At 46.4% G+C, this 72,089-nt stretch overlaps 1 long non-coding RNA gene across 1 annotated transcript; it reads left to right on the forward strand.

Moving 5' to 3' along the window:
• Window positions 1–10,389: 10,389 nt before the first annotated feature.
• LOC141553082 (uncharacterized) lies at window positions 10,390–47,020 on the forward strand. The gene is made up of 3 exons (XR_012485273.1): window positions 10,390–10,498; window positions 31,111–31,238; window positions 46,408–47,020. It is a non-coding gene; the product is annotated as an uncharacterized LOC141553082 (long non-coding RNA).
• Window positions 47,021–72,089: the final 25,069 nt, after the last annotated feature.

A 72,089-nucleotide genomic window follows, 5' to 3' on the forward strand; every position in this document is an offset into this window, starting at 1 on the left:
CACAGGCACATGAGCACACACACAGAGGCACACGTACACACACAAGCACACACACAGAGGCACACGTACACACACAAGCACACAATGCACACAGAGGCACATGCACTGCACATGAACACAGGCACACACACAGAGGCATGCATGAGTACAAGTACACACGCAGCCCCTCCCCCACTGCACTGCCTTCTCGGCCCCCCTCCCCTGCATCTCCCCGCCAGCTCGCGCTGCCCAGGTGGGCGCAGGTATGTAGGTTTGTAGTTCAGCACCTCCGCTGAGCTGGGCTTTGCCAGCGGCCCCACGCTGCTCGTGCTCACTCGCTCGGCCCGCTCACGGCCCCGCCTGGGCCCCCGTCCTTTGTTTTAGAGTCTCTGAGGTCATTTGTTCTGGGCAGTAAAAGTTGGAGGCGGCTTCACACCCCCTGGATACCGGTCCTAGGAGGCCCTTTACTGGGCAGCTTGGCGCGGCTGCCAGCTGCCATCCGTCTTGTGCGGGCCCCACCCTGCGGCAGGCCCGGGCTGGGCTGCCCACCTCATTCCCGGCCATCTCAGTGTTTAGGACCTGATGATCCCGAGCTGAAAAGCATCTGCTTTCTGAACCCCTAGAAAGAGCCTGTTCCTTCCCAGAAGTCCCTCTGGGGCATGGGGAACCAATGGGCGCCCGGCCTCCACCTGCAGGCCTGGGGGAGATGGGTAAGGTTCAGGCGAGCCGTATGGGGCAGGTGACAGGCAGTCCGGGAAGCCAAGGGGTACCTGGGCTCAGGCCTGTGAAGAGTCAGAGCCTCAGAGGAGCAGGGGTGGCAGCTTCCATGAGCCAGAGGGCAGCAAGGGCAGTTAGAGTGGAGATGACGGCGCTCCCCAGAAGGCCAACCTCATTCATCCCCCTGGCAGCAATGTGCTCAGGCCCCAGAAAAGGCCCCTCCCTGACCAAAGGACCGGGGTCAGTCACTCCTGCCAGCCCTCTGTGACTCAGGAAGGTGCCGGCAGGGAGAGCAGTGACGCAGATTCTACCTTCGAGGGGCTGGCCCCCCCATGGGCCAGTGGGAAATCGAGGTCTGCTCTAGCTGGGCCTGAATGGCCAGGAACCGGCGTGAGGCCCGGGGCCTGCGGCCTGGACCAGGGGCTTTTGTTTGGAATTTGGGAGACAATTGTGTTCCACTGAGAAGAGGCAAATGGAGCCAGAGGGTGGGAAATGTGGAGCGGAGGGCAGTGGGGGAGAGATGCTCATGAATGAGCAATGACGTGGGGATCTTCCTGTTTCCCTCTGTCTCTTGTGCTCATCACTCCGACGGTGGAGCTCCTCTATCTGCCCCCCCCCTCGGTCCCAGTTGCGTGGGTAGGGATTGCCCCAGCTGCCAGAAACTGGATGTAGGGATAATCTTTGTCCAGCAGTGACACGATGACTCCCCGGCCTCGCTGGAGTGAGCTCACTTCTCTTTTCAAAGCTGCCTCTCATTAATCATCACAACCTGAGGGGCTGCCACCCTCAGGAACCCTCCTCTTCCCAAAGGGCACATGAGCCAAGAGCTCACCACCACGATTGTCTTTCATTTAAGAGAAAGATGGCCGACCGGCCCGTCCTTTTATCAATAAACCTTGGTTGTTGTTCATTTGCAGTTTGTTTTCTTACTCTTTTACTTTCCTTTTTGATCTGATTTTTTCTTGTGCAGCAAGAGAATTATATAAATACACATATTGGATTTAACATATACTTTAACATGTAAAACCTATATTGGATTGCTTGCCATGTGGGGGGGGAGGGGAAAATCTGAGCCACAAGGCTGTGCGAGGGTCCGTGTTGTCAAATTACCCCTGCGTGTGTTTTGAAAATAATAAAAAATAAACCTGCTGGCATTATTATTAAAATGATGAACTTGCCTAGAAATTGTGTCTCTTGGAGCTTTTTATGTCCTACGTATCTGGCCCAGAGCATCTCCGGGTACTCCATGGATTGGATTAAAGCCCATCCAGTGAGGGCTTATTAAGCACCCACACTTGTGCCCAGAACTGTGCTGTGTCCCAACACGTGACGACTCAAATGAAATAACATCGCTCCTTCCCAATAGGGAGGGAACTTATTATTGTTCCTGCTTTGTCCAGAGAAGTTGCCTATTTATCCAGATCCTTACAGGGATCATAGAGCAGAATCAGGGCTTGAGGCTGGGACTTCTTCTTCTTCTTCTTTTTTTTTATTTATTAATTTTATAATTATAAAATTTTTTGGACAGTATATATGCATGAGTAATTTTTTTAAAACATTATCCCTTGTATTCATTTTTCCAAATTATCCCCTCCCTCCCCCCACTCCCTCCCCTAGATGACAGGCAATCCCATACATTTTACATGTGTTACAGTATAACCTAGATACAATACATGTGTGTAAATCCCATTTTCTTGTTGCACGTTAAGTATTAGATTCCGAAGGTATAAGTAACCTGGGTAGATAGACAGCAGTGCTAACAGTTTACATTCAATTCCCTGTGTTCCAAGGCTGGGACTTCTTGAGGCATTGAGGTTCTGGAATCATGAAGACCTGATTGAAATTCAGCTTCAGACACTTCCTGGACAGCTCTGCCTCAGTTTCCACAACTGTAAACTGGGGCTAATAATAGTGCCTCAGTCGCAAGGTTGTGGGATTCCGATTGGTTGATTCAATATTTGCAATGGGCTGACACAGTAGCTGGCTCACAACGGGCCCCATGGGAATGTTTCTTCCATTTTCTTTCTGACTCCAAGCTTGGGGCTTTTGCAGTGTCCTGTTTGCAGCCATCAGGCCCTGCCCTCAAAGGGTTCTGGCCTCATTTAATATGGCTGATACTGCAAATGATGATGTTGTTTTTAGAGAATTTGCAATGATCAGAACACAACTGCTCAGCAAAAACTACTATTTATAAGGCACTTAACGTTTGGCAAAGAGCTTTGTGGAGCTCTCCATGGCCACTGTCCTATCCAAAATGTGATCCTCGAGATGTGGCTGGATCGGGATGGACTCCTGTGGAGCCTCCTTATTCTTGGCTGCCTCACTGCAAATGCTCCCCTGGATTCATGAAATCTCCATTATGCCCATTCCCTCCAAAAGTGCAGAGGGCACTGTCCAGCCCAGCCCTTCCCGGCCCTCTCTTATCTACCGGCTTCCAGAATTGAGTCACAGCAGATCCCACGATGCCCTGAGGTCTCGTTCAAGTTCTCTCAGACCCGAGGGTGACGCTGGAGCCTTGGAACTTCCCGTTGGTGACACCTCGCTCTTGCTTCCTAACCTGTTCAGCACCTTTTTTATTTCTTTTTATGATCGATGACATTTGAAATCCCATTCTTCCCACTTTCTTTCTGTCACGCACGGAGCCCTGCACCCCCTCCATTCTCGGCTGGGGAGCCCCGAGCCGTTCACCGAGCTAACTTTGTTGTGTTTTGGTTGCGATCAATGACTTATTTCAGAATCCACCAGGTCCCTTCCCAAAGAGAGACTCTTGGGTCCTTGCCCACCATGAACAATTGCCTATGTTCTAGTGAATAAACAGCGCCGAGACCCACAGGAGAGTGAGCACGTGCTCCCGGCAGACCCCGGGAGACCAGGACGTGCCGGGACACCTGGGAGGCCGTTTCCGGACTTTGGCTGGAGACTGGGATCCGGCCCAAGCTCAGGGTGCCCAATAACGGGGGCGCGCTGCTCGGCCTAAATGAAACCGGATGTTGGCCACTCACTGGAGCCTCAGTGGCTCCTAATTAAGCGCATTCCACACTTTTCCCTTGTTAGCCCATAAACCCAAGGAGGAAGGACTCGGCCCAATGGGAATAGCCCAGATTTCATGGAGGGATGACATCAGAGCTTGCGAGAACCTTACCAGGTGCCCCACGGTCTGCGCGCCGAGGGGGGAGAAAGCTCGTCCTTTCTGGCCACCGGCATCAGGAGAGAGATTGCCCAGGGCAGAAGAGAAGGGGAGGAGGGTCACCGTCAGTGCAGAACTAGTATAGTCCTGGCCGTGGGCCTCCTCAAGCCTCTGCTGGCTTATTGGCCAATCAACGTTCCTAAAATTAGGTCTGATATTTTCTCCCCTCCCCCCTTCTCCCCTTTCCACAATAAAGTCAAGTGACTTCCCAGTGACCTCCGGGATCCTACATACACTCCTTGTCTGGAGTGCTAAGCCCTGTGGAAAACGGGCCTTTTCCGTGCTCTCTCGCCATCCCCACCTCCACCGCAGCCCAGCCCCAGTCCCTCGGCTGCTCCTTGCCCTACACTCCGGGTCTGAGGCGGGTGCTTCCGCGTTCACCTCCTGTGTCTGCACTCTCCCTCTTCATTGACATCCCCTGGAGGCTCTGGCTCCCTCTAGGTACCAGTCACTGCCTCCAGGAAGCCTCCCTGCCTCTCCCCCTAGTCCCACAGCGTCCCCTCTTAATCATCTCTAATACATCCTATCCAGACTTTGGATGTTGCCTCCCCTGGACTCCCCAGAGATCCCATGCTCATTTTTTGCCTTTTCTTATCCCCCCTCCCCCCAGCACTCGGCTCAGTGCCCAGGACACAGGAGCCACTTAATAAAGGCTGCCTGACCTGAGGAGGATGATGGGAAGGCCAGAGAAGGCATTTCTATCCCAGGGCTGCTTGCCTTAAACCATTCTGCTCCTTCGATGTTTTCCTCAAAATGGCCCCACTGAGCAAAAAGTATTAACCCGCGTGTGTAGATGAAGAAACTGAGGATGGGGGAGGTCGAGGGACTTGCCACAGTCATCCCGGCAGTCAGTGCTCTTTCCCCAAACCTCAACCATCCAAGAAAACCTCCCTTTGTTCCTAAAAGGAACACACACCGTGACTGAGCAGTGCCCTTCCCGGCCTCATCCTTGGGCAGGTGGAGTCAGTGAGCTCTAAGCAACATCTGCTTTTGGATTCGGATTCTTTGCTCATTTCAGCACAGACGGAACCAGGCACCAGGGTGGGCCGGGTCACCTGGACTGACAGAAGCAAATCGGAAATGGTGATTTCCGTGTCCTCCCGTCCGGTGGTCTGAGCTACGGGGAAAGGCTCGGCCACTTGTGAACGCGTGACGCTGGCCAGGCCCGTGGGCCCCTTGGGGAGCCTTCCCCTTTGCCCTCTGCGGCTGAGATGGGGGGGGCTGAGGCTGCTCTAGAAGGGCCCCTCGGGAGCCTGCGGCCTTCGGCTTTCTCCTCTCGGCTCCACGTTCAGTGGGGAGACCTGGGAGCCGGGCTGGGGAAGCCTAGTTTTCTTTCAGGATCTGGGTAAGCGGGCGTCCCTGCCGGGGACCGCTCGGCCCCCCCACCCCACAGAAGCATCAGCGCTCGCAGCAGGGGCTTGGTAAGGGCTATAAACTTTTATATGCCATGTGGCCAAATTCCAAATCCAGCCAATTATCCCCCGACTCAACTGATGGGAGAACTCTGCCTATATTTGGCTCAGACTTAATTATTTGGTATTTGAACCTCTCGAGGGCGAGCCATAAACTCCCATCCTGCCCTGATTTCCTGGTCAGGTTACCGAATCCCGGCTCCCCGATCGCCCGGGAAGCTCCGCCGGGCGCCGGGGAGCTCCCACGCCGGGCACGGAGCATGCGCCGGGTTCGACATCAATTACAACATTACACACAACATAAAGTTTAAGTGCTCGGAGCCGGCTTTCATTGCCTTTTAAAGAGACCGTGCGGCTTTTTAAGCTCAAGAAATTCATCAGTTGCGAGGAGGCAGGCCGGCGTCAAGGTGCCCAACGTGGCCCGAGGTGTGGAGCCGCTTCCTCTTTCTCCTTTGTTCGGAGGGGAAAACGGGAGGAAACCCCAAAGCCAGGGGTCACTCGGGGGCCTCCTCCTCCTCCCCACCTCCAGCTGCATGGATCCTTCTGGAAAGAAAAAGAGCCAGGCTCAAATTGCTCCCCAGGGCAGTCTGGAGTAGAGCAGAGCGGTTCCCCAAACAATGGCTTTTTGTCCCATCTGAAATAAGCCCCCTCCCCTTCCTGGGTGGCTTCTCGGGGTCTCGTGATCCCCAGCAAAAAGGGGGCGCCCCATTGTGCTCCTGGCCCCGCCCCAGCGATGCCTCGTAAAAAGCCGCATGTAGTCGCACAGTCTGGGCAACCGAGCCGAGGGGCCGGAGGAACCCTCCGAGGACGAAGGGGAGACCCGCAGGTCAGAGCTCAGGTCGCAGGGAGCAGAGGGGGCTGAAGTGGCTGGGCAGCTCCAAGGGCCTGGCTGGGGGCTGGAAAGAAAGACCTGGGAGGGCTTCAGGACATGAGGAACAGAGAGCTGGGAGGTCTTAGAACAGAGAACTGGGAATGTCAGAGGAACATATTAGAACATGACACATTCAGCATCAGAGCTGGGAGAACCTTAGAACAGAGAACATGGAATGTCAGAGAAACACGTTAGAACATGGAACACACAATGACAGAGCTGGGAGAACCTTAGAACAGAGAATGTCAGCGGGCACAGGTCCTCTGTGAGCCCCTGCTGACGTGATTCATGTCTTCAGTGCAACGCAATGCAATTCCTTCTGGCCTTATTGGGTTCCAGGAGTTCTTCTCCAGGAGTGGCCCTCCTCTCAGGAGTTAACAACCCAACAGGGATGGGGTGGGGTGAGGGGATGAGCCAGGCGCCATCTTAGTAGTGGGGCCTTCGGGCAGTGATTATAGCAGGAGAGAGTCCTAGGCCAAAGCCTCCTGTGGACGGTCCTTTCAGCTGGGGAGGGCACGTGAGGGAAGGCCATGGGGAGGGGCCACCTGAGCCGGCCCTCGAAAGAATAAACATGATTGTAGCAAATGGAAATGAGGAGGACGATGTGCCTTCAAGGCAGCAGGAAGAATGATGTAAATATCTGGGGATGGGAGAGGATCAGAGGCTGTGGGAATGGGGGAGCAAAGAGCCCATAAATCAACCAGCTGGCTAACAAGCATTTATTAAGCACCTACTGTGTGCTGGACCTAAAATAGGGTCTGGAAGACAGAACTGAAGCCAGAGCATCGCTAACTCTCAGAGAGTTTATTCTATTAGGAGAACAAAACCTGCTCATGTGACTTTCTTCCCCCCTTTTTTCCACCCCCCAGATGGCTACCACTAGACACAAATACAATATATATATTTGTAAATGCGTTCTCTACATTCTTCCATTTATCAGTTCTTCCTCAGGATGCAGAGAGCATCTTCCTGCAGATGTCCTTTGTAGTCAATTTGAGCATTTGGAAAAGTCAAAATGACTTAGAGATCCATTATTTTTAAAGGAATACAATTGCCGCAGCATTCCCTTGGTTGTGCTCATTTAACTCTTCATTATTTCACTGGAGTCTTCCCATGGTTTCCCCCTAAGATCACCACACTCATCATTTTTTACAGCACAGCAGGATTCCATCACCATCACCTCCCACACCTTGTTCAGCCACTCCCCATCTGCAGAGCTGTGAAGGACCATGCCCCAGCATGGGGGAGGGGGGGGCTGGGGTGCCGTGATGGGGACCAGGTTTTCTTGGAAAGGGCAGCCAAAGCCCAGCGGTGTTTTCTCCCAAAGAGTCATCAAGTGATTGTTTTCTTGCTCAAAAGAATAAGGATGCTTTTGGAGGGAGGATCCCATGTAATTTACTAAGTACGATTATAGACCGTACAAATTGGATGAGGATTCCGTGGCCAATTTTTCATCACCCAACTTCCTGTGAATGCTTCCTTCCAGTGAGGCAGGAGGGGTGGGGGGACTAATTAAACTAATTAAACTGCACTGATATCCCCTTATTGTCTTATAGATGGGTATGATTATTAGTGTTTATTATCATGACAATATTATCATATTATTATGTTTCTTTATCATGACATTTGCATGTCATAAAGATTTACAAAGTTATCTAGATCTGCTGTGCCGGGAGGATTCAAAGCTCACCTTGAAAGATCCATTTCTAATTAGATCTACCATAGAGGGCCGGAACTCTGGAGAAGTAGACTTGAAGCAAGGATGTTTGCTTGGTGTGATGATGGTTCTCTGGTTCACATATACTTCGAGTGCTGTTGATGTAATCACACTGAGGTACTTAAGGGCTGAGAGGACTGGAAATAAGGGCCCTCCATCTTTGACCATCCTGGCGGCTCTCCTGCCTCCTTCACTCCTCCACGAAGACCAAGGCTGGTCCCCAGATCCTCCAGAGAGCTAGCCCGGACATTACAATCTATAACCTCCGTGGATCCTTAAGATGCCAGGCTCACACGCCTCATATAGAGGGAATCACGTGACACTCTTTCCCCACAAATCTCTTAAAGAAACCTTTTATGGAGTTGTGTTTACTGATGATGAGAAAAGGGGTTGCTTGATATGTGCTTATTGAATTAAATTCAATTGAAATCATATCGTTCCAAGCTCACAAAACAGATGAGCTTTTCAGACTTGTACCAGCAATAACAGACATCCCCAGAGAGGGCCTCCAAAAGGGCTCATGGCTATGTCCTTCATCACAAGCACAGACTGGGATTTCATTTGCAGCATCCCCTCAGGTCAAGCTTCTTGACTTCCACTGTCATTAATGATCTGGGTTCGGGGCACTCTTTATAATTCTAAACATTCTGGGACTATCTTGCCTTTTGACCTTTCATTGCTTAACATAACCTGGTATATAGTTGGCACTTAATAAATATTTATTAACAAGATGACTTGATAACCCCGAGGGGATGAGTTTCTGGGATCATATATTATGAGTCCCAATCCACAAAATTCTCATTACCAATTAGTTAGCTAGACAATTAATTATGTTTCACAAAGATAGTATGAATAGCTGGATCAAAACACAGCCCTTTTCTCCCCCCAAATGGGGTATCCCATTCCCCAGAGGTCTAGCATAGGGAGGGGTCTCACACTCAGGGTACCACAGTTCTGAGGCCCATCCATATGTGTCTCTGAGACATACAGCACGAGGTCAAAGCCACCATTCCTGTTTATTGAAAGACCTTTCTTGAATCTCCATGCATGATTCTTCTCTGGTGCAAGGATTCATGCTCGCTGAAGCGGATTATATACCACCAGGCCTCACGTTTTGGGGCTGCTCTGGAGGCTACTGGTCCAGTCTCTCTACTCGTATGGACCTTTAATCCTTCCTCCATAGTGTCCAGGCCCAGGGGATCCTTTCTGTGTCATGGATGACTTTGGTGATCTGGAGGGACTTAGGGTTCCCTTTCCAGAATAAGATTTTTAAATGTATAAAGCAAACTATGTAGGATTGTAAAGGAAATCGACTATACTGAAATGCACTCACTGAATTATTAAAGATATAAGATCCCAGGATAAAACCTGTTAGTCTCTATAATATATGACTTGCTAGCAGATAACCCTTCCTGGCACGGGCTCCTCTGCGCTCCAGCCCCATTGCCTGCCCCCACCCGGCATTCTGGAGGGCAGCAGAATGGCAGGGAATGGGCAGTGAAGAGACCGTCTGATTGGTCAGGTCATTCCCTCCCACCAACCTTGTGTGTATGGGAAGGCCCCAGAAGACAACATTCCAATTCAAGACATGTTCCTAAAGAATGTAGTCCGTGGGCTTATGGCCATCACTCCCGAGAAGGCTTCCCAGACCCGCCAAGTCACGGAGGATGTATTGTTGACCCTCCCTGAATGAAAAGCATCTTCTTGGTCTAATTCAAAGGCTCTTTCAATGGTGCCTTTCTTCGAGCCTGGGGACTGGCAGCCTCCCTCACGTGGGAAAAGCTTCAGATGTTTACCTAGAAGTCTGATCATCATCACCTGGGAGGAATCTGGCCAAGTTCATTCAGATATTTTTGAACCATCACTACAGGAATTCAGTGAAGAAGCTTTTCAACCTTAGAAGATTGAGATCTGCCTCTGAGGAGAGACCGGAAGCATCTTTAAGGGGAGGACACGTACAAAGAAAATTCCAGGTTACCTAGAACCTATTTAAAATGAATGAGTCACAATGATTTGCAGCCCCTCCCCCCCAGAAAAAGGCCCAACAAGCCAACAACAGTAAATAAGCAGCCCAATGATCAATACCCACTTCTGGTGAGTCATGTGAGAAGGAATCATTCTGCCACCAGCAGTGGAAAAAGCTTTATTAAGGCTAAGGAAGGATTGGATGGAAAAGTGCAAACTTTGGGGATGGGGCATGGGTGGAGCTTCCCCGCTGCTGTGGCGAAAGGGAAAGGCTTCAGAAGAGGAAGAGGATTTGGGATGATGTGGGAGGAATGGTTCTGGGAATAATGAAATCCTAACCAAGGGCAAGAGTGCACCTAATGAGGGCATTTTCCCCAAAGATCTCGTGGATCTCATCAAGTAGGATCCAGATAAAAGGGGAAGAGGGAGAAACATGAACATAAATATCCCTGAATCACCAAATCATTGGACTTCCTACTTGGCAGAGACCTTTCTGGCCACCTGATCCAACCTAGATCTAAATGGGAGTCCACCTGATAATGATCACCTGGCTTCTGCCAGAGGACTTCTGATGAGGGGAGACAATCCCCCTTCGGGGAGCAGCTCAGAGGACTGAAGACTCACTGCTGGGTGTTCACTCGTAATCCTCTGTGAGTACCTTGAGAGATGTAATTGTTTCATTCCTTTTTTTTGGGGGGGTTTGTATCCTCAGGTTCAATCACAGTGCTAATAAGCTCCTCTTAGTTAATATCTGATTTTTATCCAGTTTTTCCTGACCTGACGTGCTCCCACTGGCCACTTTCTCACTTCTCTCCTCTCCTTGCTCCCCAGTCCTGTCCTTTTGGGGGCACAGTAGAGTCAAATTCACCTCCTGTGTGTTGGTTCTTCAGGCCCATGAAGAAGGCATGGGTATTCTCCCCCTGCTCCACTCTGCCTTCTTTTCTCCAGGCTAACAATGCCCTCCTATGGCAGAGGCTCAAGTACCTTCGCTGTCTTGGTTGCCTCCTCGGGCTGCTCTCCAGCTCACCCGCGGGCTTCTTTGTTGGAGATGGCCAGAAATAAACACAGTCCCCTGGATGAGCTCTGAATGCAGAGACAGAGACACTAGCACCTCCTGTACCCAGGAAGTTTGTCTCTCAGTAGAGCCCGAGGTCTTGTCAACCTCCTTAGCCACCACTGAGAGCCATCATGCCACTGGAGACAATGAAGTCACTTAAATGATTCCTGGCAAGTCACCTAACCTCTAACTGCTCCCAGAGAGCTAAGTCTACACCTTGGTGGACAAAGTTCTCTTTCTGAAAATTAAACGATCAAATTCATCCCTCCCCTCATTTATTTTGAGATTGTTCTTTTGTGGTTCAGTCATTTCAGCCACATCCAACTCTTTGTGAGCTCATTTGGGATTTTTTGGGCAAAAATCCTGGACAGATTTGTCATTTCCTTCTCCAGTTCATTTTACAGATGAAGAAACTGAGGCAGGAGGCAGCTAGGTGGCACAGTGGATAGAGCACCAGCCCTGAATTCAGGAGGACTCGAGTTCAAATCTGGTCTCAGACACTTAACACTTCCTAGCTGTGTGACCCTGGCCAAGTCACTTAACCCCAGCCTCAGAAAAAAGAAACTGAGGCAGACAGGGTGACTTGCCCAGAGTAACATCGCCAGTAAATATCTGAGGCCAGATTTGAATTCAAATCCTTTTAGCCAGAGTCTGCGCTTTAAATATTGCACCTCCCAATTGCCCTCTCTATTCTGATCCTCTACTTTAAACTTTTTAAGAGAAAATGTTTCTTAACTATGTATGAAGGGCTTGGTCAGAGGAACCTCTGATCCATTGGAATTCCCTGATTAATTTGATTTGGGCAGAAGCCTTAGTCTGCCATCAGAAAAATGCCTCCTTTTGTGCATCGTCATTCACCTTGTTTAGAGGAAAAACGATAAGGGCTGCTTGATTCTACTCAGTGGGTGTACTAGAGTCTGGTAAGTGGGACTGTCTTCAAGGCCATTGACTGTCTATAACACGAGAGGATGAATTATTGGGAGAGAATCTGCCCTTGTCCATAGTCTCTAAAAAGGGAGTTGATGGACCAGCTCGGGTTTTTTTTTTTCATTCCCCCCTTCTCCTTTTCTTTTGCTGCCAGAGGGGTCCCTGGGATGGATTTCTCCCATTTTGATCCGCAGAAGAACTAAATAGTGACGTACATCAGAAATATGTGACAGGTATCCACACAGGCTTGCTTATGGTCTGAGGGGGAGTTGCCAGCCTTAGAGATGGTAGCATCCAAAGCACTGATGGAGTTTCTACAGAAGCACATGGCAGAAACTGGCGTTCGGCTTAAGAGGGCAGTCTATGGACAATATTCCTAAATCTCCACTTCCTGGGCAGTATTGAGGAGGTGTTAAAGATCCCAGGCGATCTGATCCAGGGATTTCCTCTTCTAGCTGGAAAACGAATGTCCTTAGACAACATCAGGTTTAGAGATTATTTTATAGGCAAGGTCAAATGCCCAGGTTTGGGATTGCCAGAGTACAGAGAGCAGATTTTCTAGGCAGAGAAAAGGATCTCTTGGTGCAACATGCTTCTGAAAGAAAGGTCATTTATACAGGTCCTGCAGCTTAGAGGAACAAGAGATGTGGCCTTCTCCTCCCCCTTTCTCCCCAGTGACTGCACATTTTACAGTGAATTATTTGGAAAATGTCCATCTAATTAGAGGACATGTAACTTGTTTCCCTGTTCAATAGCACCAGAACATAAACTCTTACCAGAGAGACTTCTGACCTATTTAGAAGCCTTATGGGTTTTCTCCATTATAAGCTTCTGAGGGCTCTTTGCATTTTCTGTGGATTGGGATAAAGATTTCTGTGGATTGTCCTACTTGAAGTATAATTTAAAACGTTATTGCTATCTTTTATTTTTATATTATCTACATTTCCCAATATAAACTTTCCCCTTCTTCCCAAGAGAGCCATCTCATCTGAGAAAGAGTAAAAAAGGAAAGGAAAAAATTCAAAGAATTGCTAACAGCATATGGATACATGAACGAGAAACCATTTATTATGTGCTTACCACATGCTAAGCACTGCCTAGTGTCCCACATCCATAACCCCCTCCCTCTGCAAAGGAGGCAGGAGGTGCATTTTCTCATCTCTTCTTTGTGAAAAAGGCAGGCAGGTAGGAAAAATGACAAATGTCGGAAGGGATGTTGAAAAATCAGGACATTAATATACCATTGCTGGAACTGTGAACGGATCCAACCATTTTGGAGAAAAATCTGGAATTGTGCTCAGAGAGTTATAAAACTATATACCCTTTGAGCCAGCAATACCCCTATTAGGTCTGTTTCCTAAGATGATGAGAGAAAAAGGAAAAGAACTTTTATGTTCTAAAATATTTATAACAGCTCTTTTGTGGTGGCAAAGAACTAGGAATTGAGGGAATGCCTGTCAATTGGGGATTGGCTGAACAAATTGTGGTGTGTTTGTAATGAAATACTACTGTGCTACGAGAAACGGGAAGCTGATTGAGTTTGGAAAAACCTGTAAAAGTTTCATGAAATAGTGCCTAGGAAAATGAGCAGCATCTAGAGAGTGTTCTACACAGTAACAACAATATTGTTCAAAGAATAACTGTGAAGAAGCAATTTGTTCTGAGTTTTATACTCACACCAACTACAGTGGACCTCTGAAGGAAGATATTATCTGCATCCAGAGAAAGAATTGATAAAGAGAAGCACGTACTGTATGGTTTTACATATGCTGCTAAAGCTGGGTCCCATAGTGCTCTTCTCCAGTGTGGCATGGGGTGAGAAAGAGGGAGATAGTTAGGAAATTAAAATATAATTTAAAAAGAAATTTTTTTTCCTGAGGCTGGGGTTAAGTGACTTGCCCAGGGTCACACAGCTAGGAAGTGTTAGACACTTGTCTGAGACTGGATTTGAACTCAGATCCTCCTGAATTCAAGACTGGTGCTCTTTCCACTGCACCACCTAGCTGCCCCCAATTTAAAAAGAAATTAAAAAAGAAAACTACCTTCAAAAAAGAAAGACATGGCAGGCAGACAAAGAGGCAAGCAGCCAACATTCATTAAGCACTCGTGAGATGCCGTTTTGGTCATCATGATTGCACGGACTTCAGTTTTTGAGATATTTTGTTGTTATTTTAATTTATCTTGTTATTGTCCCTATGTATGTTGTTTTTTTGGTTCCGCTCAGTTTAGAATTAACTTTCACTTAATTCATATAATTCTCCCCATGATTTTTTGGAGTTCTTTATATTCATTCCTTCTCATGACTCAGTGATAGTCTTTTAGAGTTAAGAACCACAATTTGATATATACTCAGAGATAGGACTATGGGAACTAAGTGTGGAGGACAACGTAGCATCTATACTTTTTCTGTTGATGTTTGCTTGCATTTTGGTTTCTTTCTCAGGGTTTTTTCCTTCTTTACCTGATTTTTCTTGTGTAGCAAGATAACTGTATAAATATGTTTTTTTTTTATTAGATAAAGAAAGTTTATTTTACTGAAATGAAAGAAATAAAAGATGTAAAGTAATTCAACAAACTTCAATGTAAAAGATATATTTTTAAAAGTTGTAACAAAATATTTTCAATTATTTCAGGCAATTTAAATTATATTATCCCACTCCCAATTTCTTTATAAATATGTAACATATTTAACATATTGGATTGAACATTTTAACATACTTAACATATTAGACTACCCGCCACCTAGAGGAGGAGGTGAGGAGGAGGGAAAAATTTGGATCAGAAAATTTTGCAAGGGCCAATGCTGAAAAATTACCCATGCATATATTTTGTAAATAAAGAAGCTTTAATAAACCCCCCCAACATGATTCATATGGAAATCTGTAAAAATATATGTACTATACAACCTAAATAAATATAATTAAAATAAAAATATACAAATCAAAAGAAAAAAAAGAAAAAAAGAAAAGATCTTGTCAGCTCAAGTGACCAGTGGTCACATTTATTGGCAATTTATATCTTTATTAATAAATAGATTATGCTTGGAATTTTTTTAAAAAAAGAATATTAGCTATGAAATACAAGCTAATATCTTTCAATGCTGAAGAATTATCAGCATACTGAAAAAAACTACACTTCTTTCTGTTTCCTTTTTATTTTGTTTTCACGGTTGCCTATGTTAATAAATAAACTATATAGTTAATTTTAAAAAAAAGAACCACAATTTGTTTAGTCATTCTGTATGCAGTGGACTTTCCTTTGGGTCTGACTCCTACAAAAGGCTACAATGAAAGCTTTCGTGTGTATAGGGCCCTTTGACCTCCTTGAGAACAAATGCCCAGCCGTGAGATCTCTATAAAAGGGCCTGAAATTGTAAGTAACTTTTTAAAAGTGCAATCTTGTAATGGTTTTTAGAATATTGGATCAATTCACAGCTCCACCGATATTTGTTCAGGTCACTGCCTTTTCACAACCCTCCTATGTGGATGATGTGATTATGATTCCCATTACTGTTAATATGATTATTTTTGCCTTTCTTGCTAGTTTGTTGGGTATGAGAAGAAGCCTCAAAGATGTGTTGATCTACTTTTCTCTTATTTGTATTGGAACAATCCTTTTGGTGACTGATAACATTTGTTTATCCCTGGGAGTATGGCTCATAATTTTCTCTATATTCGTTATCTAGAGATTCTTATCAGTCATTTGATGCGATCTTAGTGTTTTTTTTTTCCTTTGATAGTCAACTTCCCTTTATATTCTAGAGTTACATTAGTGTTGTTTGTGTGAAATCTTTTCCATTTCATGTAATTGAAATAATTTCATCCTTTGGGTTTGACTCTGACTCTTGTTTCATTCAGAATTTTCCCTCTAGCTATAGCTACAGAAGTTCACTGATCAAGTCCAAGGGAATCAAGGTGGCTCAATGAATAGAGCACTATCCCTTGCGTTTAAATTTGGCCTCAGATACTTGCTAGTTGTGTGACCCTAGGCAAGTCAATTAACTTTTGTCTGACTTAATTTTTTAATCTGTAAAATGGGGGTAGTAATGGCAATTACTTCCCAGGATTGTTGTGAGAATGAAATGAGACAAAGGGCTTAGCCAACTATAAAGCACTAGAAAAGCGCTAGTTAAGATCATTGCTTTTTTTATGGTATGCTCTTTAATCACTTCATGATCAGTTTTGGACACTATCGATTTTAAGTTGATTTTCTAATCAAATAACTACTTTCCAGTTTCCTCAGAAATTCTTTTCAAACAGAAAGTTATTGACTGAATATCTGACTTTTTGATGTTCATCAAACTGGGTGAGCTCAATTGTTTCTGATTCTTCCTCATGTAGTCTGGTCCACAGATCTACTTGTCTGATTTTTGACTTATATCAGAGAATTTTGATCATTCCCACTCAGAGCCAGGGTCAGACACAACTGAACGGCAGCACTTCCAAGGGCCACTGGAAGGCCGGAGGTTCTCTTTACTTCCTGGCTACTCCCTCTATTCTTTCAGTCCTCAAAGTCCTTGAAATTTTGAACAAATTAAGCATATATGTATATGAGTGTACACATGTATGTATGCTTTTTGTGTTTTTAAAAAAGCATCTCCTGAGTAGTTTGAATGGTGTAATATTAAATCTGGACATTGGATTGAAATGGTTATGTGCTTTTTATATATTTTATATTAGTGCTGCTCAACTCTGAACAATAGCCATCTCTCCAATTATTTATCTTTTATTTCTTTAAAGAATACTTTGTTAATAAGAGGAGTGCACTCTCCAGACTTCCTGTGGAACCTCAACTTGTCTTGACCATTTGGGTGCCTAGGGGACAGTTACTACTTGTCTCCTCCGAGTTTAGGGATAGCGCTGTGGGGCTGGGCTTCTCTTTCTATATTTGTACTACATGTAAAACAAGAGCCTCCCCTTGTGTGTTTTTCCCTGTGATTATCAATCATTATCAATTAATCAGCCAGAGTGCACTAGATTCTGACAATGATTTTTACTATGGAAGTATATCACTATGGGAGTATATTTTAATATGGAAATATATTTACTGTGGGAGCATCTCCTTAAAGCTGGCAATACACTCTCTCATCTCATACCCAGAGTTCAGGGGGGATGGGCTAAACCTTAAAGCACATGATGTGGCAACAGGGTCACAGTTCATGGAAGTCTCTTTGCCAGACTCCTCAATCTGTGTCCATGGACATGATGTTTCTTTTTTGCTGCTTCCTGATTGAGTCCAAACCTGTCTTTCTTCACCATAACCAGCCTGTCCTTGGCTTCTGATGCAGATGTTAAGGCTAGCCACTTCTGTCCTGGGGACAGTTCTAGAGTGCTCATGGGAAATCTAGAATCCTCCAAACCTTTGAAGCTTTCACGGTCCTCTTCTGGTGGGGTCAGTGGGGAAGGATGGGGAAGGGGAAGCTGAGATCAAAACTAGGAACTCTCCTTTTCCCAATAACTGCTGAGTGGTTCCTTCCCAGAGGCTTAGTGAGGAGGCTTCCATCCTAGCCTCTGCAGATGTTATCACCAATCAGAGCAGACTTTCTCTAACTCTTTATGGAAATGCTTTTGGTTGATTTGATTTACTTGAGAAATAAGCTTTCTTGGCTAAAGTCTCACCATATCACTTCCTTTAAGAAAGATGGTCTAACTGATACATTGTTGGTGGAGTTGTGAAAGAATCCAGCCATTCTGGAGAGCAATTTGGAACTATGCCCAAAAAGTTGTCAAACTGTGCATACCCTTTGACCCAGCATTGCTGTTATTGGACTTATATCGCAAAGAAACACTAAAGAGCGGAAAGAGACCTGTATGTGCCAAAATGTTTGTGGCAGCTCTTTTTGTAGTAGCTAGAAACTGGAAGATGAATGGATGTCCATCAGTTGGAGAATGGTTGGGTAAATTATGGTATATGAAGGTTATGGAATATTATTGTTCTGTAAGAAATGACCAGCAGGAGGAATACAGAGAGGCCTGGAGAGACTTACATCAACTGATGCTGAGTGAAATGAGCAGAACCAGAAGATCGCTGTACACTTCAATGCTGTATGAAGATGTATTCTAATGGAAGTGGATATCTTCAACATAAAGAAGAGCCAACTCACTTCTAGTTGATCAATGATGGACAGAAACAACTACACCCAGAGAAGGAACACTGGGAAGTGAATGTAAATTGTTAGCACTACTGTCTATCTACCCAGGGTACTTATACCTTCGGAAGCTAATACTTAATGTGCAACAAGAAAATGGGATTTACACACATATATTGTATCTAGGTTATATTGTAACACATGTAAAATGTATGGGATTGCCTGTCATTGGGGGGAGGGAGTAGAGAGAGGGAGGGGATAATTTGGAAAAATGAATACAAGGGATAATATTATAAAAAGAAATTACTCATGCATATATACTGTGGAAAAAAATTCTAAAAAAAAACAAAAAAAGAAAGATGGTCTAATAGGCTGACTCACTGATTGCCCCCCTTCAAGGTTTATGTATCTTGCTAAGACTTAGTAAATTGAGTTCCAAATATTTTATACACACAAAATGCATTTATCACTAACTGTAGGATCTAAGGACCAAATCTTAATTGGGTTTGGAAATTGTCTTGGAGTAGACTTTTGGGGCAAGGAGGGGGCATGACAATCCAAAGCGTAATCAGACTCTTTTGGGGTCTAAGCTTGGGCTCAATCTGTGTGAGGTCAGATCTTTGGAGGTCTCTTTCATCTTGTATTTCATTAAAAAGGGAGATGCTGCTTTTGGAACTAGAGGACATTGCCTCGATTCATGGCTATATGTCCATGTATATGTATGGAAATTGTCTTGGAGTAGACTCTTGGGGCAAGGAGGGGGGCATGACAATCCAAAGAGATAATCAGAATCTTTTGGGGTCAGCCTCTAAGCTTGAACTCAATCTGTATGAAGTCAGATCTTTGGAGGTCTCTTTCATCTTGTATTTCATTAAAAAGGGAGGACGCTGCTTTGGGAACCGAAGGACATCGCTTCAATTCATGGCTATATGTCCTGGGACAAATCATTTGGGCAAACCCATCTCTGGATGGGTTTTGCTCTTAATCTCTGACTCTCTGGTCCCAAGCCAGCCACCACAGAGAGGAGCAGCCATAACAAAGGGAGGAGAACAATAATGAGGAAACCCTGGATAATATATTCCATTGACACCAATAACCAGGGAGGAGAATAGCCTTCATCTTCTTAGCCTTGAGCATCTATATAAAAGGGCACCGAATATAGGTAATAAAGTCAGCATCTTGTTATATTATTTGGAGGAAGGCACAGAAAACATCCACATTGCATAGTCCCAGAACACAAAGCTAGGAACAATCACTTACATGTTGGATGACCATCGCACTCCAAAAGAGCCTTGACAGGCTGGTGCCTGGAGCTGAGACTAGTAAGGTGAAATTCAGAGGGGATGAATGTCAAGTCTTATACTTGGGTTCAAAGCATCCATGTCACAGGTCTAAGGTGGCACAAACTTATTCCTTTAAAGGGATTCGGAACCATATTTATTGTTATTCTATCTGATCCGATGTTAACACTGGGATGAAATTAAGCAGCAAAGAAAGTATTCACCATTTTTGTTAGCCAGTTAATCCACAACCATAGCATTCTCCCAATTATCACAGAGCTCAAGTAATTTTTTTCTTTATGAAAAAGCCTATTAAGCATTTTAAGCATGAGTCTCTCCTTGGACAATTAAAAAAACCACATTGGCTTTTCACAGTTCTTTACGTTGAAGACATTAAAAAAACCTGTAATTAAGATTGCTGTTATGGAAAAAGCAAAGGATGGTGGTTCCCGTCATAAAATGTTATGTTGTTTACTCAAACAGTAGCTATCCCCATAAAATCCTATTGATTTCCCAGTGGGGTCCTGAAGGGACATTGGCTATGCTAGACATCACACTGATTCCTCACTTGGGAGGGAACATGACTTCCCCATGAAAGACAGATCTCAGGATTTTGCCTTTCTAGCCAGGCTACATGAGAGGAACCTTCTCCTCACAGTCGGGACCTGGTCCTTCACAGGAGGGAGAGCTGAGGGAACTTTAGCCATGATGCTCTCCCTTGGAAGATGGGGATCCTGAGGCCCAGAGATGAGGAGGCTCATGGGATTGTCCATATAGAATCAGAGAAGACCTTGAAAATCCCATTCCATCCTCTCATTTTTACAGGTGAGGAAACTGGCCTTGGGGAGGTAGATAAGTCACACGGGGGGTGGGTGGGAGACCTTCTATTCTGGCTCCCCTCCAATATTTCCCACGTCTCTTGTTTGTCTTTATGGTCTTGACGCAAGCAACTCAAAAAGACGACTCTTTCAAAGGTCGGACATGTCTGAAACATCACCCCATGTCTTGTGTCCACACTGAGGAACTCGCCGAAGTGCCGAATTCCCCAGGAAAGGGAGGCTATTGCAGCGGGGATGTGCGTTCAGGACAAAGATGGGGTGGGAGCAGAGGGATTACTTCCCCCAAAGGTGGCTCTTCATCGTTACAAAGGTGCCCTTTGTTGCTACGGAAAGAAGCGAGGATGAGATGTTGGAACAGGCTCTTGGCGGTGAGTCTTTGGGCTCTGCCAGTGAAAGAGTTGACTAAAAAGAGTCTCCTTGCAGATTGGGGCCACCTTGGGGAGTGCCATATTCAGCAAAGCCCAGCTTAATAACACAGCCATTTACCTGAAGGTTTCAGGGGGGGACACCGTGGCTCCTCCTGGGGTGAATAACAATGGACTCTTTCACAACATGGCCCCCCGCACGTGGGCGGAGGAATCCAGTGTCTGGCTGGGAGACAATGCCATTATATAACGAACACCCCGGGAAGTGGTGTGGGTTTCTGCCTTCTTTGCTAATTGTCTTTTCTGAGCACAAAATGATGGGGATGAGGTCAACTGGTGGCTTTTGTTTTAAAGTTGCTTTCTAGGCCCCTTGCCAGCTATTTCTGACCCAACTTGTTGATACGTGGAGGGAGGTGGAGAGGAGGAGACGGTTGGATATTGGCTGACCCTCCTACTTTGTCCCTTGGGAATGGACTCCCCCAGGGTCCCGTGGATGGCCGAGAGTTGGTATCCAGGAGCTTTTGGACAGGTAGATTGGCTTGTTCTATCCAGAACTGGAGACAGTGGCCAATGGCTCAACACACAGCCTCAAGGACCTTTCCATCCTTATGGGCAAGAAAGTTCTCTCTCCCTGAGAAAAAGCCCTTTCTGTGTCTGGCTAGACCAACCCAGGAAGGTGTCAATAGACTGCCCGGAGCAAGAGGGCATGGCAATGGCTCAGCAGCAAGGAGGCAGCCAAACATATCCACGAGCAGTTTTACACCACAGCAACCAGTTCCTGTGTTCAAAAAGGGTCTCGGGCTCCATGGCGTGGTCCAGTCCTTAAGTCATCTTGAACAAGGCTGGACTGTAAGTGATGTGTGCAGGGGCTGGAAAATGTGGGGTCTAGTTCACATAAAAACTGGCCTTTTAAAGGCAAGTAGCTTCCATACTGGAAGGAAGACTTGCCAGAGAGGCAAAGGACCCCTCTTCAAATGCTGGCCCCACAAAGTAGTCTCTCTGTGAGCTTGGGCTTTGAATCTTGCCTTCTGGGCCTATTTTCCAATGTGCAAATGAGGGAGCTGATCTGAATTCTGGGTTTTTTCTGGTCTGGCATTCCTTGCTCAGTGTTTTAAAATCCCATCCAGCTCTTTCTGATTTTTCCTGTTATAGAAGATGAAAAATAGAGGGGACCTTTGGGGCCATCTATCCCAACACCTACATAAGGAATCCTTTTTATTCTCATAACATACCCGGCAGGCAGCTGGCTGGCTTCTGCCTGACATCATCCAGAGAAGGCCAGCCCCCTCCCTTCGGGCAGCCCACTCCCCTTGGAGACAGATGTCTTCCCCACATCCCCTCTGAGTTTGCACTTTTGCTGCTTTAGACCTGAGTTCCCAGTTCTTCCCTTTAAGTCAAACAGAACAAAGCTAATTCTCTACTTGATATCGTTCCACATATTCGAAGAGAGCTCCCATACTCCTTCAGTCTTCTCTTCTTTGTGTTTGACATACCTGATGTTTTCAACTAATCTTTGTAAGTCAATGACAGAAGTCCTTCCCTATCGTGGCTGGCCTTCTCTGGGCTCTCTGCAGTTGGGCAGTGATCCCCCTGAAATCTGGGGCCCAGAGCTTACCACAGTGTTCCAGATGAGGTCCAAGCAGGGAGTAAGCCAAAGGGATGATGACTTCCCTTCTCTTGGAAGCTAAGGCAGAGTAAGCTCCCATGGGCCTTCATGGCCACCATCTTGGCTGGGCTCCCATTGAACTTGTGGTCATTCCTGTTCTCTCACACATCTCTGCTGTTTTATACTGGGGAAGAGGACTCTTCGAAATTAAGTGGTACATGGAGGTAGAGCCAAGATGGCGGAGCAGAGTCAGGAAGTTAAGTGGTAGACTTAAGCCAAAGCCGGAACCTGCCAAAATCCTTTTGCATCCTTCCTCTGTCCTTCCATGGGTTAGTTGTCCCTTCCAGTTTAGTGTCATCTGAAAGTTTGATGGGCAAGCCATCTATGCTTTTATTCAAGTCACAGACAAAAATGTCAAGGAGCAGAGGGTCAGGCAAAAATCCCTGGGACACTCAGAGAAGAATTGCAGCCACATGGACAGCGAACCATTAGCAAGTTATCTTGGAGTCAAGATAATCAACCGGTTCTGAATCTGCTGGATTGTATTATTGGCTAATCTAAAATGTGTCATCTTCTGAACAAGAACAATGGGAGTTTCTTTATTATCTCCTGTGATAGCTAGGTGGGACAATGGCTAGAACACTGGGTCTAGACTCAGGAACTACGCTCCGACTCTTACTGTGTGACTTTCAGCAAGCCAATTCACCTCAGCAAGCCTTCGTTTCCTTAACTATAAAATGGGGGTGATAATAGCACTAATGTCCCAGGGCTGTTGTGAGATAATATGTGCAAAGTGCTTGGCAAATGCTTTATACATGCTTCTTCTTCTTCTTCTTCTTCTTCTTCTTCTTCTTCTTCTTCTTCTTCTTCGTCGTCGTCGTCGTCGTCGTCGTCGTCGTCGTCGTCGTCGTCGTCTTCTTCTTCTTCTTCGTCTTCTTCGTCTTCTTCGTCTTCTTCTTCTTCTTCTTCTTCTTCGTCTTCTTCGTCTTCTTCGTCTTCTTCTTCTTCTTCTTCTTCTTCTTCTTCTTCTTCTTCTTCTTCTTCTTCTTCTTCTTCTTCTTCTTCGTAGTAGTAGTAGTAGTAGTAGTAGTAGTAGTAGTAGTAGTAATACTATTGCCAGAAGTTTTGCTAAAATCTAGGTAAAGTATCTCTACAGCATTCCCTTCACCTCCTGGCTTAGTAGTCCTGTCAAATAAAGGAAATGGGCTCGTGCGGCATGATTCACTCTTCTCGAAACTTGCTCGAATCAACAAAAAAATTGGGGAGGGGTCAGAGGGGCTCAGTGGAGGGATGGGAGATCTTGGATGGGAGCCCTTGCCCCCAGCTCCGCCACAGACCACTCTCTGTCACTGTGGCCAAGTTTCTGCCATGTTGGCACCTCAGTTTCCTTTTCTGTGAAATGAGGGGGTTGCTTAAATGATCACTTCCTGCTCCAAATCGACGCTCCTAGAGCTGGAGCGGAATGATACTAAGTCTCCAAATCAAGGAAGGGGCAGAGAGGTGACCAGCTAGGTTTTCTTTCACAAATTCAGGGGGGAAAGCAAGGCCCTTCAGTAATAGCATAAGAAGTGTGTGTGTGTGTGTGTGTGTGTATTAACTTATACACCCACAGAAATCCTACAAAATTCACATATATACATACATATATTTAGGTGTTTTATTGAGGACAATGTCACTTGACCCCTTTAGCTCCAGTTTCTGGGCTGGGGAAGGGCAGTAATGGAGAACGGGGCCAGAAGGGGAGGAGGGCTTTCCACAGCCCAGCAGTGAGGGGGCTTACTTTGCTTCTAGGGGGACACAGGGAGCCACCGGGGTCCGTTGGGATCATCGCATCAGATCCATCTTCGGCAGCAAGACAAAGCTGAGGCGTCTGGGGAAGCTTTCGGCCGGGGAGGGGGTTTGGAGTCAGTTTTTACTTTCCCTCTCTGAGGTCCACAAAGGCAGAGCGAGTGTCTTTCCCTTCTCCAAATGGAGCCCAGGGCTCTTCTCTCAGCACACAGTAGGGATACACTGATGTTGGCTCAATGAACAGACCTCTTATTTACTAGAATCTCAGTTGCAGAATGTTACAGTCAGAAGGAATCTTAGAGACCTCCTAGCTCTGTCTTTTCCCCTTACCCAGCAAGGGAGGAAGCCCAGAGAGAGGCAGTAGTTTGCCTAAGTTTACACAGCGCGCCGTAGGCTAAGCCCTGGTGGCCCGGACAGAGGCATTCTTGAGCATCTTCCTCCGTGACCCGAGCTGGGGTCATGTGACTTCCCGTGCCCTCCTTCCTCCTTTCCCTCACCCATGGACGGCCCCCTTGGCTCCTCCTGTACATTCTTCATCTCTGCGGGCAGAGCTGGGGGAGGAGGGAGCGCTCACAGGAGGCCCACTTGGACACTTCTGCAGATATTCAGTCCTGCTTTTGACATTTCCAAAATCACTTGAACATGCTCAGTTGGAAGCTTCCAGTGGTTTTGCCTCCAAGGTCAAGCCTGGGCCCAGGACTTTCCCAATCCCTGCCAAGCTTCCTAAAAACCAGGAAGGGCTTGGGTCACTCACCAGGCACCAGGTACTGCAGTGGTTTGCCCTTTCCTCCTTCCTTGTGTCCCCATTCTACAGACGAAGCAACTGATGTAAATAGGAGTTAAATGACTTGTCCAGGGTCACACAGCTGGCCCTACCCCCTCTTATGCCAAAGGAGGCTGGGAGCAGATGTAGACAAAAGCAGGAGCTCATCAAGGTCTGAGGTCTGAGGATGAATAGAGTGAAGAAAGAAAGAGGGAGGCAAGTGGACCTGTGGCTTTGGGGGAGTAGGCAAGGATTCTCCTGAATACCTGCCTCTTCCAGGGAGCCCTCCCAGGCTTGAGATGGACCAATGGAAAGGGCTACCTCTCTGTGATGGGCTGAGTCCCTAAGAAGGCAGGAGGTTCTTCTTTCCACTTTGAATACAGACATGTTTGGTTTTTGATTTGTTCAGTATTAGAACCTAGAAATGAGAACCCAGAAGTCAGAACCTAGAACAAGGCTCAGAACATGTGCGACATTAGATTGAATTAAATGAATTTTTTTTTTTTTTGAGGCTGGGGTTAAGTGACTTGCCCAGGGTCACACAGCTAGGAAGTGTTAAGTGTGAATTAAATGGATTTTCTACCTGAAAACCTTTTCATGGAAAGGACTCCACTGTGAAGTGGGGGAACACCCACCCTGATTTCACAAGTCAGTCAAGAAATGTTTACTACTTCGTACCAGGGAGGCTAGGTGGCGCCATCGTGCCAGTCCTCCAGTCAGGAAGACTTGTTTCCTGAGTTCAAATCTGGACTCAGACATTGACCAACTGTGTGAGCCTGGGCAAGTCATTTTGTCCCGTTTGCCTCGATTGTCTCTTCTGAAAAATGGGCTGGAGGAGGAAATGACAAATCACTCGGTGTCTCTGCTAAGAACACGCCAGGGTCCTGAAAAGTCGTACTCAAGAAACAACGGAACCATAACAACAAAAATGTCGGGCATCGTGCTAAGAACTAGGGATACAGAAAGGGACAAAACAATTCCCAACCTCGGGAAGCTCACGATCTAATACGGGAGACCACGAGCAAACAAATCCGTACAAATAAGGTGCATCGAGGAAGAACCGGCAGTTACCTGCAGAGAGAAGAAGGAGGTAGAGAAGGGCTTCCTGTATAAAATGGGGCTTTCGTTGGGACTTTAAGAAGCCTGAAAAGTCAGGAGGCAGAGATGGGGAAGAAGAAAATCTGAGACATTTGGGATGGCCAGCGCCCCCAAGAGGCAGCACGGGACAACACTTGGGGGGCACTGGGCAGACGTGTGGGGTACTCCCCAGGTGGGCTGTTTGTAGATGTTCAGAGTCTTGTTTATGAACAAACTGACTCCCATAGTGTTTCTAGCCCGTAGCCTTTTTCTTGGAAGAACTTTTCTTGGAAGTCCGAGCAGGGCTGGGTATCTTCTTAGCTTCCCCAGGGGCTGGGCTCTTCCCTGGAGATTCTGCAGAACAAAACCCAAAGATCTGTGCCCATCTCAAGGAAGGCAGCCCTGTCCCATCCAGAACATGGAACAGGCCCAAGGGAGTCGTGTGTCCTTTCAGAGCCCACCAAGCTGGAGACTGAAATACCCACCCGCCCTCCTTTGTCTGGGATTCTGGCCCATGCCACTCCTTCCGGTCTCCTCTGCTTACCCCATCATCCCTGACAAGCAAGGGGGCATCTTTGCCCTGTGGCCTTGCCAGGTGCTGGAGAACATGTGCACCCATGTTTCAGCTGGAAACCTGCAGGGGCTTTCGTGTAAAGCCGTGAGTGTCTGAATCTCAAGTTGAACCAGAGCTGATTTGTGGTGCTTTCAATTTACGGCCTCCGAGGATGACGGAATCCGTTGCCTCAACCTACGTGGAGGGCCTCCATGAACCTGGACTGGAGAGCAGCAGAAAGAGAGGCTGAGTGGGTGAGAGAGAGGGAGAAGGAGAGGGCAGAAGAGCAGAGAAAGATGAAGTGCAGAGGATCGTGGGATCAGGCCAGTCCTCATATCGCAGAGGAGCAAATTGAGGCATGGAGAGCTTGACTGCTCAGCCCAATCCTGTAGCTGGAGTGGAATTTGAATTCAGGACTTTCTGGCTCCAAGGCTGGGGCTTTAGCCCTAGGAGGCTGGACTTTTGCTCCTTAGAATTCCATCAAGAACATCAGAATGTCTTAGGTCCAGAACCTGAGAAAGCCCGTGGCTGCCCCTCAGATCCTGGTCTCCAGTCATGCAGCTTCTCGTTCAGAAGTTATTGAAGGTTATTTTCCACCAAGAATAAACTAAGCACATTCCTGATACTGGCCAAGGCTGTGTCCCTGCCCAGGACCTGAGGCTCAGCATGCTTCAGCACATAGAGAACCCAGAGCCCACTGCATACACAGGTGAAATTGGTGGCTACCTGTGTCAGGTGATTTTAAGGACCTAGAAGACCCCAATGGCCCCCACAATTCCTCATCTCACTCAGGCTTTCCATGGCTTCCTTCCTCTCTCAAAAAGAGCTCAGCCTGAACACTCAGGACCCTCCTATTTCTTCCTCCTCGCCTTGAATTCAGAGTTCTGAGAGGGGAGGGCTGAGGGAGGCAGAGAGTCAGGGGTCCAGGGGAGCTGTCCCCATGGGCAAACCTCCAGCCAAGAGCTGCTCCCTGAGGCTCTGGGAGTGCTGCTTTCTTATTTCCAGGATGTGTTCTTTCCCATAGTCCTCAGGCCAAAGCTCACCTCTTGACTTTCTCAACATAATGATGGCAGTAAAACCTCAGAGAAGCAGTTATGTTCCTGGTGATTATGTTCCTGATTGTGTAAGTCCTGGCATTTTCTTGGCTTCTATTTTTTAGTTCTTCCCTCCCTCCTCCCCTCCCTTCCTTCCTTCATTCCCTCTTTCTTCCCTCCTTTCCCTCTTTCCTCTCCTTCCTTCCTTCCTTCCTTCCTTCCTTCCTTCCTTCCTTCCTTCCTTCCTTCCTTCCTTCCTTCCTTCCTTCCTTCCTTCCTTCCTTCCTTCCTTCCTTCCTTCCTTCCTTCCTTCCTTCCTTCCTTCCTTCCTTCCTTCCTTCCTTCCTTCCTTCCTTCCTTCCTTCCTTCCTTCCTTCCTTCCTTCCTTCCTTCCTTCCTTCCTCCCTGCCTCCCTCCCTCCCTGCCTTCCTCCCTGCCTTCCTCCCTGCCTCCCTCCCTGCCTCCCTCCCTTCCTTCCTCCCTGCCTCCCTCCCTGCCTCCCTGCCTCCCTGCCTCCTTCCCTGCCTCCATCTCTCCCTTACTTCTTTCCTTCCTCCCTCCCTCCCCATTTTCTCTCCTTGTCCCTTTCTTTCCCTATCACCTCCTTCACTCCTTTGGCCTTTGTGAACATCTCCTTTCCATCCTGTCCGTCATAGGACAAAACAGCACACGTCACTTCCTCTGTCCTTTGTCTCCACGTCTGGATTTGTACGGTCGCACTTTCCATGGACTTTGGGGACAGGCCCAGAGTGCCTATGGGTGGGGCCCCCTCCCCCCTTGCCAGGCCGGTTGGGAGCCGGGTGCTTGGGGGCCCATCCCCAGCAGGACTGTCAGTTCGTGCCTCGGTTGTCCCAAACCCTCTCTGGTGACCTTTGCTCTCCCTTTGGATGAGGAGGGAGAATTGGCCCAGTTTCCCTCCCAGGAAGCCAAGGCCTGATTGAGTTTTATACCCAGGTGTTTGCCATCGATCCTGACACAAAGCCATGTTCTGGAAAACTATAAACCAACCTAATTTATAGAAATAAACCGAGTGAGAATCATTATTTTTTATTGGTACCACTTAATGTGCAGAAAATGTGTGCTTTCCCAAAATATGGAAAAACTGTTCTGTGCATGCCCCTTATTGGGGCCAAATGTGGAGGGTGACTCGGTTGGCCGATGCAAGCTTTCTTTCATATCTTGGCAGTGGTGATTTCCATTTCTATTCCTTCGGTATCCATAATCTCCCTGGAATCAGAACCAGATGCTTTGAGATCACTGGACAGCTCCCCCCTCCCACATTCTTAACGTGCATCGGGAAGGGTTATTGTTGTGGCAAAGCAAACAATGGCTGTTCTGGGAGAGCAGCGGGCTGCACGGGCCGGGACAAAGGCCCCTCGACCTTCGGACTGTCCGCTTGCTGCCCGTGGGGGCCAGTGGCCTCCCGGGTTTGGGACTCAAGTTTCTATTTGGGGAGGTCATGTGGTCAGCAGCTTTAGGTCTAGAGGACCCAACCCAGGATGAGAGGGAGGAGAGGGAGAGGGAGGGGCCAGAGGTCTTTCTTGTGGTTCAGGATGTGGGGCATATGTGGCCATCCGGTCCTGGCTTATCAGGAGATGTGGAGTGGGTCAGAACCAGTGTCATGGGCAGATCGAGTCAGTCCCTGGATCTATTGTTTGGGCTCCAGGATCCTAGAACAAAAAGGGATCATTGGGTGGTCCAAATGGGGAAGCTGAATCCAGTGGAGCTGTCTGCTTTCACTCTACCATTCTATATAGAGAGTGACCAGGAGCCTTGTGAAGGCCTTGAATGCCAAACAACTCACCAGGGCTCTGTCTCCATCCCACAGAATGCCATGGTTGGAATTTGGGCTTCAAGGGGTTCACTAAAGAAACAGAGATATAAAGGGGTGAGCCGTCTGGGTCCTCTATATCCAAATGCCCGGAGGATTTCCCATGAGCTCCCCCTGTTCTCTCAGATCTGCCCGGAGTTTTCTAGGGCAGCTGGTCAACACTAGAAGACATCGCTGGCTTGGCTGCGGGGGGAGAGCAGGGGCAGTGCTGGGCTTCCCAGGCCCGCTTCTAAGGCTTCTGGTTCTGCTCTCCTTCCCCCTGCCCTCTGACCTGTCTACACTGCAGTGGTGGGAGGGGCACCGGGCCAGATGTTTCTCATCAACAAATCAGGAGTCGCTCCTGAGGCCAGGAAGGCCGACCAGTGGACTGGATGATCTGGCATTTGAAGAGATGAAGTGAGCGCACTCTTGTGAAAGGTCCTGGGGTACCACGATCCAGAGAGTCAGAGGCCCTCCCTTGGGGGAGATCACCTCCAGCGACACTTGAGACTTCTCCTGATCCTTGGGTCTATCAAGTCCGAGAGTCCGAACTGAGAGGGATCTTGGCAAGCACTTAGTTCAACTCTCATTTGCAATGGAGGCCCAGCAAGGGGCAGGGTCTGAGTCTGTGCTACTTTGTTCCGTTGCTTCCTATCTCATTCTCCATCTTCCTGGTGATCTGGGATGAGAGGAGGGATTCCAGGAAGAGAGGTCAAGGTGAGCCATAAAACAGTTCTCCTAAAAGCCTGTGAAAGCTCGATGAATTCATGGGGTCTGTGATCTCATGCTAGAAGCACATATGGAGGGCCGAAGCTCCGGGCCCGCTCGTCTGGTTCTTACTTCGGTGGGAAAACTCCATTCTTATCCCTTGACCAGGAAGCTCCGTTCTAGAAACAAGAAGTAGAACATGACTCGGTAGAATATGGTCAAGAGTTGATAGGCAGACGTGGGAGACCTCATGGCTTCAGTGACCGTCCAATCCATGATCTCCTTGAGATGGGCACACCTTCCCAAAGCACAGGGCTTAGCCATGCCCCTCCACCCCCTGCCCTTCTTCTCCCTGTGCGGCTGCCCACTGGCTGGGCTCCATCTCTCTGCATTACTGGCCCAGCTCCTTTTCCGGCCCTCCGGCCCTTGGTGATAGCTTTGACTCTGATTCTTGTCCATAGGTCATCAACTAGTGCTCAGGGTGAATGTCTCCATCCCCCTTTGGGCATCTCGTGGCTTGGCTCTTTGGGAGGTCCCAGTGTTCTGGGACCTGCAGGGGTGATCCATCAATCCATCATCAAATGTGTCAAGTGTCTACACTGGGGAAATCATCCCTGTGAAAGAGAGAGGCCTGGATGTCAGGGAATAGCTTGGCCTGTCTCGGTGCGTGCTTGTGGAGACAGTTTTCAGCAGGAAATCAAGCTCAACTTCAGTGTGAGCTCATATTTACTCATCACTCATCCTGGTGTCATAGCATCCCCGATCATGAATATGAATGTAAGTGCTGGGAGGCTCGCGGAACCTAGAACCTAAAACGTCACAGCAAGGAGGGACTTTGGAACAGAGAACTGAAAATATCAGAAATGAGAAGGAACTTAGAAAATAATGTCAGACATGAGGGAACCTTCGAATATAGAACATGGCCTATGAGGGTTGGGAGGGACTCTCAAACTTAGAAGAAAGAATGCCCTGCCTGGGAGGGACCTCAGAACATGGGCCGTCTAGGAAGAACTTGACTTTAGAACAAAGAACAGAGAATGTGAAAGTTGGGAAGAACCTTCCTATTTAAAAATAGATTGTCAGAGCTGAGAGAGACTTTGGAACAGAGAATGTCAGAGCGTGGGATGCTTTGAACCCCAAACAGCTATGGGACCAACTAGTCTAGGAAATCCTGCTTCAACTTACTTCCAAACTCATGGTTGGGGATTCTAAGTGTGTTAAGAATGTCTGTGTTACCAAAGGGAAGAGATGTTTAATAGAGGGAATGTGAGAATTTATTATTATTTACGAATTTGGGATACTTTTGAAAGGGACAGAAATACATTCATCAAATAAGCTGGTGTCTCTTCTCTCCCCCGGCTCCCCAGCTTAGCGAGAAGGACCTCCCTGAGTCATGGATGTGGAGATGTGGATGCGAATCCTTGTTCTGCCTCTCTTACTGTCTGTGTACCCAAGAACGAGCTGATGACCCTCTTCTCCAACTTTCTGTTTACAGGTAAGGAAATGAGGTCCCCGGGGTGGGATATAAAGTGGACTTGGGCTCAAACTTCGAAGTGGAGAAATCTGCCCCTGCTCTCGTGATTCCTCGCCAACTTGACCCAGTCTTGGTACTGACTCCCTGCAGGAGGACAGAGAGAGGGGCTCCACCCTTGCAGAGCTTTAATCTCCTGGAAATCATGGGCCCCATCCTGTGGGGATTCTGTACCAAACACAGACGGCTTTGGACTGAGTCCTAACCCTGCATGGGATGGTTTCTCTTCCTCCATCCATGTCCCTCTTCTGTCTGTCTGCCCGCCGTTCCTGTACCAGCTCCAACGCTCACAGTTCTTTACATGGAACTGACACTTAGGAAATGTTTGTTGAGCTCGGTGGCTGGGTCCCGGAGCCCCCCATTCTGACTGTACTGTACACTACACTGCGATGTGCTCAGCAAGAGGGATTCCCAGAGGGGCGCTGTCTCTGAATTGCACATCGAAGCCCGTCCTGCTCTCCTCAGGTGGGCTCGTGACTTCTGGCTCTCCCTCCAGACCCCCAGGCCGGTGGTTAGGATTTGCCCAAGCTTGGGCACAGGGTGAAGAGCTCAGAATCGTCTACCTCTTTGTCCCAATGGGGGCAGGCAAGTAGAAATAAAGCCCAGACACCATTCTGCAGCCGTGTCTCTTGATTTCGGAGAGACTAATGAGTTTGAGACCCTTGGAGAAGGAGGAAAAAGGAAGGAAAACAAACCCAGCTCCCACCCCCATGCTTCCTGAAGTTCTAGTTTTTCACACGGGCTATGGGGAGGTTCAGAAGTATTACGATGTTGCCAAATGGATAGCTTTGTGAGTTGCAAAGATATGAATTACAGGCGATAAAAATGGCGGCCTTTGGCCACCGGCCTTTGTGAGGAAAGCATCTTGTTCTAACAGAAGACAGAAAGTGAAACTGATATTGTTCATGCGTCTATCTGAGTTATGGCCTCGTCTGGCTTTGATTTCACCCATCCCCGGCCTGCGGCAGGCCTGTGGGGGCTGTGATCAATTTGGGCCCCAAACTGTGTGCCATAAATTGTGACCCTTCAGAAACATTTCTTGTGATTCCAAAACTGGAGAACGCCACGGAATGGGGAATGTTGCTTTTGAAATGATTTTTCCTCCAAAGAAATTGCTTTAAACTATGAAAGAACAAAGGCAGTGTGGTAGAGTAGTTAGGGGCCTAAGTTTGCAGTCATAAAGCCCTGGGTATAAGTTCCTTCTGTGGCACATCCTGTTCCCATCTCTGACGTTCTTTGTTCTCTGTTCTAAGGGCTCTCTCAGCTCCACTCTGTCCTGAGTTAAATTCAAACCTTGATGCTATCCCTCCCTACTCTGGTGGCCTTGAACGAGCCAGTTCTCTTCTTGGGCCTTAGTTTCCACATGTCTGAAAAGAAGGGATTATGGCAGGTGACCTCAGCTCACTGCCGGCTCTGGACCTGTGATAATCAGTGAAAATGTTTGGTGGGATCCATGATCATGCATCGCTGGGGTCTGCAAGCTGTGGCTTTTTAGGGATGAACGATCCTCTTGTAGGGTCCCTCCAGAGCATAGAAACAGAAGGCCAGGGCAGGCAGGGGCCTGACACCCAAAGAAGGAGGAAGGACTGATGCTGACCTGGAGCCAGGGCTGGGTTTTGGACTCAGTTCTCCCGAGTTCTCACTCCATGCTCTAAGACCCAAGCTGGTTGTAGCTGGTTGTCTGCCACATGGCTGGGCTCCAGGGTCTGGATCCCTTTGCTCATGGCGTCCAATGAGAGACAATGTTATAAGGCAGTAGGCCATGGGAGGTCTTCTTCCCATTGAGTCCTTCTGGGCCCAAGATCCTTTGCCTCTGTGCCCTTGGTCTCTGTCTTAGGCAAAGGGGTTGGAGATTGATCTTGTGATCCCTGGTGGAGAGGGTGAGTGTGCTCCTTGGCTTCAGGGCTCCCTGCTCTCTGGGTTTCCTGGCACTGGGCTCCCCACCATCAAGACTTCCTGCACTCAAACTTTTCAGAATCGGGGTTTTGTAGGCCATTCAGTCCGGAGCAGCAGAGACTGACCATTGAGAGTGACCTTTGACACAAAGCCCAGTGGTAGGTGAGGCAAGAATTCCTCTCAGCAGCCACACATCACTGGGACGGAACTTGGTGGGGCCGATGTCATGTGAGAATGCAGCTAAAAGTGAGCCCAGAATCTCCAAAGCCTGATAGACTCGAGAGGGGAAAGTGGGTCCCTGGAGGTCTTGGATAAAGGATCACTTTGTTTTGTCACTAATCCTCTAAGGGATGATCTAGAGAGATCACTCTCTCCCTTTGTAAACTTAATTAACCTTAGCCAAAAAATAGAGCTGGATGTGGTACTGGTACCTAATGGTGATTATGTGCAAAGAGCCAGGGTGGGCCGGAGCTGATGGTGCTGGAGGAGAAACCCCAGAGCCCCGGAATGCCCAGAGGCCTCTGGGGCAGGAGGCCTCGGTCTGGGGAGACGGATCAAGCTGGCCAGATGCATGTGTAACCTTAACAGTGTGCCATGTGTGAGGAGGTCCTGCCCCCTCCAAGGCCCGTCTTTTCCTTCCCTGTGTGCATCCAGTGAGAACACATCATAAAGTGCTTTTCAAACCTTAAAGCATCCCAGCAATGCTGGCTGTCTTATTGTTGCTGTTGCTCTTGTTTTTTCTGTCTCAGCTCCAGTTTCCTTCATAGCCATTTCTAAGCTCTCTCATGGGGAGGGGGTCCTTCAAGGTCACCCTCACTTGGAGACTCTGACTTTGGGATTCAAGTCAAGGTAGTTGTGCTAAGTGCCAGGTGGCAAACCCAAACTATGTGTTTTGCTTTCTTCCCAGCAGGCTTTTGGGCTAGGTGACACAGAAGGCACTGTGGCTTCTGTGACTGCTCGCCAGCCCACATATGATGATTCGAGGCTTGCAAAGCACCTGACAGGTGCTGTCTCATTTAGTGCTTGTAGCAAGCCTAGGGGACGGGTTCTATTGTTGCCCTCATTTTACAGATGAGGAAACTGAGTCCCAAAGGAAGCCCATTTGCCCAGTACCAGTATGTGAGGTGGTTTAAGTTCAGATCTTCCTGCCTCCAAGGCAACTCTCTCATTATCAAGAGAGAGTCCTTAAAGTCCTCCTGGGATGCTTCATCTTGGTATGAGGGAGGGGGGACTCGGGCTCTTGAAAAGAGATCCACAAATTCAAGGTTTTGCAGGTGCTGTCAGATTAGAGGGGCCTTGAGTTAGGTCCTGACCCCTTCTGAAGGACATGACTAGCTCAACACACAGGCTCATCAGGGTTAGGCCGGCCAGCCAGAGCTGACCTCCTTCCTATGGGGGGGGGGGAGAAAGGGAGCATCTCAGAAAACAAAGAAAAAAATGGGATGGGATTCACTACTACAGATTTCCCTGCTGCTTCTCCAATGACAGTGGGAGAGTAGAGTCAAGGGGCCATTCTATGCAAACAGGAACAGAGTTCTTATGCCACGGAGAAATTAAATTTCTTTCTTTTTTTTTTAACTATTTGATAAATTAAAAAATAAGGTTTTGCATCTTTCTGGTTTTTATATCACTCAATTTCCCCCCTGTATTCCTTCTCCTCTTCTAGAAAGCCATTCTACAGAAAAAGAAATATTTTTAATGAAAAAAAAAAGGCAAAAAATCAGCAAAAACTGATCAATACGTCAAAAAAAAATTTGAAAACACATGGAGATGCTCCCCATTTGTGGATATCTCACAGTGTCAAAGGAGAAAGTCTCATGTTTCTTTTTTCACGTCTAGTTTGTTCTTTGGAAGTTTGCAACACTCACTCAGGATCTATGGCTTTGTGTTGCTCTTTCTGGTTACATTGTTTTACTCATTGTATATATTGTTTTCTTGGCTCTGCTGACTTCACTTTGTATCAGTTAACAAAAGTCTGTTTTTCTTTTTATTCATTATATCTGTCTCTTTTTATAGCATAGTAATGCTCTATTTTATTCATGGACCATAATGCTTTGCAGCCATTTCCCAACCAATAGAAATCGATTTTGTTTCCATTTCTTTGTTACTTCAAAAGTTCTGCTTTAAGTATTTTGGTGTATATGGGTAATTTTTTCATGACCTCTTTGGGGCATATGCCTAAAAGTGAAATCCTGGGTCAAAGGATATGGATATTTTTTATCCCTTCATTTACATAATTCTGAATTGGGGGGCAGCTAGGTGAATGGAGCACCAGCCCTGAAGTCAGGAGGATCTGATCTCAGACATTTAACATTTCCTGGCTGTGTGACCCTGGGCAAGTCACTTAACCCCAATTGTCTCAGGGGAAAAAAAAATTCTGAATTGTTTTCCAAAATGGTTGCATTGAAGCACAACCCCACCAATATCCTAGCGTACCTAACTTCCGCACTTCCTCTAACATTGATCATGTTAATGATCTTTCTTAATTTTCTCGGTGTGAAGTGAAATCTCAGGCCTTCTTTGAGACACATTTCTCTTATCAGTGATGTAGGTAATGCCTGGCACATAAGAAGTGCTTAATAAATGTTAATTTATTGATTGGTGATACGGTGCATAGAGCATTGGGACAGGAGTCAGGGAGATTCATCTTCCTGAGTTCAAAACTGACTTTGGGCATTTACTAGCTGGGTCACCCTGAACAAGTAACTTAACACTGTTTGCCTCAATTTCCTCATCTGTAAAAGAAGCTGGAGAAATAAATGACAAACCATTCCAGTAGTCTTTGCCAAGAAAACCACAAATAGGTCAAGAAAAGTTGACTGAAAACTGAAAAAATGACTCAACAGCAACAAAAATTGAATGATTTGGAACATTCATTTTTGTGGTTGTTTGTAATTTTTTGAAATACTGTTTATATTGGCAAATGGCTTTTGTTCAGTATATCTGTCTGTATATCTATATCTATCTACACAGATAATTCTATCTATGTATAAGCATACATATACATACATATATATAGTTAATTTTTCTCTCTTTCCTTTTCTTTCTCTCTCTCTCTTGCCCTCTCTCCCTTCCTCCCTCTCTCTCTTTCTCCTCTCTCTTTCTCCATACATACATACACATACACACCCACTACCAAGTCTTTTCTTGAAAATATTTTTTTTCCCTGAGGCAATTGGGGTTAAATGACTTGCCCAGGGTCACACAGCTAGGAAGTTCCTGAAAATATTGACAACTTTTTTTTTTCCTTTCTTTCTTTCTTCTCTGAATTGAATTAATTTGCTTCTGCAGAAGTTTTTCAATTTCATGTAATTCAGATGATCTGTCTCGCCTTTTGAGCTTCCTCTATGATTTGTTGGATAAAGAACATCTCTCCTGCCCCTAGCTATGAAAGGCAGATACTTTACTTGTCTCCCAAAGTTTTGATCGTGAAATCCTTAATATTCAGGTCACAAATCCATTTGGAAGTTATTGTCGAATGTGGTGTAAGATATTGGTCTCAGATGATTTCCACTGGTCAGCTTTCCAGTCTTCCCAGCAGTTCTTATCGAAGAAGTGATTTTACCATAAGTAATTTACATTTCTGGCTTATCAGACACTGGGTTATTGAGATCCAATGCAGCGATCAACTTTCTTTCGACTCCTGTTTCTCTCAACACAAAAGGGTCAAAGAATGGACACAGTGTTGGAGGAGCTGAATTGCATCTATGTTGATCCTGTTCTCACTATCAGTAAAACAAAGAGAAAGGAGGGTGCTGCAGCCAGGTGGAAGGATGATTGAGAGGAGAGCCCAGAAGGGAGTGGGAGGAATTGCCTTTATCAGTCACTCCAAGGTAACAAGACACATCATTCTTCGGGATATTTGGTCATTTTCCATCTCAGCACTTAAGGAGTGCATTTCCAGAGGGAGGAAGGGCCAATATTTGGGACTTCTTCAATCTCCAAATCTTTTAGGTGAAAGCTGAGATCTGGCAAGTGTAGACGTGATCAAAGGAAAGGCTTTCTAACAAAGCCATTGGCGGCTCAGTGATAGATATGATGTTGGACCTAAAGTCAGAAAGATCTATGTTCAAATCCAGGCTCAAACATCTACTATTTGGATGACTCTTGTTGGTAAATCACTTAACTTCTGTTCAGTTTCCTCTTCTGTAAAATGGGTGTGATAACAACATGTACCTCCAAGCCAGGGCTGTTTGGAGGATCGAATGAGATCAAAATTGTAAAGCCCTTAGCACAAAGCCCTCGGCACACAAGTAAGCCTTATCTAAATGTCAGCTATTATTAATTAGAGCTGTCCCGGTGTGGAACGGGCTGCCGCTGGAGGTAGTGAGGTCCCGTTAATGCCGATTGACCACTTGTTATACATGTCCTAGAAAGGATTCTTTGTTGGTTGTGGGTTGGACTAAATGGTTGCTGAGGGTCCTTTCAATAATGAGATTCTGTGATATTCTGCCAACCAGAGGGATAAGGCAGCCAAAGGCAACACGGGTTTGGACTATAAACTTTTTGGTAAAATTTTACAGAGAAAGATGGTGGAAGATTATGAGCAGTATTGCCTCATAAAACTATGAGAAGCAATGGAGAGGAAAACATGTTTAAAGAAAGCTTGGCAAGAGCTCCAACCGAGCAGAGTCATACCAAGGACATTGGAGGATCAAACTGGAGGGAAAACAGCCCCCCAAATGGATGATTGCTGTCAAGATATTTCTGACAAATGCTTCACCATCAAAGACAATGGAATTATCCCAGTTGGACCGTAGCATGCTAGTCCCAGATGTGCTAATAGAAGAAGTGCACATGGTACTGAAATTAAGGTGGGGAGAAAAACTAGTCTGAAGTAAGGATGCCTGGAGGATACCCATCTTGGAGATGACATAGTTGTGAGTGTGATAAGTGATAGAATCCAAGAATCTGAAAAAAAGCAAAGGGTACTAAAGATGCAGGAAACATTTTGGGCCTTATCAATGTCCAAAAAAAGGTAACTAAGAGAATTCTGAAAGCTTCTGACCTTTATGTCTGTTTTCTGATTTTTATAATTAAAAAAAATAGGAATAATCTATGTGTCAAAAAAATGCCCTTTATGAAGATACAATAAGTGGGAGGCTTTTGTAAATTATAGACAAATCACATAATTGACAGAAAGATTTAGGCAATTCAATATTTTTTGTACTTGTTATTTATTATGTAAGAAAGTTGATGCAGTAGACCAACCTGCTACCATAGAAGCTCTCCAAGAAGGCATCTTCACGTTTTTGTGAAAAATCACAAGATTTTTGGAAAGGTGTACTGGAAATAAGTGCTTTCAGGGCTGGGGCTTCCCAAATGCATCTATGTTTTAAGCCACACCTGAGTATAATCTGTAATGACCCCATCCCAGAACAATGGTCCTGGCTCATCTGTCTCTGCTATTCAGGACAGATAGAGGCGTGATTGTGTTAATGATACACTCATGAAGTCAGGAGAATTGATGAAACTCATTGGTGGACTCCCTGTGGTATAATTTTGGAAGGGCACGGACAAGAGTCAACCAGGACGGCCCATTTGGGATGGATTGTAAACTATATCAAGGTAGGAAATTTCAATATGATGAGATCATAGAGCTGCTGGAGTGTCTCCAGCACTGAACATAGGGGCCTGGTACATATAGAGGGGTGTGTGTGTGTGTGTGTGTGTGTGTGTGTGTGCGCGCCTGTGATTAAGCTGGATTTTCGAACAAAGGAATGACTGAAACCTGGCCGGCTTTTGGGTGGAGATAGTATCTAGAGAGAGGCAGTTATTGCATACAAGAGCCTGAGAGCCCTAGCTTGGCAATCACCTTGAGAGGTGGTAAAGCCCTGCTGGTGATGGACTTTCCAGGTTCCTCCATAATGTCGGCAATTTTCCCAGCAGTCTTTTAGGGCCCAACCCAGCGCACATGGGCTGCTTTGGAGCCCAGCACAGCCCCATGCTGACACAGGCTCTGGAGGAACTGAGAGTCAGATAATCATTGTAGCAGATCCCCGAGCATCAAGAAGGACCTGAGGGGCTAATAGGTGGTCTTCATGAGGGAGGATCACTCGGCTTTATTACTCATGGTCATGAGCTGGAATGAGGGGCTCATAAAAAGGCAGAGTGACTGAAGTCTGGAATGGCAAACCTGTTTTTAATAATAGCTGGCATTTCTAGAGCACTTGAACTCTTTCAACATTTGCTAAATTCTTTCCCCAGATTATCTCATTTGATTCTCACAACAATGCTGAGGTTAACCTGAGTTAGGTTAAACGATTCACCTAGGATCACACAGCTGGTAAATGTCTGAGGTCAGATTTGGACTGACTTTGCCTGCCAGGAAGCTGCAAGGGGTGATAGACAAGGCAGGGTTTGGCACCCCCATTTAACAGGCTGAGGATATGGAGGTTCAGAGAGTTTGTGGAACTTTTCAATAAATCAGCTTCCCAAAGACCTTTCTAGCTACAAAAATGGGTTTTCTTGGATGGTACAGAGCTTCTCGACACCAAAAACATTCAAGCATCCAATTGGATGACCGATTGGAAAGGATTTTAATAGTTTAGACTAGAAGACCAACTCTCAAAATTTCTGAACCTGTGAGGTCCAATTGTGTATCAGGGAACCCTTTATGAGGAGTCACTATTGGGGAGTAAAAAGTGCTCCAAGTAGCCTAGAATAAAAAAGATCTGGGTTTTCCCTTCAGCTTACATCTGCCTTTTTGTGTTTTTGTTTTGTTTTGTTTTTTCTTAGACAACTCATTTTCATTTTTTGGTCTGTTTTTTCTTCTGGAAAAAAAATGGGTGAATAGGACTAGATAACTTTTAATATATCTTATATCTCTGATATTTCACCATTCCCATGAATAATTCACCTTTGATCAGAATCCCACACCAAGTTTCATTATATCTTAATATCTCAAGATATTTTATTTTAATCTTACATTTCTATGGTAGTTTTATGATTTACAGTTTTTAATTTCTTGGCTTAAATTTTTGCTATTACAAAATTTTACTATTTCATGATTTTTTAAAAAAAATAGTAGCTTTTTATTATCAAAATATTTGTAAAGATAGTTTTCAGCAATCTTGCAAAACATTGTGTTCCAAATAGTTTTCTTTCTCCCTTCTTCCCACTCCTCTAGACAACAAGTAATCCAATATAAATTAAACATGTGCAATTCTTCTATACATATTTCCACTTTTACCATACTGCACAAGAAAAATGAGATTAAAAAAAGGGAAAAAGCAAGCGAACAACAACAGAAAAGTGAAAATACTATGCTGTGATTCACGTTCAGTCTTTATAATCCTCTCCCTGAATGTAAATGGCTCTCTCCATCACACATTCATTGAAATTATCTTGAATCACCTCATTGTTGCAAAGAGCCAAGTACATCACAGTTGATCACCACATAATTTAATGTTCTCTTGGTTCTACTCCACTCCCAAATGGCGGCCATCCACTCAGTTTCCAGCTACATTTTTGCACATATGGGTCCCTTTCCCTTCTTTAAAATCTCTTTGGGGGTATAGGCCAGTAGTGACACTGATGGATCAAAGGATATTTATAGTTTGATTTGGGCATAGTTCCAAATTGCTTTCCAGATTGGTTGATTCACTTCACAACTCCACTAACAATGTATTAGCATCTCACTTTTCTCACATCACTGTAACATTTATCATTATCTTTTCCTGTCATATTTGCTAATTTTTAAAAATAAAAATTTACATCTTTTGTTTTTATATCATTTAATCCTTTTCCTTCCCTTTTTCTCCTCCTAAAAAGCCATCCTATAGAAAAAAGAATCGTTTTAAAGAAAAAAATTGGAGGCAAAAAATCAGTAAAAAAAAAAGATCAACACATTCAAAGAAAGCCTGAAAATATATGGATATCTTCCAAGTTGTGGATTTCTCACCTTGTCAAAGGAGAGGGTTCTTTGTTCTCTGGAATTTTACAACTTTCACTTAAGGTCATCACTTGCTCTGTGGTTGTTCTCTCTGGTTACATTGTTATAGTTATTGTATATATGGTTTCGTTGGCTCAGCTGACTTCGCTTTGTATCAGTTCACATAAATCTTTATATTTTTCCTTTTATTCATCATATTTGTTCCTGCTTATAGCCTAGCAATATTCTATTTTATTATATACCACAATGTTTTGTGGTTGTTTATTTGTTTGTTTATTCATCCATTCATTCATTTAGCTATTTTTGCCATTTCCCAATCAATAGGAATCTACTTTCTTTCCATTTCTTTGGTACCACAAAAATTCTGCTGTGAGTATTTTGTTGTAAATGGCTCATTTCTTCTCTTCAATGACCTCCTTGCTCAACTAGTTTTCTTCACAGCAGCCCTGAGAGATAGGCAAGGTAAGGCTTGGTAATCCCATTTTCTTCTTGTGAACACTGAGGCTTGGGGTTTGTAGAACTTCCCTTTAATGAGTCAACTTCACAAGTAAAGCTAAGCATATATGTCATGGCTGGATGAAGTTCATCTTTAAAGAGTAAAGCGATCTTGGCATCTTAATATAACCCACAGTATAAAATGGTGACCTAGAAAGTACTAATGTGGTCTTGGCTGAAGGTCTCTGGCTTCCAGAACTGCCGTTATTAACCCTGCTGCCCTCTGCCTTAGTCAGGGTGCACATGTGTAGGGGCAGGTTATTTATTGAGAACATTTGTCTTTATACTCTGGTCCTTTCACCCCTTTCTAGCTTGAATATAGAGCTGAATTCTCCTTCTCAGACACTCACCAGCTTTGTGGTCCTTGACAATTCATTTGTTCTTTTTAAGCCTCAGTTTCTTTTTCTGCAAATTGGGGGTGTGTGTGATCATAGTACCTCCCTTCCAGGGTTGTTATAGGGATCAAATGAGTGGATATTTGTAAAACACTTTGGAAACCTGCTGATCCCCGGTAAGCATCTTCACTTATTTTATGACTGGACTCTTGGCCATCAGTCTGGTAAAGCTTCTGGATCCCTTCTCAGAATCACACTTCTAAATGCCTAAAACACAATACAGAAGATTATCCTGAGAGAATGATCAAAATAATTTAAAAAACCCCTCAAGGTCATAGACTTCAGGTTAGGAGCCCCTGTACCAGAGATAGGCTGGCTAGGGTTATTGGAAGGACTTCCTGACCAGGGAGGGTCAGACTAGTTGCCTCCAGGGCCACTTCCAGCTGAGATGCTCAGTTGGAGCCCCACTCTCCCCACCACGCTTTTGCTTGCTTCCTGGATGGCTGACTAATTGTTAGATGGATTTCCTTCTCAGTTTTTGTTGGGTCTTACTTACCTTTATGTGACTTTCCCCTTTTCCTTAAGGCATTCTCATTTGTAATCAAGTCATTTCCCCCTTGGAAGCCCAGCCTTGGGGCAAATGTGTGTGTGTGTGTGTGTGTGTGTGTGTGTGTGTGTGTGTGTGTGTGTGTGTGTGTGTGTGATTTTTCAGCTGGATCCAACCACGAAGCCAATAACTATGCCTGGATGCAGAAACAACAATATGAAAAGGAAGCTGCAGATCTGCAGGAGATCATCAAATCAGCTCTGAAATCACCTTGTGGGATTGTCCAGAATCTGGGCGCCAGCTTCCCTGAGAGGCCCTTTAGTTAAACTCAGGGTAGGTTAACCCAGCCTGCCAAGGGGGCCGGACGACCTGCCTTGGGTCAGGAGACCCAGCCTTAGGTTTGAGAAGGAGACATTCTGAAAGACACGCTTGCTTCCAGTCATGTTGCTGCAATCCCTGGCTGGAGGGAGGTAGAGAGAGTGGGTGGGTCCCAGGGTTGGACTTAGCCAATCCCAGATGTCCAGCAGGAAGGGTGTGGCCTGAATCCTTTCATTCTTTATAGGAAAAACAGGCCCAGAAAAGCCAAGAGCTTTGTTCTTAGAGGACCCCCAAGCTGGTGTGTCCGTCTCTCCCCTGGAGGGATGAAGGGATGGGAGTTCTGCCCAAGTTAATTCTGTGAGTGTGCCCATCGTAGCAGAGTGGGGCTGAGAGAGATGGAAACCCCAATTTATCAACGTCTAGTCATTGCCCTGCATGCAGACCTATAGGGGTCAGTCAGGAGAGGGCTGAGGGTGGTGCAGGATGAGGAGATGCACCCCAGGCACCTTGATTCAGGTGGCCCTTCAATGCCGGTGACCTAGAGCATCCCGACTCTGCCTCCTTGTTTCCAGTTCTTCCCTCTGGGGCTCAACAAACAAAACAAATGGCTCTGCTATACTACAGTCCTTCAGGCAGACTGAGGCAGCTCTCTGCCCCACTAAGGCCTTCTCTTCCCTGACTCAGAATCCTCAATCTTCACATGGCAGGAATTGCCCCCCCCCCCCATTCTGCCTGCTCGTCCCATTGTTGCCCTTCTTAGCCAAGTGTGCTTAGAACTAAACCCAATTCATTCAGTCAATACTGGTGGATGCCCGCTATGGCCAGTGCTCTGCAACTGCGGGCCCTTTGTCCCCAGAGAATGCCGTGTAGCTGCCAGCCAGAGCCGCTGCCATGACTGATTCTGGGCCCAGAACGGGTCCTTCCAGCTTGAATGGTTTACAAGGCTCTTCCTGGCACTTCGGCTTTCTCCTATGTACAGTGAGCATGCTGGGACTTTGGGTGCAATAATCCCTTCAGGCCAGAATTCTTGGGCAGAATCCTGGCTCCAGACCAACCACACAAAGAGTAAGTTTCCTCTTCCATTTATGTTTCCTCCTCATTGTCCTCCTCTCTCTTCCTCTTCCTCTCCTTCTTCCTCTTTCCCCTCCTCCCCCTTTCCCTCTTTCTTTTCTCTTCTTCTTCCTTTTCCTCTTTCTTCTCTCTTCCTTTTCCTCTCCTTCTCTCCTTTCTCCTCCTCCCCCTTTCCCGTTTTCCTTTTCTTTTCCTCTTTCTTCTCTCTTCCTCTTTCTCTTCCCCCTACTCTTCTCCTTCCTTCTCTTTCCCTTCTTCTCCTTTTCTTCTTTTTTTTCTCTCTTTGTCCTTTTCTTCTTCCTCTTCCTCCTCATTTTCCTTCTTTGCCTAAAATATAGTCAGACAGTTCAAGGGCATTCTGGGGCATATAATGGCTGCTAAATGGTAAATAAGTAATTTCCCATCTCGGTACTGTAGCAGTTCTCAAAAATCAGTCAGACAGTCAATAGACACTTATTAAGCACCTATTACATGCGAGGCACACACACTGGATATAGACAAAAAGGATCCTGGAGCTCTCGTGTTATGTTCAAGGCCAAACCAGGAGGCCAGTGCCATGGGATTGGTGAGTACTCGGTGAGGAAGGTGGAGTCAGCTCCTCATTCTCAAGGAAGGCGGAGCTTCCCTGGCTAGAAAAGCACCTTGCCCAGAGCCCTCTGTCTTGGTGGCCAGGTGCTTGGCTGGGAGCACTGTGCCACGATGACTCGGGATAAGCCTACAAGGTGGCCGTTTGTCGCTGTCAGCCAGCCAGAAAGTTCTGCATCAATGGGAATGGTTTGTTGGTTTGTTTGGCACCCATCCTGAGCCCTGGCTGTTGCCCCATTCCCATCCCCGCTGACAACATAAGCTCCTATTTCTGGGACACAACTCAGCAGCCCTGGGAGGAAAGTAGTCCAAGGATGAGGAGGAGCCCATTCTCAGGATCAGGAAACTGAAGCTCAAGGAGAGAAAGTCATTTATTTGCCAGGGTCACCCTTCTGCCTTGTACACATTAGGGATAAGATTGAAAAGGTGGCTCTTAGTGTAAGGTCCTTTCTATTAGAGTTCTCTTCTATCCTAGGTAAGTTATTAATTAGCGAAATGATTTTTTTTCACACCCAGATCTTAATTATTCATATGTGTCTAACCCACTCTGGTGTGCATGTGTGTGTACGTGTGTGTGCGTGTGTGCGTGTGCGTGTGTGTGCACGTGTGTGTGTAGTGTCCCCTCTGGGCATACTTGTCCGGAATAATGCACAGGCAGGTTAGATTCACCTTTTGTTTCCTTAAGGTTCTAAGGATAATCTGAGGGGCTGGGGTTTTTAACACCCTCGTGTCAATCAACCCATTCATGTCAATTGATTCTTTTTTTAAATAAAACTTTTTATTTTTGAAACATATGCATAGATAATTTTCAACATTCACCTTTGCAAAATCTTATCTTCCAATTTGTTGTCTCCCCCTTTTCCTCCCACTAACTCCCCTCGATGGCAAGTCATCCAATATATATTATTCGTGTGCAATTCTTTTACACATATTCCTACAATTATGCTGTGTAAGAAAAATCAGATCAAAAAGGAGAAAAAAATGAGAAAGAAAACAAACTGCAAACAAATAATAACATAAAGTAAAAATACCATGCTGTAATCCACACTCAGTCCCCACAGCCTCTCTCTGGGGGCAGATGGCTCTCTCCATCATAAGACCACTGGATTGGCCTGAATCACTTCATTGTTGAAAAAAGCCCTGACCATCAGAGCGGATCACTGTATAATCTTGTTGTTGCTGTGTATGATGTTCTCTTAGTTCTACTCCACAGAACAATTGATTCCTTTTTTCAAAAGAGATATTAATGGAAAAGATAACTGAAAAGATAGCAAGAACAGTAGTTACAAAATAATCCCACAAGCCCCTACCTTATGTGTTATCAATCAACCAGGTAACATCGATTATCTTTTATAAAAGGGCTCTTTACTAAGAAAGCCTAGCAAGGAAAGTGATTACTAAACATCCCCCTAACTGGAGGCACAGTGATCCCTTCTATAGTAAAGTTTCTGGGCAGCATGGGCTTGAATTTAGTTCCCATAGCCAAGGGGTAATTCCAAGATCAAGGTTATTGGAAATCTTTTTCTCTGACAGAGTATCTATCCCTCATTTTTAAAAGAAGAGAACTTGGGCTCCTAATTGCACAACTCAGGGCAGAGCCTCTATACTGTCCAACTTTTGGAAGAATTTTTATCCTTCCTTAGTTTTTTCCCTATCTCCCTCCTGCCCTCTCTTCCTTTTTTCTTTTGTTCCTCTCTTTTTCCCCCTCTTCCCTGCCTCCCTTGCTTCCTTCCTTTCCTTGAATCATTACATGCAAAGTGTAATAGGACAGTGGTCTCCGAAGTGGAAGTCTCCTGGAGGGGTATGGCCTGATGCCAAGAAGTGTGGGAGCTGGTAGGAGTTTTCCCAGGCTCCCCATGATTGCTGTATCCCCTCACACTCCCTCACTTCCCCCTCTTTGCAACTTCTCTCCTACTGAATTGAGTGCATCGGAATGGGAGCTCCTCATGGACAGGGATGATTGATTGTTTTTTGCTTTTTGTGTTTCCTTAGCACTTCCTGCTCCCCGGGCCCAGCATCAGTCATACAGGAACCAAAGGGAATCTGCTCCTCCTCCAATGTCCCCCGTAGCCAGATACTTTGTGGCCGCAGCAGCTGCCCCTTGCTTAATGGGCAGTGCTCTGCAACAATGACCCATGGGAAGAAGCTGCTCTGTCTCCCTTGTCATTTTGGGACAGAGTCACCCAGAAGGAGCGGCACAGGAGGACTGAGCCTGAAGATGGCATTACGTCTTTTCCCACCTCCTCTCTTCCCAGCCTCCTTCTCCTGTTGCGGAGGCTCCCATCCTGCTGCTCTCGAAGGTTCTCCATTCATGTGCCATCCCTGACTCCCATCATCTCTTACCCAACATATCCCGTCTATTGCCGAGACTTGTCGATTTTACCTCTGTAACACCCCTTTCTTGGATGTTGCCAACCGTCTCACATCTGGACGATTTCAGTGGCTCCCCGATGGGTCTCGTCATTCTTAAATCCTTCCTCTTGCCTATGCATCCTCCACTCTGTCACAACATGGTTTTCTGAAAGGGCAGGTCTGACCATATCACACTCCTGCTCAATAAACAGCAGTGACTCCCTATTACCTTCATAGTCAAATATTCCTTAATATTTTGTCCTTTGACTGTGTCTATTTTTCTCTCTGTTTGACAGTGTTCATCATCATCATCCTTACAATGAGTTTATATATTTAGAAATGAGAAGTTTACATACGGGGGTGAGTGTTAGACAAAAAGACAAAAATATGGGGTCTCTCATTAGAATGGGGCAAACAAAGCTCTGGAGAGGCCCTTTGGGATGCTCAGGCCTACACTGTCTCTCAGGAGGGTCAGAGAGATTAAGGGATCTGCCCCTAAGCTATGCAGCTGGTGAGCCCCAAGTCAGGGTCAAACCTGGGCTTTTCCCAGAGTGCTCTCTACCCTTCCCCTCCCAGACGTTTCTTCCAGAGTGCTGTGGAGAGCCGGATCAATCAGCCAATCAATTCTCATGTATTTATCAAGCATGGGTCCCCAGTACCTGGTTAGGGTCTGGGCACAGGGATCTGAGTAGGGACGGGATTTCTGATGTCACTGAGGATTCCAAGTTGAAAGAGACACAGGAGGATTGTGATCTGTCAGGGAGGAAGGTGTGTGTGTGTGTGTGTGTGTGTGTGTGTGTGTGTGTGTGTGTGTGTAATCAAGGAGGGCTTCTTGGTGGAATATCTCAGCTGGCCTTTAAAGGCCGAGTCGAATCTAGTAGGGGAATCTGGGATGAGGCTCATTATAAGGTGGATGGCGGAGACATTCTTGGGCAATGAACAGAGTGTGCAAAGGTACAAAGCTATAGGGAGTATTTATTATTAATAATAATATTTTCCAAAGCATTTTCCTTCTCATAATCCTAAGAGGCAGATATAAGGATCTTCATCCCCTTTTATAGGGATTGACATTGAGGCTCAGAGAGGCATTGGGATCGGGCCATGGTCACACTGGTAGTAAGATCAGAGCCAGAATTTGAACTCGGGACCACTGAGTCCCAGGCTAGCTCCCTTTTCTTCTGGTGTGGTCTTTTCTCTCTTATTTTTCCGCTTCACTCCCCTTGGTACCACCTGTGACTAATGCTAGTGGCCGATTGGCTGTTCCTCATAAACGATGCTCTCCCCTCCCATGTGCCATTGCGCTGGGCATTTTCCATACCTGGAATGATCTCTCTCCTCCCAGCTTCTCCCAGACTCCCTGGATCTTCAGATCCAGCTCAAACCTCGTCATCTGCAGGAGGTTTTTCCTGGTCGCATCAGCCTCCCTTGCCCCCAAGCACTAGCGCCTTCTCCTCTGAGATCACCTCCCACTGACTCCTTGGACATCCTGCATGTAAAAGTTTCTTTACAATCTGTCTCCTATTAGAATGGGAGCTCCCTATGGACAGGGATGACTGATTGGTTTTAGCTTTTTGTGTTTCCTTAGCACTTAGCACGTTGCCCAGCACATACAAAGGACTTAAGAAATAAATAAATACAAAGGACCTCATTGTGGAAGATTTGTGGCAAAATAGGGCCCAGAACTGCTTGGTACCAGGAGTAGAAGGTTGATGGTCTCTGAAGTGATGGGGAGACCCTTACCCAGGAGATCTCCAATCAAAAAAAAATGTCATGTGCTTCATGTTTCTCGAAGGACTCCCACTCTGGGATCTCATCTGAGACACTATTCTCATTCTGCAGAAAAGTAAACTGAGGCACGTAGCAATGAAGCAGCTTGCCAAAATCCACAGAAATAGTGGCAAGCGTGGGTGAGACTACAGATTCTTGAGGTTGTCTTCACTTCATGGATAAGGAAAATATAGCTCAAGAGTTGAAATTATTTAACTGAGGCTCTGCAGGTCACCGAACAGAACTGAATCCCTGGCCCAGGTTCGATGGTATCAAATTTTCCCACCCTGGGTCCTGCCCCGAGCCCCGGCCACATGCCATTAGGACGCCTCTTCGTCCCCTTGATGTGGTGAGCGCCCCACGCTGGCTGAGGTTTGACTGTGGAGTTGCTGTTCCTTGGAGCCATGTCTCGTTTTTCACAGTATTTTCCACTGTTCTTTTCTAGAATCTTGAAGCTGATTTGAATCCATCTGATCCTAGAGCTGGAGCTGGAGGGGACTCTCAAGGGCAGCTCTTGAGGGATTTTCACAAATGAGGAAACTGAGGACCAGGAAGAAGGGACTCCCCCCCCCCCATAAATGAAATGGTAGAGCTGGGACTTAAAGCCAGGTCCTTGGATCCCGGACCCAACCCTCTTTTCACCAGGCTCTGTTGCCTCGTTTCACTCACTGACCCTGCTCGTTCTAGGAGGATGGATCCATGATTAGGGAAAAGATGACTGTCTTTCTGTAAATCAAGGAGGGGCAGCAAATGGCACGAGCTGCTCCTTGCCGTGGTCTGGCTGCTGTGGCTTCCTGGGTCCTCCCGTAATTAGCTCCCAGTGGCTGCTGAGTGAGCACATGTACACAGACACTTCCGGCTCAGCAGATGGCTGAAGTGCAGTGTTCCCCGGGCCGGGGGAGGCGGGGGGAGCAGAGATGGGGTGTGACTCCTTTTCCTGCTCCTGGGGAGGGAGGGGAGAGTATCATTTCTCTTTAAAATGATTTATGTAAATGGCTGGGCTCGAATTCTCCTTAAAACCTAGGGGCTAAATGCACCTGTTGAAGGCAGCTTCCAGTTCTCCCAGGTATTTTGGCATTGAATTTTCCCCATTAGGAGCATGATTGACACCGTGGTCCTTACAATAACACATGATTAGAACTCGGCAAATGGCAATTATGGACAATGGAAACCAGATGTGGCGCGCAATCTGACTCTGCTGGCTCCTCGGCGAAATGGATGAATTTGTAAAGGAGAAAACCGCAGCTATTACTCAGCCGGACGGTCCAGGAATTAATGACATGATAGCTAAATCATAGACGGTCGAAAATAATGATTAACTTAACCTAGCGAGATAAGCTAATGAAAAACAGGCTCGTTTGAAAATTAAGGATATGTTCTCTTCGATATATTTTATCGGTACAGTAATAACAAAACCAGACTCGGTTTTATGTCTCCTCGGGCCCGGGCCTTAGGAACCAATATTAAAAGCAATCTCCTCCGCGCAGTCCGCGCTGGGGAGAAAGGAATGACACACGGTGGTTTTTGTTGGCTGGGCAGAGTTTTTAGCGTGCCTGAAATAAATCTCTTTTAAATACATATTTATTGTTCCTAAGGACAGTTAACAATGTTTTATGCTAAATTACTCTGGGACCGTAGATTGTTTTATGGACCAGTTTGGCTCAGAAGCTGAGTTAGAAACTTATGGGCAAGTATGCGTGCAGAGGGTGACCTCCCGGGTCATGAGGTTTGGAGTCTAGTTCTTGTCCCATCGCCGAGTTCCTCGGTATCCCTTCCCCTCCTGGGGACTCAGTTTCTTTTTCTTTCTAATGAAAAGATTGAACCAGATGGTCTTTAAGTTCCTTTCTAGTTCTGGCATCCTATGTTCTAAAGTATATGCATATTTTCCTCATCTGTTCTCTTTTGCTGTTTCAATGACTCTCCTTCCTTCACTCCCTCCCTCCTCCTCCTCCTTTTCCTCCTCCTCCATCACCTCCTTCACCTCCTCCTCCTCCTCCTCCTTCTTCTCTCTTCCTTCTTCTCTCTTCCTTCTCCCCTCTCTTTCTCTCTCTCTGTCCCCCTCAGTCTCTCTCCTCTTTTTCTCCTCTCTCTTCTCTCTCCCACTCCCTCCTTTTCTGTCTGTCTCTCTGTCTCTGTCTCTGAATTGCTTTTGTCCTTTTTGCTTTCTTTCCTTCTCTTTAAAGACTCCTGACTTAAATGTCCAGGCCTCTGACATTATACTTCAGCCCCTCTCCTCTGTGGAAGATTGATGGACAAGAGGTGTATCAAAGAGTTCAAGAAGGGGTGGAAGGTTTGTGATCTGTGTGGTGGAGGAAAGCCCCTCACCTAGAAAATCCCCAATCCAGAAAAGCACCCCATGCGAGGCGCTTCGTGCTTCCCAGCCATTCACACTTGTGTAAGAGTGATTGAATCTCGTAGCAATGGAAGTTAGGGGGGAAACCCATATTCTTCTGTTTTGCTGAAAAGCAAATAAAGATGAAACAGCTTGGCCGAGTCCACAGAAATGGTGGCAGAGACAAGGCTGTCATCCAGTTCCTAGAATCTTAAGATTCAGAACAAAAAGGAAACTGAGAAATCATCAAACACAAGCTTCTTACTTTATGGTTGATGAGATTTTAACCCAAGAGTTGAGAAAATTTACCCAAAGTCAGAGATTATAAGGGGAAAATAGCAAGGCAGGAGAGGGGAGGAACATTTACCCCGGCAGAGGGGAAGCCCCTCGCAGAGATCAGTGGGCAGCTGGGCACCTGGGAGGCTTGCGTGTGATGAGAGGAGCGATCTTCCCTGTGATGAGGGCAGCAGAGACAACGGCCTTGGCCATCAGCCCCCGGGATGCTCTTTCCCCTTTGCATGGACCTACTGGAGAATTCCACAGAACAAGTGGGGACTCCAAACCCTAGGGCTTTGGGGGCTGCTTTGTCCAGCGTCCGTCACTGACCTAGCCTGAAAGAGCAGGATCACCCGAGGGGTCCCTGAGGGGACCCAGGAGAATTGTTGAGAAGGAAGGCTCAGCTGGGCTCTTCCACCTCTGGCCTTAGTGGAGAAGCCCCCAGGGAACAGGATGGTGAAGTTGCTGCCCACCCTGGGTTAGGAGTCCCTGCCTTAGCCAAGGGATGCTCCTGAATCCTGAACCTGGAGGTGGGTAGGACTTCGGCTGGCCAGTGAGGAGCGAGCAGCCCCGTCCCACCGTACCCCAGGGAAGCTTTGTGAAGAATCCCCAACGAGAGGAACATTGAGACCCTGAGTTTCCCCAGCTGTGAGGTATCTGGCTCCAGAGATATACTCTACTGCCATTTACCACAAGTCCGTGTCCCGCGGCCAGCACTTGTTGTGGGGAGAGGGCATTTTATTTATTTTATGGAGAGAATATTGTATATTTCCCGGCCATGTCACACTGGGCTGCTTAAGAAAATGCCTTTGCTAAGAGCTGATTGAGTCTAATGAAGGATTATTAATGGGAAGCCCACCAGCGGGGGCTCAAAAGCTGTCATTTTAGCCAGGTAACCCACATGAAACTCCCTGGGACCATCGCTTCTCTGGGTGTACAACTTTTAGTTCAAGAGCCAGTTCAAAGTAGATCATGGAGCGTGCTGCATCTTTTTTTTTCCCTCTCCTTATTTCTTTCTCCTCCTGCCTCCCCCTTGCCTCTTTCTTCTCTTCTTTTTCTATCTTTTTCCTCTTCTCTCCCTCCTTTCTCTCCCCTCGTTTTGTCTCTCTCTCCTATCCTCTCACCTATGCTCTGTCTACACACACACACTCAGTAGTATCCCTGCTTCCCACACTCTGTATCTGCCCCTCCATCTCTCTTTCAGCTGTCCATTCTCTCTCTTATCTCTTTTTGTATCGCCCTCTGCCAAACCGCTCCCCCACCCGGTGCCTCTCTCTGGAGTATCCCTGCACAGCCCTGACCCACAGCTCTGGCCCCTCTGTCTCTGTCCCTTCCTGTGTCTTTTTAAAAGACAGAAACTGTGTCTTTGTCCCACTCTGTTTCTGTCCTTCTCTATCCCTGTCCCTCCCTGTCCCTCCCTGTTCCTCTCTGTCTTTATCTCCCTTCTCATGTCTCTCTCTTCTTTGTGTCGGTGGCCCTCTGTCACGCACACGGCCCCACGGAGCAGGCCCACTCTGGCCCTCCGGCCCTTCCTCGGCCAGCAGCGGCTCCGGCACTGTGGGCCACCCTCCCGGCAGCACCGGCCCATCTTTCCGGCTGCCCCGTCTTGGCCCTGACGTCAGGGGCTCTCCGGGTTCCCTGCAGATGTGGAAGGCCGGCCGGCATTCCGTGGGCCGCTGCCACGTCCCTCCGGCACCCCCCCAGCCCACATGTGGTGCCGGGATGGCCGGCCGCTGAGCTGGGGGCTCCAGGGCCGCTACCTAATCCCCGGCGGGCCGGGCAGCCCACACCTGCAGCTCATTGAGTCCTGGCGGAGTACAAAGGGCTGATTTACAGCGCCCAGGACCCCGGGCCTGCTTGCAGCTGGGCTCGGGCAGGAAACGGAAGTTGTCCATCAACTCGGGCGCATTTCATTAAGGAGAGCAGGGGAGATGGGGTTCCGAGGCGCACCTTGGGGCCGGGCGCGAGGCCTGGCGTTCGGCAGTACCAGGAGGAAGCCCCGGGATGGCCAAATTAAGCTGGAGCGTGAGGTATCCAGGAGACTGAGCGATCGTGGCCAGCATTTCCCATCCCTTCCCCGGTCTTGGAGGCATGCTGGAAGCAGGGCTGGGAAGCCGGAGGCGGCTGCGTTCCCAGCTCCCGAGCACCCAAGAGTCATCAGGCCTGAGCCTGGCCCAAAGGCCAGCCCTACCCAGGAGGCCCTGCCCATGTTAGCTGGACTGGGGGCTCCAGCCAGCAGGGCTCCAGGGGCTTTAGTGTCTGTGCCCCGGAGCTCAGGATTCTGCCCTGCCCCAGCGGGCACTTAGGGCAGGGGAAGGGGGTGGAGAGAGTGTATGGGAGGACCCCCGTTCTCCCTGCTGGGACCTGAGAGGACTGGACAGCTGGGGGTCTGCCCCTGGAGCCCGCCTCTTCAGCTCAGAGCAGCCTTTGCTAGAACATGAATCATCCACCCATAGAGAACAGAGAACAGAACAGAACAGATCTTGGGGTCAAGAACCTGTGCTGCTGTTCCGGATCTCTCTTTTATCCAGGCGACTTTAGGCAAAGCCTCAGTTTCCCCATCTGCAAGTGAAGGAAGCACGTGTCTCAGACCCTTTGCAGTTCTGAATCTATGAGGGACTCAGTAAGTCACGGGGGGACTTTTATCACAACAATTATAAAATAACAGCACTGTTAGGAAACTGAGGACCTCGTGTAGGATGGAACCTGGGAAGGCCTTGTTAGAATCCTGCTGGAAGCGCGGTTCCGCTCTCTTGGGTCCCCTGTGAGGGGACAAGGGACCTTGTCTCCTTCTATCTCTCTGTCCCTGTCCTTATCTGTCTCTGTCCCTCTGGCTCTCTGTGAGGGACGGCGCTTGCAAAGACAAGGGACCGCCCATCGGCTGAGCTCATGCCGAGGAGCAGAGTTTGTGGGGATGAGGATGGGAGGACCCCTGTCTCCTATCCCGGCTCACAATGGCAGTGACCTCAGAGCCCTCCTGCCCGGTCCCTCTGGAGTCTAGGGACATGGTGACTCTTCATTAAGGGCACCAAAGGGAGCCGAGGAAGCTCTGAGTGGGGACGCCAGTGCAGGGGGATGAGCAGCTGACAAGTCCCTGAGGATGAATGGGTGCCAATGAGGGCCGAAGGAACCCAAGCTTTGCCCCTGAAGCCCCCTGGGACGGATGCCCTTCTCCTGTGGGCGCTCAGCTCCCTTGACTGCCAGACGAGAGGGCTTCTGGTCTTGGCCACTCTGAGGGCTCTGCAGAAGGGAGGCTGGGCTTCCTTCTTCCTTGAACCTGGGGGATGGGCCTTGGGGGAAGGTTGGAGGGGGCTTGTGAGTCTGAATTGTCCCACAGTGAGGCATGTGGCTATTTCCTGCTGATTAAGGTTAAGTTCCAGATGCCATTTTCCTGGATTTCATGGGATTTAGAGTGGAGAGAGAGCTTAGAATAGAGTTCTGAGTGCTGGACGAGGCTTTATAACAGGGATACCAAAGCAGGGAGGAACCTTAGAACCCAGAATGTCAGGTCCTCAGAACATAAACTATAGAATGTTAGAGCCCGGAGGGCTCTTCTAGGGACCCTTTTGGCCAAATCCCACAACTTACAGAAGAGGAAACTGAGGGCCAAGGTGAGACACAAGGTTGCAGATCCAGGTTCCAAATCCAGATCTCCACGGTCTCTTTCTCTATTTTGTGCTCCTCGCTCTTCCGTTCCACTAACAGAGAAGCAATGCCAAGGGCAGCTCCGGTTGAGACTAGAGGCCAGGGAGCTGCAGAGATGGTCTATCCTGGGAACTAGATCACAATTTGCACATCTCTAATTTCTGAGCAATCAGTGGACTGCTAAGCACTTTAAAGCACCTACTGAGTGCTGGGCCCTGAGCCAGGCTGCACTGACAAAGAATGAAAGAAGGGCTTAAGCCTGAGACCCCAGGCTCTCCGAACTGAACTCAAAGTCACTACCAATTCAAAGGGACTTGCAGTTGAAGACTGTAGATTAGAGGCAAGGTTCTACTTTCTCCCCAGGCATCAAAGGACCTGGCTTCCTTTGAGTCCAGCTAGAGGGAGCGGTGAACCTGAGGCCATCTGAATCATCTTAGAGCCCGCAGAGTCTCCTGAAATGTTTTTATGTTTATCCTGGAGTCCGGAAGCCCTGGATGCACACGGGCCTCCAGCACTTCCTAGCTAACTCCGATAAGTCACTTTAACCTGCTTGACTCAGTTTCTTCATCTGTCAAAAGAAAGCTGGAGAAGGAAGTGGCCAACCGCTTCTGGATCTTTGCCACAAAAATCCCAAATAGGCTCATGAAGAGTTGGACGTGACTGAAGTGACTGAAGTCCAAAATTAGCGAATGTATGTTCTCACTCGCTAGAAGGAACCGGTCGGAGGGCAGAGAGGATTTCTCTTTCTGACGTCTTGTTGTTGCTGTTGTCTTTATATTCCCAGCATTTATCAGAGGTTAGAACGCAGGACAAAACTTGCCGGGTGAATGAGTGAACGTACTTTGGGTTTAAAAAGTTTGTGTCTCTCTGGGAGCGGGGGAGAGGAACCATTCCGTGAACTTGGAGGGTTTCCTACGCTGAAGTCCCGCACTGCAAATGGAGTCCAAGCACCTCTTAAATAACAGAGCCCACATTTCCCACCCAATGAAGCTGTCCCAGGCAGCAAATTCACCCATCAATATGCTCACACACAGTACACTTTTCTGCATATATATATGTATACACACATAGGTGCACATGTATATACACTCTATAGAAAACACACATGTATATATTATACATAATATATACATATGTTCGTAAACACACATATACATATATAATACAGGCATGAACGGTATATACAGTATTTCTTTATATGCATGATGTAAACATATGTATATCTACAATATATAATACACACATGGACACAGTATATACACTATTTGTATATACAAACATTATGTAAACATATGTGTATCTACACTATAAAATACAGATGTGGACACAGTCTATACAGTATTCATGTATACACACATTATGTAAACACGTGTATCTACGCTATATGATACATACATAGACACAGTCTATACAGTATTTGTATGTATAAACATTATGTAAACACGTGTATATTTATAGTATATGATATGCACATGGACGTAATATATACAGTATTTTTATATATAAACATTATGTAAACACATGTATATCTATAGTATACGATACACACATGGACATAATATATACAGTATTCTGTATAATACATTATGTAAACACGTGTATCTACACTGTATAATACACACATGGACACAGTCTATACAGTATTTGTATATACAAACATTATGTAAACACATGTATATCTATAGTATACGATACACACATGGACATAATATATACAGTATTTTTATATATAAACATTATGTAAACACGTGTATATCTATAGTATATGATATGCACATGGACACAGTATATACAGTATTTGTATATACAAACATTATGTAAACACATGTATATCTACACTGTATAATACACACATGGACACAGTCTATACAGTATTTGTATATACAAACATTATGTAAACATATGTGTATCTACACTATAAAATACAGATGTGGACGTAGTCTATACAGTATTCATATATACACACATTATGTAAACACGTGTATCTATGCTATATGATACATACATAGACACAGTATATACAGTATTTGTATATATAAACATTATATAAACACGTGTATATTTATAGTATATGATATGCACATGGACGTAATATATACAGTATTTTTATATATAAACATTATGTAAACACGTGTATATCTATAGTATATGATACACACATGGACACAATACATACAGTATTCTGTATAATATATTATGTAAACACATGTGTATCTACACTGTATAATACACACATGGACACAGTCTATACAGTATTTGTATATACAAACATTATGTAAACATATGTGTATCTACACTATAAAATACAGATGTGGACGTAGTCTATACAGTATTCATATATACACACATTATGTAAACACGTGTATCTATGCTATATGATACATACATAGACACAGTATATACAGTATTTGTATATATAAACATTATATAAACACGTGTATATTTATAGTATATGATATGCACATGGACGTAATATATACAGTATTTTTATATATAAACATTATGTAAACACGTGTATATCTATAGTATATGATACACACATGGACACAATACATACAGTATTCTGTATAATATATTATGTAAACACATGTGTATCTACACTGTATAATACACACATGGACACAGTATATACAGTATTTGTATATATAAACATTATGTAAACACGTGTATATCTATAGTATATGATATGCACATGGACATAGTATATACAGTATTTTTATATATAAACATTATGTAAACACATGTATATCTATAGTATACGATACACACATGGACATAATATATACAGTATTTTTATATATAAACATTATGTAAACACGTGTATATCTATAGTATATGATATGCACATGGACATAGTATATACAGTATTTTTATATATAAACATTATGTAAACACATGTATATCTATAGTATACGATACACACATGGACATAATATATACAGTATTCTGTATAATACATTATGTAAACACATGTGTATCTACACTGTATAATACACACATGGACACAGTCTATACAGTATTTGTATATACAAACATTATGTAAACACATGTATATCTACACTGTATAATACACACATGGACACAGTCTATACAGTATTTGTATATATAAACATTATGTAAACATGTGTATATCTATAGTATATGATATGCACATGGACATAGTATATACAGTATTTTTATATATAAACATTATGTAAACACATGTATATCTATAGTATACGATACACACATGGACATAATATATACAGTATTCTGTATAATACATTATGTAAACACATGTGTATCTACACTGTATAATACACACATGGACACAGTCTATACAGTATTTGTATATACAAACATTATGTAAACACATGTATATCTACACTGTATAATACACACATGGACACAGTCTATACAGTATTTGTATATATAAACATTATGTAAACATGTGTATATCTATAGTATATGATATGCACATGGACATAGTATATACAGTATTTTTATATATAAACATTATGTAAACACATGTATATCTATAGTATACGATACACACATGGACATAATATATACAGTATTCTGTATAATACATTATGTAAACACATGTGTATCTACACTGTATAATACACACATGGACACAGTCTATACAGTATTTGTATATACAAACATTATGTAAACACATGTATATCTATAGTATACGATACACACATGGACATAATATATACAGTATTCTGTATAATACATTATGTAAACACATGTGTATCTACACTGCATAATACACACATGGACACAGTCTATACAGTATTTGTATATACAAACATTATGTAAACACATGTATATCTATAGTATACGATACACACATGGACATAATATATACAGTATTTTTATATATAAACATTATGTAAACACGTGTATATCTATAGTATACGATACACACATGAACATAATATATACAGTATTTTTATATATAAACATTATGTAAACACATGTATATCTATAGTATACGATACACACATGGACATAATATATACAGTATTCTGTATACATACATTATGTAAACATGTGTATCTACACTATATAATACAGATGTGGACACAGTATGTACCATATTCATATATACACATGCTATGTAAACACACATGTATATCTACACCATACACACACGATGTATACACACACATATACACATGAATGTTGGCTAACTAATGAGGGCAGGACTTTCCCCTAAACCAAGGCAGGCTTTGTAAAGTGCCTTCTCAGACTCCCTGGAAAGGGAGACAACTAGAACCAGCCCCGGGACCCACGGCTTCCCTGGCGCTGGCTCTCCTACGAGGGGCCAAGCGAACGCCCAGGACGTGAGGGGCTTCCCCGGGTCCCAGGCTCGGGCTTCCAGGCCAGGCGCTGGAATGCAGGCCGTCCTGGGCCGCTGGATCTCTCTGAAGTGCAAACCTAATTGCAGATTGGACCGGGGCCACTCGGCGAGTCTGTAAAAATAATTTTCCCCGAATATTTACCCAAAGCGCGTTATTGCTTATACAGTTGTGCAAAGCATTTCGCACTTTATAATCCTATATTTGCTCCTCAGTGAGCCTGGGAGCCCGCTCCGCTCAACAGAATTCACAAATGCCTTGAAGGCTGACAATTTTTACAAAGTGTTCCTCATGGAAAACATCTGGCCGGGCTCCAGGATGGCATTCCAGATGTTATGGTTTTAGCAGTCACAGAAGTGTACGGCAGGCCGATTTTTTTCATTTTTAAAAAGCGAAGCGAGGGGCTGGGACGAGGGGGGCGGTTTCCTCACAGTGGGTCTCTGCAGAACACGAGCCTGGGCCTGGGGACTCTGGAACGCTTCAGCTCTGAATTGTTTAACACCGTTTCGCTGGCGGGGCTTGGGGAGGCGTAATGCAGACCAGGAGCATCCCTGCGAGCTCCAGGACAGCATTTCATCCTCTGGTCTGCAATGGGGGCTCGGGGGAGGGGGCGCATCTGAAAAATGGATTTCCCCAGCGTTCTGTCAGAAAGAGGGATGAGCACGTGCTGGGCAAGCCTGGGCCGTGATGGCTTTGCCACATTGACGAGAGGCCGGCCTTCTCTTTCCCAAAGTGGGGGTCCCTGGGGGGGGCGGGGGCTCAGCGCTGTACTTCCAAAAATGTTACATATTATTCAAGTGGGGGAAATAAAAAGGAGGCCTGAAGGGCCAGGTCAGGCACTCCTTCCCGCTGCTTTGTTGGTTTTTGGCTAGGTATTTAATAATATTTCCTCCCACACTGTGAGGCAGGCGCAGGAAGCCTGGGTGTGACGCCAGAGGAGCTGGGGGTGGGTCTCGGCTTCTCCAAGCCAGGTAAGGAGAGGCTTCAACAGGAGCGGCTTAAGGCAGGCCCCTCCTGCTCTGAAATCCTGGTGATGCTCAATCCTGGGCAGCCACTGCAGGACACAGGGCAGGTGAGGGAAATGCATCAAACACAAAGGACTTGTGCGGGCCTGGATCCAGCCCCTGCCCCTTTCCTTGGGTCTCTAGGAACCGGAGAGGCTTCCAGACGTGCACGTCTAACCCGGGACTTCCCTCGGAAGAGGCACAGGAGAGGGCTGTCTTCCTACTTTCTGCCAAGGTCCCCCTTTCAGCCAAAGGAGCTGACCTCATGGGTCCCGAGGAGGTCCTCGATGGGGATTTGGACAGAGAAAGTCAAGCATCAATCCCTGAGGCAAGCAGAGAGGAGGCTCCGATAGAGATCAGTTTAACTTAGGGTCCCACCCTCTGGGGAGTCTGAAATCCCAGTTAGGTCAGACTCCTGAGACCCCCCTCGTAGAGGGTCTCACCTTGCTCTGACAGAAATCCCGGTCAGGTGGTTAAATTTTCTCCATAAAATACGCTTACGGGCCATCCCATGGCGGCCGTCCTCCTTTGGGACTGTGCCTCCTGGTGTCTTTCCCCTTCTCCTTCTCCCGTAGCACAGGGTACCTCTCCTAACCCCACTGTGCTTCCCAACCCACTTCTCCTCCTTTTAGCTAACTCTTTCAGGGGGCTTTAGGCTGCCAGCTAAGGGCGTGCCCCAGCCTCATGGGGGGCTCCCTTTCTCCTGAGTAATTGTCTTTTTATGCTCTTCAACTCTATTTCACATTTACCATTCCCTGTGTCTATTGTACCCCTTCATTTTCTCTCTAACCCTTTCCCCTACATAAATCTGCCTTTCGCCAAAGAGAACGGCCATTGTGAATTCTTCCCATGACCGACCCCCAACTTCTGGTACTTACCTTCGTTTGGTGCTGAACCCCACATCAGAAACCACAACTGCCCTCAAGGTTCAAACTCCTTTGGTAAGGGCGATGGATTTGGGCTGGATAGGATGAGCCCATTACTGAATTAGGGTTCTAGAAGGTGACTCCTTCAAAAGAACAGGATAGAGCATTGTCATCTGTTTGTAGGAAAATTGACTCATGTGAAAAAATATGAGAACAAGAGACACTTAACATTGCCTAGCTGTGTGATCTTGGACAAGTCACGTAACCCCAATGGCCTCAACAAAAAATTATATAATTGGGAATATTTAGCAAAGTAAATAAAAATATAACAGGACAAACATAGTTTTTGTCTGTTGTCATTTTAGTCACGTCTGCCTCTTCATGACTCCGTTTGGGAGTCTGCGGCAGAGCCGCCATCGCACTGTATCTTGATCCCGAGGCAGCAATGTTTTTTTGGTTCTTCTTGAACATGAAGGACAATAACCAACAGGCCATGACAGTAAATGGCTCTTCCCTCATGTCCCATGAAGCATTGCTTGAGTAGCCGGGGCAGCAAGACAGGTTTTGGCTTTTGAAGAAACTGGGCAGCGGGCCTTTAGCTCTCCTCCTGACCTTAGGGAGCTGGGTGGTGAGCTCCTGAGGCTGGAGCCTGAGCTCAGCTGCACAATCCTGCACAAACGCCGTTTACTTTGTGTCTCCAGAGAGTTGTTAAGCCTCTAGAAATGGCAGGTGGGAACTGCCTGGACTCTCTCCCTCACGGGATGGACCCGAAGTACCACAAAGCAGGGATTGGGGCCATAAGATGTCCTCAGCACGGGTCCTCCCTCCGTGGTGGACGTTCGGGGTCCCAAGGAGCAGCTAACTGCCAGGATGTGCTCCCAGGGTGCCGCCCCTCTCTCTAGTCCATCTTGGTCTCACTTCTGCTGGCTCACATTAGCTCCTGAAGGTACTGTCTCCCCTTTCACTCGGTTCTTTTTATATATGTTTGGGTGCCCTTTTGAAGCCGTGCTCTCAGCTGGATCACCCCACCCTCTCCCCCTCTCATTCAAGGGCAATGGCGGGAGAATGAGGAGCCTTGATGATGTGGGTCGGAGGGCTCAGCCCTGGATGGTGCTGGGCTTGGTGATAGAGTGCCCCAAGCCGTGGATGTGGAATTGAAGGCTGATCAGCTTTGTGGTACTCGAACCCTGGACAAGTCAGTCAGATGGAGGCTTCCTTTACTCATCTGTCATGGGAATAGCCCCTTCTCTATGTTGTTTTCTTCTTGAGAGCAGAAATTGTGCTGGGTTTTTCCCCCTTAAAATCCCCAGTGCCTAGCACAGTGCCTGGACAATCGGTGCTTAATAAATGTTTCCGGACTGCCAGTTGCTCTCCTCATGGGTGAGGGTGCCCCTCGGCCCCTCCTAGAGGGATCATCACATAAAGAGCCATATGTATTCACAAGTAATAAAGTATGGCGCGATTCCAGGGCTCTCCCATGGCCATGGAGTCCAGGGAAGTGGCTGTTACTACCAGACTCCTAACCAATGGTGCATAGGCTGAGATCACTCCGTGATGAATTCTGCAAAGCTCAATTTACCCCCAAGTCCATGGGCTTAACAAAACCATTCTCATGGTGAGAGGGCGTGATCAGTCCCAAGCAGCTTGGGATGTGTCGGGATAATTTGCAGTGTGACAGGACCGCCCCGAACACCAGAGCAGGGGGAGCTTTGGATGCCTTGAAAGGCACAAGGAAGGGGCCATTTCTCTGCAGCCTGCTCTGGTCAGGGCGTGCTTGCAGGACCAGGCTTGCTTCTGGATGTCACCGTGGAAAGCGGTCCCTTGTAACCCAGAGAGGGGCAGCTGGGATGTGATGGGCTTTGAATTTGTGACATATGGGGATCAGTGACGGGAAGTGAGCAGGTTCAATCCCAGGAGAGGGGGCTCCTTGGCTACATGATAACCAACTTTAAGTATGTGAAGGATAGCCTAGAGGAGTCTTAGTTTGGCCCCAGAAAGAAGAATCTGGACCCAGAGGGAAGTTCAGAGAGACAAATTTAAGCCATAAAATGAATCGAAGTGAAGCCTTTTTCTTTTCTTTCCTTTTTTATTATAGCTTGTATTTTCATAATATATACATGGAAAATTTTCGCCATTCACCCTACAAAACCCTGTGTTCTAATTCCCCCCCCCCTCCTCCCTTTCCCTCCTCCCTAAGTTGGCAAGTGATCCAATACATGTTAAACGTGCAATTATTCTGTACATAATTCTACATTTGTGATGCTGCACAAGAAAAATCAGATCAAAAAAGAAAAAAAGAAAGAAAGCAAAAAGCAAGTGAACAACAACAAAAAGATGGAAAAGCTATCTTGTGATCCACATTTTTCCCCACAGTCCTCCATAGGATGGCTGTCTCCACCACAAGATCATTGGAACTTGCATCAATCATCTCATTGCTGGAAAGATCCGAATTGATCATCATATAATCTTGCGGTTGTTGTGTATAATGATCTCCTGGTTCTGCTCATTGAAGGGAAAACTTTTTCATGAGACAGTTGTCAAGGAAGGGAAAGAACAAGCGAAGCTTTTGCTCAGGGCGCAGGATCCATCTTGGGCAACCTAGAAGGAAGCCCAGGGTTCACCCAGGAGCCTGCCCATGGTGCTCATCCACTAATCCTGTTCCGGGGATCAGTCACTGGTTAGCAGTCATGGGTTCATTATTGTTATGGCTTCACAGGACTCAGGGATCTTGAAGCTCTTCAAGTCAAAATCATATTGAGGAAGAGGAAACTGAGACATAGTGGCAGGAAGGGACTTGGCCAGTCTTGCAGTGATAAGTGGGAGCTGAATATGGCTTCTCGGAATCCAGGTTTTCTGGGGTTTTTTCCTGCTGCAATGATTTCCCACTGCTCCCAATGAGGGAAAAATATCATGGGAGAGGAAAACATTGGCGTTGCTCTAAATACAACAGAAAAAGGGGCTGTTTGCAGAGTTTGGGGCAAAGGGACCTCAAATGTTCAGCCAGGAAACAGGAGCCACTGTTGGTGCTCTGGAATCTGTCAAGAGATGATGACTTGATTGTGCTATTGCCCCAATAAAACTTGAGCTTTCTGAAGAAAGGTTCTCTTAGAGAAGAGATAAGGACCTAGAACAATCCTTGCCTGGCTCACAGGCTCCTCCTCCGTCTCGGACGAACCTCGGGGTCCAGCGAAGCTCCTCTCCCCTGCCCTTAGTCCACCTAGATCTGGTTTTCCCCATGGGCCCGGCCTTGATTTTAGCGCCACCCATCTGCTCTGTCGCCTTTGATCTGATGTCTCTGAGGGCAGGAATTGTCTTGTTTTTGCCTTCATCTTCCCAGTACCCAGGGATCATTACCGTCCTCATCACCATTAACAACTACAACAACAAGGAGCCCCAAGGTCGTTGCTGAATTGAGTTGAATGAGGTGCTTCTGAATTCCCCTGGTCCAGGATCGTGCCCTTTGAGACCCAATGGAAGCCACTATTCTTCCTGCAGCTGTCCTGGCTATGGGAGAAATGAAATGCAGAAAATCACAGAGAAAGTACATGTCAGCCCCTGACCCAGAGCCCAGAGGGCCAGTGGTCTCAGAACTCCCTGGGCGTCAGAGCTCTTGGACTTGGAGTTAAGAAGATCTCAGTTCAAACCCTACCTTAGATCCTTAGAAGTTCTATGACTTGGGTAAAGCGCTTATCCTTTTTCAGCCTCAGTCTCCTCCTCTGTAAAAATGGGTATAATAGTACATATTTTACTGGGATGTGAGAATCAAACGCTATACCATCGGTAAAAGCCGTTTCATGCACTGGAGCACTGGAGAAATGCCTGTCACAATGATTAATATGACTTCTGCCGTGGCTTTCGAGGAAGCCAGAGTCACCCTGAGTGTATGGAGAGGCCGTGCCCACAAGGAGGTCCTCATCATTCTGCACCTGGAGGATGGTGGTCATCTCTGGGCTCTCTTCTGGCTCCGTGTCCGGCAGTTCCCAGCATCCAGGTCTGGCCCTGGCTTGTTCCTGGCACGGAAACTTCCTCCCTCCTAACTCCAGCCTCCACCTTCCACACAAAATATTTGCCACCTGAAAAAGGCAACGGCAGAGGAATCATGTGCCTGTCTGCCTCCATCTGTAGGAAAACTCCGGGATGCTCGGTACTCAATATCTCACCTCGCCTACACGGAGATGAGCCTTTCCAGCCCCCCATGGGGAGGATGTCCTGTCCCAGGATTGGGTTTTATGGGGCTGACTTTCAGAAGATGGAGGAGTATTCTCAGTCAGAGCTGAGAGCAGCTCCCTCCTTGAGGAGGACATTAACCTTCTGGCCCCTGGAGATGAATGGGTCTGAATTACTGCCAGAGCACCTCAGAGGTGGAGACCCTCTCCATCCTGGGCCAGGTCAGGTTCTTAAGGGATCCCGTATCAAGTTTCAAAGGGGCTTCACACAGGCTGGCTTTTAGTATCTCAGCTATCAGAGAGGAAGTCACCGAGATGACCCAGAGAAGGCAACCTGGAGCTTGGGGAAGAAGGACGGGCAACTCGAGATCCCCACATTTTGGTTCTAGCTCGGCTGCTCACTGCTCACAAGACACTGAGAGAGTCATTTGTGTCCTCTGGGACTCAGGAAGATGGAGGATTCATTTTCCTCTCCACCATCCTCTTCCCTATCTTCTCTTTGTTCTCATCCTCCCCTGCAGGACAACGTGAAGCACTGGGCTTCTGGATGTTTGCCCTGCAGCGGGATCACTCTCTGGTCCTGGGGAGCCCCGACTCTTTGTAAGCCTCCCATAGATCCCCTTCACCCAGCCTCCCTACCCGCTCCCTGGAGCCCACGGGGCAGGTTGGTGCCTGCTGAGCTTTCCTTCCCCCCTCCGCTGAGCAGGAAAAATAAACAGTCAGGGATGTTGGTTTTCAGCGGACCCAACAGCACCATCTCCAATTTAAACCTGTTGGGTTGAAGAGTTTCCAAAGAAATTACCTTAATTCCAAGACTAAATATGCTGCATTCCAGTCCTGGCGGAAATCGGTGGGCGAGGCCGCGGAGGGAGAGCGGATTCCCTGGGAACGGCGGCTCCTGGGCAGCTGGGCTTGGGTGGACCCACGGGGATGCTGCCGCTGCTCAGGAGCCAAGGGGAGAAACTGCCAGGGAGCTGAAGATCATCTGCCCAGCCCAGAAGCTCTCATCGCCTCCACGCCCTTCCTCACTTTGCTGAAGAGCCAGGAGCCTGGTCAGGTCGAGAGTCCAAAGAAGAGACCGTGCTCAGAAGTCGTCTTGTTTCTATGGCCTCTTGGTTGGACTCGGAACCTGGCTCCTCTATTAAAGGGGGCCCGTTGCACTTGTATGATCTACCTCACATAATCCAGCTATCAGGAGGAAGAGCATTCTCTCTCACACTTTGCTTCTCTTGAGACCCTAGAGAGATGAGATTTTTAAAATATTTTTATTTTATATTATATTTATTTTTGTATTTATATTTTATTTTATTATTTATTTTATTTTTATATTTATTTTATAGTTTATTTTATTATTTAGTTTATAGTTTATTTTATTTTATTTTTTACATTTATATATATTTTTATATTTTATTTATTGTTGTTGCTGTAGGTAGTGCAGTGGACAAACTGCCTATAAAGACCTGGGGGTGGATCCTTTCTTAGCCACATATTAGCTGTGGGACCCTGGGCAAGTCACTGAGAAACCTGAGAGAAGGTGACAAAGCCTTTGCCTCTGGGGAAGCTGAGATAGCTTAGGTTTCCACCAGGCCCCTTGAGGAAGTGCTAGAGGTGATGAAAGTGATGGGCGATCCATTTCACAGAGGGACAGACTGAGGCTGTTTCTTGGAAGCAAGTAGTTCTCTCAGTCACCCAGCGGCTGATCATCCTGACAGGAGCCCAGTGTCTTGCTGTGTCTGAGGCAGAAACAAGATCCTGATGCACTGAAACGGAATGTGGCCACATTATTCTGCCCAAGCCCTCTAAGGGAATCTGCCCCTTTGGGGGAGGGGTGCTCCATGGACGGTTCAACAGTCCCCACACCCTTTAGTACGTAGGGGCCTATGAAGCCTTTTCTAGGGGAGACGGCCTCTGATCTCCAGGAGGGACCCCCTGAATCTGCCCCAAACACAAGATTTTGTGTTGGGTAAATGTTGAAAATTACCCATGTACATATTTTGAAAATAAAAATCTAGAATTAAAAATAGATATTTGTCTAACAGCCAGGCAGCCAGGATCACCTCCCCAGTCTACACCAGTGGGTTTGCTGACCGGCCCTTCTGCCTCCTCATCTGTGAGACAGGACTGAAACGCCGACATTTCCTCCCTCCCAGCCACAGAACCAGACTGTCATTTGCCTTAAAGCTCAGTTGGAGCCGCTCCTTCATTATGCAGACTCTTTAGATGGCCCAAGGATGGGGAGGGATTCATCCCCAAAGCCGCACCATGGCTGTGGAGGCTCCCCTTGAAGGCTCCTGTAGATGTTCTGGTAGGATCACCATTCTGAGGGACTATACTTCCAGAAGCAGTGGGAGAGACTTTTCTCTGCCTGATTCCTCTCAATTTGGGGAATTTTCTCCTCCCTGGACTCACTCACTCTAAGCACATTCCCTCTTAAGAGCAGAGAATATGGAGCCTCCTCTTAGTAAAGACCTGGATCATAGAAGATCCACATCTTGGGGCTAAGGAGCCCAGCGGAGCTGGGCCCGACCTTTGACCCAAACCCCTTCCTTCCTCCTGGGCTCGATGGTCATGTAAAAGAAAGCAGAATTCTCCAGCAAGATTCCAGACATGTTGGAGGCTTGTAACTTGGGGTAAATTGCTGATGCTTTCCCTTGGAAAGATTTGATTGAGCAAAATCATCATTGAGGGAAAAAATCAAATGTAAATAAGTTGGTGGGATTTTAAATATTCCCAATCATTACTTCCCAATTAGCCAAGGAGGGGCCATTAGCACAGAGCATGGAGTGGATGATGCTGATGAGACGATTGAGTTATCAAAAAAAAAAAAAAAAAGCAGACCCTGGAACCAAGTCTTGGCCCAATTTCCCCCCTCCCCCCAATGCACTTTGGTTTTTTCATATGGTCTGAATAATCTCCCATATTGATCTCTTCCTAGTTGCCGCCCAGGTCTGGCCTCTGCCAATGGCCGTTGATTTATTGGGAGAGTAGCGGGGGGCTCTGAGGGCATGAATCACCCGTTGCTCCATCCACGACATGCCTTAATAAAAGTTTCACTTTAATAAAATCGGGGGAGCGGAGAAGGCCCGCGGCCCAGAGGCCGGTTGACATTCCTTACACATTACCCGGCCTCAGGAAATGATCGCCATATATTTTACAGTGAGCCGAGCTAGGGTAGGTTGGGGGATCGGGATTAGAGCTCGCTAACTACTGTGACATTGTACAGAGCTCCCGTATTCCTGGTTAACCCTTGCTGGGCCCAGGCTGGCCTTAGCTGTCTGACTGAGGAGGCCAGTGACGGGAGACGAAGGCAGGGCGGGCTGGGATAGGAAGGGAATCGAGGCAGGAGGCCACCGGGGCTGCAGCTGTCAGAGGAGGGAAGGGGACCCGTGGGGGTGACGATGAGAGGGGAGGGGAGTCAGGATTTGGCCCCAGATCAGAGGGGATGGGGAGAAAGGGGGAGTCCTCCATGGTCCCAGACGAGCTCAGGTGGCTGCCAGGATGGAGTATTGTAAACACTCATAGGAAAGTTGGAGAGGAGGGATTTTGGGGGAGGGGGAGGGGGAGGGGGAGGAGATGAGTTCCAGTGAGTCCATCCACTGCTCCTTTTCAGACTCTATGGCAGCATCTCCAACAAGTTATACCCACAAGCCGGGGGTCCCTCAAGTCTCTCCCTCTGTTCTGTCCTGCTTGGTAAGCTCATCAGCTCCTCTGGATTCAGTGAGCACCCCAATACCCATGATTCTCAGCTCTACTCGTCCATCCCTACCCTCTGGCTGACCTCCAGTCTCATCTCATCGGCCTTCAGAGGGGCTGTCCCCCCGGACACCTGAAGCTCAACATACCCATCTGTCCGGTCCTTTATAATAGCTGACGTCCCCCCTTTGTGGCACAAAGCCCATCATCTTCATGACAAATTTTTTAAAAATTTTTTTCTTTCAATTTATATTATTGTAGTTAGAATAATATATAGTTTTTCTTGTTTTTGCTCATTTCACTTTGTATTACCTCATGTCTTCTGATGTTTCTCTGAATTCTTAGCCATCATTTCTTCCAACAAAGTAACACACCATTACATCTTAACTATTTGTTTCTAGTTCTTTCCGACTGCAAAAAAATGGCTGCCATAAAGATAGGTTCATTTTTCGTCTGATTGTGGCCACTTTGCAGTGGAATCGCTGGCCTAAGGGGTACGGGCATTTTCAGCAAGCTCCTGTCATGAGCCAGATGGCCGTCCTGCGTGGGTAGAACGGCTGACTGGGCAGGGGCTGCTCTGTGAGTTTGCCATAGCTCTTATGGATGAGATTCTTTTCAGAGATATTGGATGCAGAGAATCCAAAGGCAACTTGATTGGGGGCAATCGAAGAACATATGTTCAAGGAATCCAGTGGGGGATTATTACATAAGGCACAATATAAAACATGATGACTATGAAGTGTTTGGAGAAAATTAGAGGGGGGAAGGAGGAAGAGGAGAAGAAGGAGAGAAGGAAGAGGAGGAGAAGAAGGAGAAGGAGAAGGAAGAGAAGGAAAAGGAGAAGAAAGTGAAGGAAGAGAAGAAGGGGAAGAAGGAAGAGAAGAAGAAGAAGAAGAAGAAGAAGAAGAAGAAGAAGAAGAAGAAGAAGAAGAAGAAGAAGAAGAAGAAGAAGAAGAAGAAGAAGAAGAAGAAGAAGAAGAAGAAGAAGAAGAAGAAGAAGAAGAAGAAGAAGAAGAAGAAGAAGAAGAAGAAGAAGAAGAAGAAGAAGAAAAAAAGGAGAAGAAGAAGAAAAAAGGAGAAGAAAGAAAAAGAGAAGAAGGAGGAGGAGAAGAAAAGAGAAAGGAGGAGAGAGAGTGGGGGAAGAAAAGGAGGAAAAGAATGCTCAGCCCCACCACTTTGTGACCGTATGACACTGTGGACAAGTCACTTAATGCTCTGAGGCTGTTTCCTCTTCAAACTAGGGGAAAGAAGTCCCTCCTTGCCCTGTCCCCTCTGCAGGATGACTGGGGCTCCAAAATCTGAATATCAAGTGCTGTCTATACTGTGTAGCACTGGAAAGCCTAAGTGCTCTGGATCTAATTCCTTTTTAAAATCATTGTTGCTTGAAACAAGAGATCACGGGACACAATAACAGATTATAAGATGATCAATTCAGGTGGATGTGACTCTTTCCAACCATGAGATAGTCCAGGCCAGTTCCAATGAGCTTGTGATGAAGAGAGCCATCTGCACCCAGAGAGAGACGTGGGAACTGAGGGTGGATCACAACATGACTTTCTCACTCTTTTTGTTGTTGTTTGCATGCATTTTGTTTTCTTTCTCATTTTTTCCTTTGTGATCTGATTTTTCCTTGTGCAGTAAGATAATTGTATAAATGTGCATGCATTTATTGGATTTAACATATATATATATATATATATATATTTTTTTTTTTTTTTTTTTAACCGTGTTTAACATATATTGGGGAGGGAAGAAGGGGAAATTGGAACACAAAGTTTTGCAAGGGTCAATGTTGAAAAATTATCCATGTATATCTTTTGAAAATGAAAAAGCTTTAATAAGAATTATTGTTGCTTTTTATTTGATTTTTGCACTTTCCTCCCTTCCCTCCCCCACTCCAAAGAAACATTCTTGGCAGCAAAGAAAAGCCATTAGAAAAAACCAAAGCTCATAAGAACAATGCACGCCCCATTCCATACCCATAAGCCCCTTGACTGAGGGGAGGCAGGGGGATTCTCCCGGAACACAGTCGTGTCAGACTCCTTTCCCCAGGGTTTCTCCCCCACCAGGACTTGAATAAAAGGCAGCCACCACTCAGCAGTATCTCAGTGAGCAGCCAAGGGGCCACAAATGGGCCTGCTGGTTCATTACAGGCTTTCTGGGGAACTCTCCTGACATGGGGCTCTAACTGGACCACTTAAGAAAATCCCAAATTTCAGGATAAATAAGTTGGCTGACAGACCAGCATTTTCCATATGAATTTAATAAAATGGATTTTTCCCTTCTTTGAAATCTGGTGTAATCTCTGAAATATATCAACGACAAACCGGGAAAAATTGTGTCCCTAGATGTGATTCATGGAGGGGAGCGGAAATGTATTATGTAATTCAATTTGGAGGGGCCTGTGGAGAGCTCATTAGGTGTGCTCCTGGCGAGGGAGCGAGGGGGTCGGGGCTGGAGGCACTTGGCCCGCCTCCTCAGGCTGGGCCCCTGAATGTCCATGATGATCCTTCCGTTCAGCACCAGCCTGGAGATTCACAGATGGCCCCTTGCATCCAGTGGGCAGTTAATAAATGTGTCTGGAATGAATATCTGAGCACTAAGGGACTTTGGGAATATATTTAACTAAAAATGTGACTCTGAGAGGAGGAGACCCTGGCCTCGGAGAGGGAAGGGTCTTTTTGAGAGCAGCCAGAATGTGTCAGAACAGGATTTAAACACACAGATTTCCCATCAGGCACCCTTCACCAGGCCATGTGATTTCCCCCAATATCCAAGCTCATCCCAGGCACCTTTAAAGACTTCCCCTCTTCTTGAACCCCCCAACTTAGGTGTAGCTCAGTATTTGGAGCAATGGGAAGGGTTTATTGTTCAGTCGTTTTTCAGTCGTGTCTAACTCCTCATGACCCCATTTGGGATTTTCTTGGCGGAGATACTGGAAGGATTGGCCATTTCCTTCTCCATCTTACAGATGAGGAAACTGAGGCAAACAGGGAAAAGTGACTTGCCCAGAGTCACACAGCTAGTGTTTGAGGCTGGATTTGAACTACCCAGCAGGAAGAGAACAAGGTTTATATGCAGTGATAATGAGGTTGAAATCCCAGCTCTGTCATTTATCTGTTTGTTTTTTTTCCTACCTGTGTGTCCTTGACCTCTCTGATCACCTTTTTCACTCATATGTCAAATGACATCAGTTTCTAAGGTCTTTCCCAAACCTGCAATCT

The sequence above is a fragment of the Sminthopsis crassicaudata genome, chromosome 2 (assembly GCF_048593235.1).
Source record: "Sminthopsis crassicaudata isolate SCR6 chromosome 2, ASM4859323v1, whole genome shotgun sequence".
Taxonomy (NCBI): domain Eukaryota; kingdom Metazoa; phylum Chordata; class Mammalia; order Dasyuromorphia; family Dasyuridae; genus Sminthopsis; species Sminthopsis crassicaudata.